We start from the raw sequence: 70,904 nt of genomic DNA, 5'->3' as shown, positions 1-70,904 counted from the left end.
GGAATGAATTGAACATACTTGACTTCTCAAATATGTGTTGATGCACCCCATTATATGACATGCCTCTCCTTTGAGCAAAAGCAAGGTAAAGTTGATTGACATGTCATTCATCCATTGCTAAGGACTTGTTTAGTGCATCTAGTCATTCCTCACATGTCTTAGGCTCATTCATGAAAATCAAATGAATTGATGCTTGTATGGTACCACTATTGCTTTCATGCTTTGAAAGCATCTAGGCCCCTAGTTGGATTTCGGTGATTAATGACGACACGAGATTACTGTGACTAATGTGTGTTTTGTAGAGGCAACTTGAGTTAGGTCATGGTAATGATGATTGTTTGGGCAATTATGGTTTTCATGCCCCTATCGATGGAAATCGTTTTGATTTTCAAAGGTTGGATGACAAGGTTAAGGATAGACTAGTTCTAAGTGTCGTATGGCATTGGAGAGACACTTAGAGTAGTTTAGAACTTTGTTTTTCAGTTGGCCATACTATTAAGGGGGGTATGAACTAGTAGCTTGACCTAGGTGAGTCTAATGGGTTAGGTGTGGTGCACACTTGTCAAACTTAGCACTAGAAAGCTCAGTAATAGCCCAAAGATAAATTGGAGTCCACCTCATTCACAAAAGATTTTGAAGTGGAAGTGAATGGAGGGTAAAATGTTGACCAGACGCTATTTTAGTGATGACCAGACTCACAGGTGCTGCTCTGGTCAGTGATCAGCGCGCACAGCAGAAGCCGAGGAGTGACCGGACGCTGCACAGTGATTAACCGAATGCGCCTCTAGTCATATCTATAGCAATAGGGCCTCACTGTTAGGGAGGACTGGACGCTAAATAGTAAACGACAGGACGCCGAGTTTACAGCATCAGGTCAACATTAGAGAGGGTCCAGAGACCAAAATTCCTGACCAAACGCGTCTGGTGGATGTTGACCGGATGCTGGCCAGCATCAGGTCACTCCAACAGCCTTCCCTAATAGGCTGATGCCATGTAGCCGTTGGTTGCTAACCGGACGCATCTGGTCACTTCGATCGTTGCGTCCGGTCACCCCAGAAACTGCTGAGTTAGACAATAACGGTTATGTTTTAAAGTGGGGAGTATACATATTTCTCCTACTTGTCCAACTTAGCTCTCTTGCCTATTTGTTTAGCTGAGAAACACCTTTGGAGTGCAAGGGAGAGCAAGAGCCTAGTGGGGTGCTTGAGATTTGATAATCCAAGATTAAGGACCTCATTAGTGCATTGGGAGTAGCAAGTGTGCATCCACCTTTCTCATTAGGCTTGTCTTGGTCAAGTGATAGTTTGTGCTTGTTACTCTTGGTGATCGCCATCACCTAGATGGCTTGGTGGTGATTGAAAGCTTGGTGATCATCTAGCAGAGCTTGTGGATGACCCAAGTCATGGTGTGAGCGGTTGTGGGTGATTCACCATGATGGAGTGTCAAAGAATCAGCCTATAGAGAGCACTTGATCCTTGTGCGGATCAAAGGGAGCTACACCCTTGCATGGGTGCTCCAACGAGGACTAGTGGGGAGTGGTGACTCTCCGTCTCAAAAAACATCATCACATTCCTCTCCTTCTCTTTCCTTTGAGCATTTATATTTGAGCAATTCAATTCATGTCTTTACATTCTTAGAATTGCCATGTTAGAGTAGGATTAGAACCTAGGGTACAAAACTTTTATGCGGTAGAACAATAGAAACACTTCTAGGCACAAGGGGGTGAAATAGGCTAAGTGTAGGGCTTAATTATTGAAAGAAATTTAGAATTAGCCCAATTCACCCCCCCTCTTGGGCATCTTGATCCTTTCATGCTTGAAATGATCTAGTGGTAGCATATGACAAGTTTATGGGTTTGTGAACCTAGTGTTTAATCTAGAAAATGAGCTATAAGTGTTTAACTCAACATGGTGCATGATAACCCTTATTTGGAGGTGTGAAGAAGCTTGCCCTTGAATCAAACCAAGTTAAATATCTTTTGTAAGTGATCTAGATTGAACCAAATTGGGAAAATGATCCTCACTTCACATGGTTTCACTTGAGCTCACCTTTTTGCTAATTATTGACAAAGGGGGAGAGAAATTCACAAAGATAGTAAAGATAGGGGGAGCAAACAAATGAAATGACATTGTAAGGGGATCAATTAAAATTTGAAGCACACAAGTAGGGGGAGCAAGCTCATAAACTTGTATGTTGCATTTGTATGTGCATTTACATGTTTGCTTGCATGGCACAAGTTTTAAATTCTATATCCATGCTTGTGTGGTGTATGCTAGATCATAGAAAAAGATTGATGAAATGAAAACTAGCATGCATAGGAAGAGTAACTAGACTTGTGCTTATCATGTAAAAACTAGACCCTTTCATATAATGTTGATCTTATGGGGTTTTCTAGTTTTTGTTAATGTATAGTTACTAATGGTGCTAAGGATGGTGTATATTGGCAACTCCGATTGGTATCACGCTTCAAAGGTCTATTCTTTACACCTTAGCATCATTTGGTAGCTATTACTCTCCCAAACCTCTTATCCATGCATATGTTTAAGCTTTCAAATCTAAACTCTTAGCACATATGTAGGGGGAGCTAATACTACCAATTTTGGGTTTATGAAACTTGTCCATAATCTTTACACATGGTAATATGCTTGGGCAAGCAACGTGAATCCAAAAAGATTTCATTAAATATCTTTGTAAATAGGTTGTCATCAATTACCAAAAAGGAGGAGATTGAAAGCCCTAGTTTGGTTTTGGGTAATTGATAAAACCTAAGCACTAACCTTTGTCATGAGTGATGATATGAGCTAGGTTGGTGCAATCCAAGTGAGGAGCATGATGGCACTCAAATGGTGATGTTGATCACATGAAATGATCAGATGGCCACATGTGATAATGATCAAGTGCTCAACTTGGAAAAGAAGAAAGAGAAAAACAAAACCCTATGGAGATCAAGGCAAAAGTATAATTAGGGATTTTGTTTTAGTGATCAAGACACTATATAGAGTGTGATCACATTTAGGATAGATGGGCATACTATTAAGAGGGGTTCTTAACTAGACAATTTGGTCATCTAGTGCCACTAGGTGTTGGACTTCATGCATTGTATTTAGGCCTAGTGCACATCAGAGAGCAAGCAAAAATATTTATGGAAAATGTTTTGAGAAATGCTAACTTGGCTCTAACATGTTTTGAGAAAACAATTTGAGAATTAGCATCGCTTGCAAAGTAGTGTTAGACTGCTTGTGGATCAAATCGAGAATCGAAAATGCAGCTAACAGAGGTTTTTGCCTCAGGGTGCTCACTGCCATGGTGAGGCGGTGCACCGACCAGGCTTGTCTGGTGCCCGCCTGGACATGTCTGAGAGCAGCAGCTATGAGGTGGTCACTGGACACGACGGTGTGCACTGCCATGTGTGTGACGGTGCACCATCGGTGGCTCTCCGATGCCGCCGCTGCTTTTTAACTGCAGTTGGGACTTGATGGAGTTAGGGATGAAAGGGCACCGCCCTGGCCACCGCCATGGGGTGGCGGTGCACCGCCCTTATTATCTAGAGAGTAGGGTTTTTGGGGGGTGAAAGGTCCTAATGGCTAGAGGGGGGTGAATAGCCGATTAAAAATTTCTACAACAACACTTAGCAAACTAGTTAGACAATTATGAGGCGAAGCAAGTGTTGCACTAGCCTACCAAAAATGCAAGCCACCTACCACAATTCTAGTTTATATAGTTTCTATCCACACAAAAGCTATATCACTACACTAAGTTAGTGTGCTCTCAAATGCTAACTAAAGAGCCACACTAACCAAACTAACAAGCTCTCACAACTAGCTACACTAAAGAGCTTGACAACTAGTTTGTGGTAATGTAAAGAGAGTGAGCAAGATGGTTATACCACCGTGTTGAGGAAGGAACCAATCAACCACAAGAATGAATAATAATGAAGACCAATCACCTCGGAATCAAATGATGAACACAATGATTTTTTACCGAGGTTCACTTGCTTGCCGGCAAGCTACTCCTCATTGTGGCGATTCACTTACTTGGAGGTTCATGCGCTAATTGGCATCACACGCCAAACCCTCAATAGGGTGCCGCACAACCAACACAAGATGAGGATCACACAAGCCACAGGCAATTCACTAGAGTACCTTTTGGCTCTCCGCCGAGAAAAGGTCAAGAACCCCTCACAATCACCACGATCAAAGCCGAAGACAATCACCAACCTCCGCTCAATGATCCTTGCTGCTCCAAGCCATCTAGGTGGCGGCAACCACCAAGAGTAACAAGTGAATCCTACAGCGAAACACGAACATCAAGTGCCTCTAGATGCAAACACTCAAGCAATGCACTTGGATTCTCTCCCAATCTCACAAAGATGTTGAATCTATGATGGAGATGAGTGGGAGGGCTTTGGCTAAGCTCACAAGGTTGCTATGTCAATGCAAATGGCCAAGAGAGTGAGCTTGAGCCGGTCATGGGGCTTAAATAGAAGCCCCCACAAAATAGAGCCATTGTACCCCTTCACTGGGCACAACGCAGGGTGACCTCAGCGTCCGGTCACGCGATGCGTGCCATGTGTCCCCTCTCTTCAAATGTCGATCGCCCGATCTCAACGGTCAAGTGACGACCGGACGCAGTAGCTCAAAGTGACCGGATGCTGAGCCCCAGCGTCTGGTCGTTTCCAGTAAGCATCCAGAGAAGACTTTGAAAGCTCTAGTTTGGTTTTGGTAAATTGATGAAACCCTAAGTGCTAACCTAGTTTATCAAGTGATCATGAGATAGGTAGCACACTCCAAGTGATGAAGCAAATGAAGATCATAGCATGATGATGATGATACCATGATGATGATCAAGTGCTTGGACTTGGAAAGAAGAAAGAGAAAAATAAAAAGCTCAAGGCAAAGGTATAAACCATAGGAGCTATTTTGTTTTGGTGATCAAGACACTTAGAGAGTGTGATCACATTTAGGATTGATAGCCGTACTATTAAGAGGGGTGAAACTCATATCAGAATGCGGTTATCAAAGTGCCACTAGATGCTCTAACTCATTGCATATGCATTTAGGATCTAGTGGAGTTCTAACACCCTTGAAAATGTTTGTGAAAATATGCTAACACATGTGCACAAGGTGATACACTTGGTGGTGTTGGCACATCTACAAAGGAGGTGGAGTTTGCAGGGTTGAGATGGATTCGACGCTTTCGGGAAAATAGAATGCCTATTTTCTATTGCGCTGGATGCAAATTCTTGGTGGTTGGCACATTTGAGCAAGGGTGAAGAAGTTAGAGTTAAAATGGAGTTGGTCGAAATGATGCTGGCGTTGGTCTACTGACCGGACGCTGGGTCACTCAGCGACCGGACGCTGAAAGGCTGCGTTCGGTCGAGTTGTCAGACGGCACAGTGGCTAGGGTTGAGCATCGGACGCTGGTCTATGTCCGGTCAAGGTGGACCGGACGCGTCTGGTCAAAGAAATACGCCTCGGGGAGCTTACTAGAAATGACCGAATGCTGGGGCTTCAGCGTCCGGTCAGTTTTATCGGAGCGTCCGGTCAGCTTCGTAGCCATTGAAATCTGGCGAACAACGTTTGAAGCTAGTGACGCGTGGCGTCCATCGGGCGACCGGACGCAGAGGGCCAGCGTCCGGTCAGTATGACCGGAGCGTCCGGTCAGAATGCGTTTTGTCCAGTGAAGGGGTATAACGGCTCTATTTGATTGGGGCTCTATTTATAGCCCCTTGGCTGGCTCAAGGGGGCTCTCTTGCACATTTTCATTGACATAGCAACCTTGTGAGCTTAGCCAAAGCCCTCCCACTCATCTTCATCATTGATCCATCATCATTATGAGATTAGGAGAGAATCCAAGTGCATTGCTTGAGTGATTGCATCTAGAGGCACTTGGTATTCATGTTGCGCTGCGGATTTCACTTGTTTCTCTCGGTGGTTGCCACCACCTAGATGGTTGGAGCAGCGGTGGAGGATTGGCACGAGTTGGTGATTGTTCGTGGCCATCTCCGGTGATTGTAAGGGGAGTTGTACCTTCCCCGGCGGAGTGCCGAAAGGTAACTCTAGTAAATTGCTCGTGTCATTGAGTTACCTCACTTGTGGGTCAATTCTTGCGGTGTCCTATCGTGTGGATGAGGTTTGTGAAACACCTCTTAGCCGCCGAACCACCAAGTGTTGGTCGACACAACGGGGACGTAGCGTGTTGGCAAGCACGTGAACCTCGGGAGAAAATTGATTGTCTCTTGTCTTTGGCATTCTCCCGGTGATTGGCTATATATTCATCTTGTGATAGGTTCATCCCCTACATGGCGGTATAATCACCCTACTCACTTATTTACATTCTTGCAAACTAGTTGATACAAGCTCTTTAGTGTAATTAGAATTGAGAGCTTGCTTTATTATTTACATTCATCTAGTTGAGCTCTTTAGAGTAGCAAGATTGAGAGCTCTTAGTGAGTAGTTACATAGCAAGTTTGTGTGCCTAAGTAATCATTGCAACTAGAATTGTTGGATAGGTGGCTTGCAACCCTTGTAGAGCTAGAGCAAGTTTGCATTACGCTATTTGTCATACTAATCAAATTGCTCTAGTTGATTTGTAGATTTTTAAATAGGCTATTCACCCCCCTCTAGCCATATTAGGACCTTTCAGACTTTTCACGACCGGACACGTCCGGTCATGCTCGACCGGACACACCTAGCGTCTGGTCACGTCGACTCCCTTGTGCGCTGCCATGTCAGCATGATCAGACGTAGCCCTTCAACGTCCGGTCACTAAGTGACCTAGCATTTTCATGCTCCACCTGACCAGACGCACCGGTCCTACCGAGACCAGCGTCCGGTCACTTATAGTGACCTCCGTCTTTTCTGTCTAGGGCGTCGGTGGCAATGTCGGACTATCCGCACTTTACGGGTGGACACTCCACCGGTGAAGTTCCTAACCCTTGCTCAAATGTGCCAACCACCAAGTGTATCACCTTGTGCACATGTGTGTTAGTATATTTTCACAAATATTTTCAAGGGTGTTAACACTCCACTAGATCCTAAATGCTTATGCAATGAGTTAGAGCATCTAGTGGCACTTTGATAACCGCATTTTGATACGAGTTTCACCCCTCTTAATAGTATGGCTATCGATCCTAAATGTGATCACACTCACTAAGTGTCTCGATCACTAAAACAAAATGGCTCCTACCATTTATACCTTTGCCTTGAGCCTTTTATTTTTCTCTTTCTTCTTTTCAAGTTAAAGCACTTGATCTTCACCATGGCATTACCATCATCATGTCATGATCTTCATTTGGTTCACCACTTGGAGTGTGCTACCTATATCATGATCACTTGATAAACTAGGTTAGCACTTAGGGTTTCATCAATTCATCAAAACCAAACTAGAGCTTTCAGGGGCTCCGCTAGGGTGGCACTGCCACACCCTATTTGGTCCCATCGTCACCCTATCCGGTGACCAACTAGCCGTTAGTTGATCATTGGGGCACCATCACCCCCTATCCGGTGACCTCACCGCCCTGTCCGATGCCCTCGCACAATGCAGCTCCAAGGGGTAACGGCTCTATTTGCTTGTGTGGATATAAATAGAAAGGGTGTGGTCAGCCTTGGCCACTCTCTTGGCACCTCGTACACTTGTGGACACCCTTTGGAAGCTGAGCAACACACTTTACTCATTTGTTCACCTGATTTCATCATTTTGAGTGAGATTGGAGAGCCTCTAGTGCATTGCATTGAGTTGCATCATCTTGTGGCACTAGTTGGGTGATTTGGGCTGGTTGTGAGCTTGTTACTCTTGGTGTTGCCAACACCTAGATGGCCCGGTGATTGGAGGACCATTGAGCGGAGTTGGTGATTGTCTCCGGCCTTGATCGATTGCTTGTGAGTGGTCTTGTGCCTTCCCCGGCGGAGCGTCAAACGCAACTCTAGTACATTGCTTGTGTCATTGAGCTACATCACTTGTGGGTAGGCTCTTACGGTGTCCAATTGTGTGGATGGGGTTTGTGCAACACCTCTTAGCCATCGAACCACCATGTGTTGGTCGACACAATGGGGACTAGCGTGCCGGCAAGCGCGTAAACCTCAAGAGAAAAATCTTATGTCTCTTGTGTGATTGGATTTCTCCCGATGATTGGTTGTCTCCACATTGTGATTGGTTCATTCCTTCTAAAATGCAGGGTGCATCCATGATTAACCCAAGTCTAAGCACCATGCTTGCACTTACGATTAATACTCTACTCCCTCTAGGAAGAGAATAAAGCACTCAAAAGAGAGCCATGATCCTAATGAACAATATAAACAAAATACTTAATTGAGTCCGAAGTTGATTACCAGAGAAATCTTAGAAGCAAGCTCAAGTAGAACTTGATTCTGCCAAGGTACAAGCCATAGAGAGAGCACCGATAGGCCGGCATCTCCTCCAAACTCTTCCCTCACTCTCTATCTCACTATTTCTAATTATAAGACTAAATCCTATAAAGGAGTAATCTTCTCTTGATAGCTAGCTTTGATCCTCATGATATGAATTAGGGTTTCAGGATGGCTCCAGGGAGGGTGGCAGGGGCTGGTATATATAGACCGGAGCATCCAACATGAGCCCATGGATCAAACTGACTTAAAGGATGACGTAGATGCAACCTAGGAGGCAGTGGAGGACCGACATAACAACGGGAGGCTGACATGGTAGGCCCACAGGTCGGGCGATCTCTAAGTGGGGTCGGCCAATCCCACATGTCAGAGACACGGGCTCTGCTTTAGTGATTAACCTTCTGGAGTCTGCTAGAGTCTTCCCACGTCGATTATGCTGCGGAATTCTATAATTTCCTTTGACAAATAGGTCCTCCTTGACGGTTTTCTGGATAAACCCTACTAAAAACACAGATTCACCAAAACTCATGAAATTTATTAGTTTAAACCCCTATACCTATATTTGGTGATAGAATTAAGTATAAATACAGGTTATGTTGACGATTTATAATTGATGTTAGTGACCGTCAATAAGTTCCCCCAAGCTTAACCTTTGCCAGTCCCTGAGCAAAGCTAAACTCAGCAATGAATCAGGAGTTGCTACAATGTTTTCACTCCTTAAAAGTACACATATGTTCAATCAAAAAATCTCCTTCGGATTAGAATAAACTGATCTGACTTTCAAACTTACCCATATTACCTTCAACCATGGGGCTTCTTAACCTTCACTTGGGTCTTAAGCAATTGAAAGACAGAACGATCAAGTCAAGCACTATGTCTCGAGTTCTTTGCTCTACCATTGTTCCAGAGTTTTTATAAGTTTTTAAAATAAAACTCAAAGATTCCATTGTATGACACTCTCAAGTCTCTCAATATATGTGGTATTTGTGGATCCTCACCAAGGCAATAAAGATGTTATGCCTTTTCTCTTCCTACTACTAAGGCTTATGTGGAGTTCATAGGTAGGGAGAAAGCTAGAGCATACTTGCAATGCATATATTGTAAAGTCAAACAACGGATCCAAAGAGAGTTGAGTCATACAATCAAATCAAGATGTGCATATGTATGTATATATGATGGATATAGATGGTGGCAAACCTAATTCTACTTTGCTCCTTGAAAACATATATCTCTTTTGAAACTTGGAAACATTTGCTAGAGAGTAGGGGCTTGATTTTAAGAGTATATATCTCGGACACTTGTCCATTTTTTCTCATCTCTTTTTTTCTTCTTTTTTTATGAATAACTTTTACATAGCCTCATGTCTCTTTTCTGCAACAAAACTTTTGAGAGATAGCAATAAGAACTTGAAGCATTTATTTGGTGGATAAACCTATCAAGCATGTTTTTGTGTTCACCCCTAGTGTAGGAGTAGAACATTTTTTTGGTGGATCTAGATGGAAGGCATGTTTTTGTGCCTACCCCCAGTGTAGGAGTAGTACATATGTGTGTGGTGTGTAAGTGATCTTGATTTTAAGAGCATGGAAAACCTCTCATAAGGGTCAACAAAGCTTGACAAAACTCAATGCAAAAGCAAGCAACATATATGTGGAGGTTTTCCTAGCCTAAATAATAAGTATGGCTCTGGTGGGAATTCAAGCTTTGTCATACAGGAACTCATCGTATAGTATTTTTATATTTTTCAAAAGATAAATCTCCAGAACTTTAGTGTCATTTGGAAAAAGATAAACAGCAGCTCAGACCTTCTCATATTATATCCGTCAATTACCTAGACCTAGATCAAGCATATGCTACCACATATTTCAAGTTCAGAGTAAATCTTTATATCAAATCAGTCGTATCCAAAACTCGGGAGAATTCGTGGTTGAAAGCTAGGTACTTGAAAGGAATTACAATAGAACAACTATTCACCATTTCTAATTAAGAGTTTATTCTAAGTCCTCTTTATTTTATTCAACTCTTAAAAATAAATTAAAGCAAGCTAGACACACCTTTTTATTTTGTTTTCAAATTTACTAGATCACACATTATTACTATAACTATATATATTTATTATGAGGATAACTTTTTATTTTGTTTTATTTATCAATTTTTTTAACTATTGAAAAGAAACTAAAATTAGAACAAAGGGAAAACATACTTATCTGGATACACGGGAGTGCTTCTCCCCCAAGCTAGCTCTTTCGGTGAGGGTTTGGTGTTGTAAGTCCTTTGATCCAGACTTCTCGTGAAGTTCATTGATCAAGTACCTCGGTTTGTTCTAAAGATGAAGATTCTTGTGATGACGCCTCTAATGATGATGTCACCTTCTTCCGCCAAACCCGTCTTGGTTTTGAGTTTTGATTTTGGTTTGACAGGTTCAGAACACTTGTAGAAATTTGGAGAATCAACTGACTCTCCCATACTTTGCTTGAAACATGTCATGCTCATAAAGACAAGGTAGAGATCAAGTGCATGGGTTCTGTTGGTGGAAAAACACCAATAAAACCAAAACTTTACTTATTCTTCTCTAGCCTTAGGCACATTGAACAAGATAAAGTTGATGTTGTGTATTTTGTTCACTTATGTCATGGGTGATAAGATCAAAAGATTTAGTATGAATGTAGCATTTAAATACATTTGGCTAAAAAGGTTGAATTGCTTAACACATAGAAGGATTGTCTATCTGTGCATAATGTATCACTCTTTACAGGATTATGACTATCATCTTCCAGAGATAATATGTGCACTTTTTAGCTGATTTGGTTAAGACTATGAGCTCAAGAAAGTGGTGCTAGGAACAAGTTTAAAGAACTAAACATGTTGAGTTAATCAGATTAGATTAAGTGAAATTGTAACTAAAACATGCTTGTTTCTTATTTATATTATGTGCGTACCAGAATCAAGGAAAAACTTTTTAAGTAATGACCATTTATCTTTGGATGTTACCTTTGTCATTGGAGCGTAATGTCACCATATGACAAAGGGTAGATGACTCATGATGGTCCTTCCTATTTGCTTGAAGTTTTTCTTGTTTGTCTAGCCTTGCAGTACGAGTTGTTCATGAGTTTCTTGTCTCCTAAATTGCACCTTTTCTTTCTCATCCTTTCGTCATGCCATCTTTCAGCTCTTTGGTCTTTTAACACCTTGTTAGACCTTTTGCCTCACTAATTGTTTTATGCCTGCAAAGGATTAGTGAACAACACATACACGAAGGAATATACAATTTTAAAACATAGGTTGTTTGTCCATAATTTTGTAATTTCCCTCTATGCTAATAAAAAGATGGTTTTGGGATTACTTTAGTATAGAGATCATGTTTTATACAAGCATGACTCAAGGCAAAGGTAACTAGCAGCAAAAGTCAAAGTGAATGAACTTTGGTACTTACAGTTCTTTCATCCACGTTGAATGAGGTATGTGTTCTTACATCTATAATGAATGAGTTGTGTCTTGCTTCATCTCTGATTTGAAGTCATCTCATGACTTACCAATATTGATGTGAGAGTTTCCTATAGGGGTTAGTCCACAAAATATCCAGTGCCTACTAAAACATACTATTGGTTCAAAAATCAACCTAGACACCACATCTAATTTGATTTAGAAAGTCATTTTAACTTAAGCACCACGCTTAATTTAGAAGCCTTTAGAAGTAAAATCAGTACACCTTTTGGTTCAAGAATCAAACTATACACCGTGTCTAATTTAATTCAGGAAAACAATTTAAACTAAGCACCATGCCTAATTTAGAAGATGTAAGATCATACTCCAAACCTTAATCATACTATAGTAAACAAAGGTAACATGAAAGCATTATAGAGATTTATTGAAATAGAGATGAAAGAGAATAATTGTTAGCAAATTGAGCATGGCTTAAAGGTAGAGACAACCAAGATAAATTAGCAACATGGCATAAGATTTTTCAAAGAAGCCTATCCCCCAGGCTTGAATTTCGCAAGGTAAAGTCAAGTTTGGATGGATGTGATTTAGTGTTGCATGATGATTGGTTGAACATACCTTGGGTTGTCATCCTTCATTCTTTTTGTTTCAAACCTGGAATGGTTAGTGACAAAAATATCCGAAGGAATATTTTTACAATTATGTTTTTATGCTCACTTCACAAGGGCATTATAGCATAAAGTGAAAGCTCATGTTATCTCCTAAAAGTGCTTGCTTTAGGACAAAAGCTCGTCCTTGAGAAACCTTCTAATTGCACTCAAGTTGGTGAAGTGATTCCCCCTCTAGCATCAACCTTTGTGTACCTATCTCAAGATTCACACAATGAGATCTGCAATATTTATGATAAACATATGCAACTACAACCACCCTTTCAAAGTCTTTATGAACAAGGAGAATGAGGGGGTTGAAGATCTCATGTGTGGCAATGTTGGAGAGACCAATTAATTCAGGAGATTTCTTATGCGAGCATGGATTTGATGAGATGTTCATAAAATAACTTCCATGCTCGTTGATGTTTATCTTCCTTTTCAAGCTCTAAGGGTGTTTCTTCATGAATGTCTATAGGCGGAAACATTGTCTCCATCATTCCATGCCTATGACATTCATTGGACGTTTTATTGTCCAATATTTCCCATGGATTGGTGACTCTCGGGTTGATCTTGTCTAAGGCCTCCTTCAAACTTGGATGAGTCATGTTTATTAAAGAGATTGATTTAAGCTCACTGTTTAGATCTAAGCCAAGTTTGGATTCTACCCATAAGGCTGCGTCCTTGTCCATCCATTTTTTAGCAAAGGCATACAAGTTCTTAATACATTCCAGCCATTGTTGTTGCTCTTTTTAGTCATCCTTGTGGCCTTCATGACTCCCATTCTTAGGGTGTCTTGGTGGATTTCTAGGATCATCATGAGTCTTAGAAGAAAGAGCGTAAGAGGGATCATCGGGGTCAAAGATGGATTGAAAATGTGTTCAGATAAGACATCTAATGTGGACATAGAAGGGGAGATGATAGGAATGGCTTCTAGATGGATCAGCTCTCCTTCTACGGCATTACTTGAAATGCCATCCTTGAATTCATCCCAATGTCCTATATGAGAATAAGGACACTTTAAAGAGATTTCTTCTTTAGAGGATTTGAATTATATTCGCTCGAAGGTCTCTTATGTACCAATAAGCTTTTCCCAAAATTAGCATTAAAAAGATCCATCCTTAAAAGAGATTTCCAAAGGTTGAATTTCTTCTTCCTTTGGAGGATTTTAGGGTGTTGATGGTTCGGGATTGACAACTAAATCTTGGGATTGGAGTGGTTGTGATTTGGCTATCAAAACTTTCTCTTCTTATTCGAGAGATGATTCCTTCTCTTCCTCGGGGAGTTTATTATGAATGCTAGTGCATGGAGTCTTTCCACTAATTCTATCAAGCATAGCCCTTGCTTCACTAATAGACAAATGAAGGAAAGCTCCTCTAGAGGTTGCATCAAGGGATTCCATGGAATCCTTGCTAAGACCCATATAAAAATATTGAAGAAGTATAGGGTCTTGAATGGCAAGGTCTAGGCCAGTGACGATGAGTTCACTAAAATGATCCTACGATATACCAAGAGATTGTTTTTGTTGTCTCAAATTTAGAACCTCTTTCTGAAGGCTAACCACTTTAGAGATGGGAAAGAAACATAAATAAAATTTAGAGCATAATGTTTTCCAATCTCCTTGCATACTTCCTACTGTTTGACTGTACCATTGTTTAGCTCTTCCCGTCAAAGAGAATGGAAACAACTTCCATCTTAAGGTCTTGTCAGACATGCCAGTGATACGCAAGCATGCACATATCTGTTCAAACTCTTGTAGGTGTGAGTATGTGTTTTCATCGCCTTCTCCCAACAATGGATTTATCCCAAATCAATTTTATAAAACACAGGCGCAGCTTATAGCCAGGTGTTAGGATGGACTCTGGAGATTTTGGTAGCTCTAGGCTTGCGCTCGTGGGTTTAGTATATTAATAGATAGGAGTGGAATCCATGCTAAAGGACAGCATAGATGCTACCTAGGAGGCGGTGGAGAACTGACATAACAACGGGAGGCTGACATGGGGGGGCCCACAGGTCGGGCGGCCTCTAAGTGGGGTTGGCTGGCCCCACATGTCATAGACACGAGCTCCGCTTCAGTGATTCGCCTTCTGGAGTCTTCTAGAGTCTTTCCACGTCGATTACTCGGCGGAATTCCATGATTTACTTTGACGAATAGGTCCCCCTTGACGGTTTTCTGGATAAACCCTGCTGAAAACACAGATTCACCAAAACTCGTGGAATTTATTAGTTTAAACCCATATACCTATGTTTGGTGATGCAATTAAGTATAAATACAGGTTATGTTGATAGTTTATAATTGATGTTAGTGACCGTCAACACAAGTATGAGAGCTCTTAGTGAGTAGTGGCTTAGCCAATTATGTGCCTAGTGATTATAGTGACTAGAATTGTTGAATAGGTGGCTTACAACCCTTATAGAGCTAGAGCAAGTTTGTATTTCGCTATTTATCATACTAATCAAATTGCTCTAGTGATCTTGTAGATTTTTAAATAGGCTATTCACCCCTCCTCTAGCCATATTAGGACCTTTCAAAGGGTCTCTCCTCATAATCAACTAATGGCTTATTTCACCATCCTACATCATGGGATCTCCAATCACATAGGAAAGGTTACCACTCTGGTAGAATTTCACGTGGGTCTCAAGCATATCTCACTCGATACACCATCTATGAACTGATCTACCAGATTTTTAGATGTATGGACATAGCCCAATGCATTTACTCTAGAATTACTCAGTTTTTTGATAGATTTCAATCACCTCTTTATATAGATGACTTCATATTATCTTTTAGAGTTGTTTACTTTGACAATAACTGTTTAATTATCAAAGTTCAAAAAAAATGAATGGCATAGGTTTTTCAACCATCGACAAATCAAAGTGTAATTTATGTACTGTCAACTCCTTCTACTACTCCTCTTGTCTTCTGCTTCCAAACGAGAAACTTAGAAATCTTCAAAGCAATGTATTTTTTTCAAACAAATGCCATAAGTCAAGTGTGACCTATTTTTGATTGAATATAGGATCATAGGTTTTGTGGGATTGAAATTAAAATTCTTCCCAAAAGACTATTTTAAATACTTTGGCCAAGCGATTTTGCTCTAAACGTTTTCCAAAATTTCAAAAAAAAAATCAAATAAATTCATGATTTGAAAAGGTAGTATTTTATCATGTACTCCCCCGGTCCGAAAAAAGAGTGTCACTTTTGTTACAAATCTGGACATATGATTGTCCAAATTCATAGAAAAAATGACACTTTTTGGGGGATGAAAGGGCTAATTTTATAGCATATGTATTATGGTGAAATGCAAAGTTCTTTCACAGAGCACATATAAAATAAGGTTTTAAATCTGAAATTAAATTCAAAAGTATTCAAACTATGCTCAATTTTTTTATGAATGCAAGAACGATGCACGTCAACTGATATATATGCTACATAACATTTTTTAATACATTTTTTTGGCTGTTACTGTTATACACAAACAATGAACCGAATCGTAAACAATAGGCAATTCCGAGCCCGAGCCCATATGACAGCGCAGCTCGGAGGGTCAAAACGGTCATCGCGTCCGACCTGGCCTCCCTCCCTTCTTCTGAGTCGTGACCCCACCCACCTCCACCTGCGCTGCGCCCGCCCTTGTCTTCTTGTTCACCTCACCAACCTTTCCCTTCCCTTCCCATCCCAACCGCCGACTCGACTCCCCGTCTCGCCGGACCCTTCCGACTCGCCTCCGGTCCGCCCATCTGCTTTCTTCCGAAGAAAAGGGAAAACAAAAGGAAGAGAGTAAAAAGAGTCATGCGCTGCCCTGCGCCCCAGGTTTGATCCCATACTTCCTCGATTTCTCCCTGTTGTTGTTGCTCTGTCTCGATCCATGACCTCAGCCCCTCGCCGATCTCTCCTGTCCGTTTGGCTGGGACCTCGGCGGCCCTCTGATATGCCGGCCATACTGGCATACTGGACTGGAGGGGGTTGCCTATTAGCACTAGCAACTAGCAAGCTCCAAATCTGACTTTCTTGCTCTGTCTCTCCATCAGTAATTCCCACCAATTGTTGAGTTAACTTCAGTTCAGTTGCCAATTGCCATGTATGTCAACTCCGCCTAATTCAATGCCCCCTGCGTGCTTCTTAACTTTTAATAACGGGATCAAGCGTCCGTCCGATGGTACTTCTCCATGTATTTTCTGCCTATTCAGTTAATGACATCACATCAAACTATAATAGAGACTCCTCTACCTTTTCCTTCCCTGCTATAACTTACAACGCATTCTTCCTTAGCCTTATTACTAGTACCATCAACACCTCATAGGCATGAGTACGGATTACAGGAAGGATCCTAATTTTATCAACAAGTAAAAAGGGCAGAAATTTTGCTGTCAATAATGTTCGGTACCATGCGTAGATTAGTTTGTCCTAATTACTTAGCACACCTGTGTTTGTGTAATTATGAAAAAAGTGGTCCCTAGACTTACAACTGTCTCTTGCAATGAATTAACTACTCATTTGTTAGCAAGTTGAGATTTTGGAGTCATGGATAATTTTATGAGGTCAGATTTGGTGTATTTTAAAAAAATAATTCACCTAATGGAGAAGTAATACTTCACCACCAGCTCATGTGATAGCTCAGTAATGTTGTTTATCTCGTCACAAACAGAGTATGCACTTCTAGCACTTGCATATTTGGATGGATGATGTATATGGACGGGTAGAGGTCTTCCCCCAATACTTTGTACCATCAAAAGAAGCTATGGAGACTCCTGATGGTCTATCAACAAGTAAGAATAACCTGGATAGTCCACCAAGGTGATACTTGTGGCAAAAGGAATTCTGTAGCTGTACCCATTCTCTGCTTTTTGTGGGAACAATAACATGCTGTTCTTCTCATGTAAACAGTTCACATAGGCGTTCCTGGACTCCAAGACGAGTTAAGGGAGCTGCATCCATTTTGCATTTATTGTCCATTCCCCGCATAAGATGGTCTACGAGCAATGAGGATGATGACAAGGTTACTGAATAATCTATAAACAAGTTTCTCTGCGTCCATATCACAATAATCATGATTGCTCTCTTGCAACACTAACAATTTTCATTGGTAGCAGATTGAATTATCCAGAGCTGAAGTAGAGACTTTACGAACCGAAATAGCAGAAGCTGAGGAAAGGGAATCTCACTTAAAAGCTCGGTATGATATGTGCATTCTGTTGAAAAGTCCATTTCGAGAAGTGGAGATACGCTGATGATATTATTTGCACTTGGTTAATGTTTTGGCCTTTCAGGTTGGAAAATATTGATGAAGTTTTGAGATATGCACGACTTTCTGGCTATCTCTACATTCGAAGTGTATGAAACCTGTGCCAATATTTGTTCCTTTTGCTTCACTCTTGTCAGAAGCGTTCAAAGCTAATGAGTATGGAGTTTTGGTTTATACACAGCGATGGTCCCAGCTCCCTGGAGAACCACCTATATTAGCCGATGCTGATGTGGATGACTGGCTACCTCGCTTTGTTGCTCTACAAGGGCAGTGTTTGTACTATTATCTGAAATCTACAGGTAAATTCTTCTTTTCCCTTTTTGGCTATGGTCCAGCCGTCCGGTCAAAGATGATATTGGTGAATGGTGGCATACGAATACTATGCACTTGGATGTTAGCTGTTAGTGAACTCGTGACATTTCTATGTTTCAGATCTGAGCCCACAAGAATCTACACTGTTATGTGATGTTGTTGAAGTAGGGCAGCTTCCAAACTTTGTGCCTGAAGACGAAAAGACGAGATATGCGTTTTACCTGTTGACCCGTCAAGGGTTGAAGTTTGAATGCTCCAGTACTTCCGAAATACAGGTAACAGAGTGCTACTCTGAAATGCAGAAAATAATACGTGCGACAGAGACTGATTTGCATTGGATTTGGTTATTTTCCAGGTTGATTCATGGGTAAGAGCACTGTCAAGTGACTGCAAATTGCGGGATGGTGCTGGTGATGATAAGACGAAGACGACTAGTAGCCAAGTAGAGGCTGGGTCATGGTAAGCGATCCAACATGGGTTCCAATCCCCAGGCAAGACAAGAATGCCCCCTGCGTCTTTGCATTGACCCCAGCCAGATGTATGTGCAGTGTACAGTAATCAGCTCCAGCTGATTCTTTTCTTTTAATTTGTTAGACCGATCGAGAATGTGATGCATGTGTATACAAATAGGCAATGTACATACATGCATGTAAAGGAAGCAGCATATGTAGATGCAACACGAGCAGAGGACATGCGTTACAGATTTCCTTGCTCGTGATATTTTTCAACGTTTTAGGGTGCAATTGATTTTTTCTGTATCAAAAATTTGGTCGTCCTTTTGGTAGACCTTGAAGATTTGCATATTGTAAGGGCATGTTTGGTTCACCTAGTAGCTCCTAAATTTAGTAGCTTTTAGTTTCTTTAGTAACTTTTTTGTCAAATACTATGACTAAATGTGACTAAAAGGACTTTAGTCCTCTCTAGTAACTCTGGAGTGACTAAACCATTTAGTAGCTCCTAAAGTTTAGTAGCTCAAACCAAACAGGCCCTAACTCGACAAGTGAGAAGTCATTTTAACTGGGAGTACACGCGTCCCATGTAATGTCAGTCTGCACTACTATGCAGAATGTACCGGCGGTGGAGAGAGTCCCTGTGTACAATTGAAGCAAAGTTGACCGAAGAGAAGAAAGGAACCCAAATTAAGCCCATTAATTAATGACATTGTATACTTGAAGTATATGATTGAGTTCTCTCCGTATCCGATCCTATTAGATTGTATGGCTAGTTAGTTTCCTTTCCTTTGTACTACCACTAGTAGTACGTATTCATTTGATGAGCAACCATCAAGCTCGGAAAATATTTTTAATTTGATGAGCAACCATCGAGCTGGGAAAATATTTTCTTTTTGCCAAGGCTTGGAAAATAATAATGACAGAATATATAGCATATTACTACTCTCAGTCCCAAAATAAATCAACTTAAGTCAAAATATCAACTTTATAGCGAAGAAAATATTAGCATTTGTAACGCCAAAAATGAAATAGATTAAAAATATATATATTACGGTGTATCTGGTGGTACTAATTTGATGTCATAAATACTAGTGTCTTTTTCTAGTACAAATTTAGTCAAATTTTAAATAGTTTGACTTAAAATAAAACAACTATAGAAATTAATTTATTTTTCCGGATGATGAAAATAGTATATATAGAGAAAGATGGGCCTTTGCTGTATCCAACCCACCGGATTCATTCATTCATTCATATATAAGAGTAGCTAGCTAGTACCTATCCAGACAAGCCAGCGTCGACCCGACCATGGCCGCGGCTCCTAGGTCGTGCCTCAAGTTCGCCGTCGGAGCGTCTATGCTGGTGCTGCTCGTCGCCGCCGCCCCGCCGCCGGGAGCAGCCGGTGGCGTCACGTTACACGTCGACCATCGCCAGGTCTGTTGGGCACTTCTCCGGCGGCCGTCCACTAGCTAGGCTTTCCTCCCTTAATTCTGTTTTTGTTTTGTTGATCGAGGAGGACAGCGGGCCGTGCAAGCGAGAGGAAGCAGCATTGCAAGTTGGGTCTGGCTCTGGCCTCTGGGTGAGATGAGATGGGATAGATAGATGAGCACGTACGCCGCGGAGGACGATAGGAATAGGATAGGCCGCTGAGCTAGCGTGCAGTAGCGGACATGATCCACGCCTTGAGGCTTGAGGCTGGCCGGTTGCCCATCATGCCGGTCTGGGGACACGGCGGGCGCGCGAGACCAGTATGGTGGCGGCCGTGGCGTAGCTGCTGCTGCTCCCGGCCGGCCTGCTGGTTGTCACCGCGTCATGCATGGCTCTCGTCAGCTCTCGATCGGACAGTCTCGGCAATATAATCCCCTGCTGCAGCGCCAGCTAGCTCCCCAGTCTCCACTCCATCGACGGACAAAAGAAGAGAGTGCCTGCGCGCGCTTGCTTTCACATTGTTATTACAGCAATTTTTTTTATAGCTTTTGTTGGGTGGTCTAGTATTTGCATTGACAATTGATACATATAATCATCAGTAACACACATGACAATCTATATATATAATACATAATACATGCATGCAGGTGGAGGTGGTCGTGGACAATGGCATGGTGCAGGTGTCGCTGTCCGCGCCGCAGGGCCACATCACCGCCGTCCGCTACAACGGCGACGACCAAAACCTGCTGCAGTACAACGCCAGCCAAGCAAACTCAGGAGGGTATGTATGCATGCCCTGCGCCTAATTAATAAGCTAATTCCTATGTTTTCATGTCGTTTTGCATGCTTTTCCTATAAGTCAAATTATATGGCTTCATTCGGCCGGATTTGTACAAAAATACACTATCAAGATATATAATACGAAATAAATATGCATGCACTGCATGCCAAGATAGTCTTCTTCATGGTAGTATACGAGACTAATTAACTGTTGGATCGGACAAAGTTAGACAAGTTTGATTTAATTTAGCAATTATATATTAGCACTATATATATGGACAAAGAGAACTACAACTTACAGCTGCATGCCCGGTTTTATATATGATTTATGTATGTTGATCCATCTTTTAAGTTCCTCAATCGTCGATCATTGTTGGTTGGTTTTGCCGTCGAACCAAAATCTTTGGAACTCGATCTCTTGCAGGTACTGGGATGTGGTTTGGAACTACCCTGGCTCAAATCAACCAAAAGGAATGATGGATATGTGAGTGTCTGCTGCTGCTGCTGCTGCTGCTCATTATATTTAATTAATTACGAGTCTTATATATCTAGCACCTACTAGATATACAAGTTGCATAGATGGATCCACATATCGTCTTTCCATTGATCGAGTTGATTTTGTAGCAACATAGGTGATGCATTGTAAGACTAATGAATGGTCAAATATACGTCTAAGAACTTGTGCTAATTCAATTTGACGACTTATACAAAGAATCAAACAAAGGGAGTATTTGTTACTTGTTGTATTTTTAACGAATTCTACTACTTATTATGAATGATGATGAATTATGAAGAATGTGGCGCCAAATAATGTCCATCTATATATGCTTGTGGTGCGATCATGCGTGTTTAATTTGGCCCTGGCTGATATTGAAATTTTCTTCTCTTTGTCCATGCATGATTGCAAATCTTGTTTTTTTAGTATTCTTTAATAATTAGCAGAAAGGTGAGGCATATAGTATATCATTGCAATTTTCATTAATTAATTATTGCTGATTTATGATCACAGCTAGCTAGCGTAGCGACAAATTAATATAATTAAGGGGTTGTTTGATGATACACATATTGAATGACTATGTAAAATAATACAGGTTGGATGGTACAGAGTTCCAGGTTGTATCCTCGGATGAAGAGCAAGTCGAGCTTTCTTTCAGGAGCTCATACAATCCTTCATCACCTCCAAACAGCCTCCGGCTAAACGTAGACAAGAGGTTTGTGATGCTGCGAGGCAGCTTCGGGTTCTACTGCTACGCCATCTTTGAGCATCCCCTGGAGCGCCCAGCGCTCAACATCTCCGTGGCTCGCCTCGCCTTCAAGCTCAACGAGGACAGGTTCCGTTACATGGCCATCTCCGACGACATTCAGAGATACATGCCGAGTGCGGCGGACAGGGATCCACCCCGCGGCGTGCCGCTGGACTACAAGGAGGCCGTCCTGCTGGTGGACCCCGTGGAACCGGAGTTCAAAGGCGAGGTGGACGACAAGTACCAGTACGCGATGGACAACAAGGACAACACGGTGCACGGATGGATCGCCGCCGGCGATTCCAGCAGGGGCGGCGTCGGCTTCTGGGTCATCACTCCCAGCAACGAGTTCAAGAACGGCGGGCCGCTCAAGCGGGAGCTCACCTCCCACACCGGCCCCACCTCCCTCTCGGTAAGCATGCTGATGCTGCATGCATCTGTCGTCGTCGTCTACTCTGTTCGGCTGGTGGTGACCACCATCCAATGCAATAAGCAAATGTCTGCCGGCAGGTGTTTCTAGGGTCGCATTACGCAGGCAAGGACATGATTATCAATTTTGATGAGGGTGAGTACTGGAAGAAAGTGCTGGGCCCCGTCTTCGTCTACCTCAACTCCGGGCACCACCCGCTGCACGCCGCCGGCTCCAACGACGACGATGTCAACAATCATCTCTGGGAGGACGCCAAGGCGCAGGCGCAGGCGGAGGTGAGCAAATGGCCCTACAGCTTCCCTGGGTCGCCGGACTTTGCAAAGGCAGGCGAGAGAGGTTCCGTCACAGGGAGGCTCTGGGTCAGGGACAGGTCCTACTCCAACGACGACAAGCAGCAGGCAGCAGCGATGCAGCAGCCTGAACCTGCTGCGATGGCTTATGTCGGCCTCGCCTCACCTGGCCAACCTGGCTCCTGGGCCACAGAGAGCAAGGTATGTATGTAGTAGGAGTATATGCATGCATCTCGACATTTTTGCTACATTTGTTGTGTCAATTCAAGATAACATCCCAACGATGCATGCAGGGGTATCAGTTCTGGACGAGGGCCACATCGGACGGCAGCTTCAGCATCGCCAATGTCCGTGAAGGAACGTACAATCTGTACGCATGGGTTCCCGGGATCCTTGGAGACTACATGCATACCTCGCCTGTAACTGTAACCATAGCGGCGCCAGCAAGAAATGCCACCGTCGTCAACCTCGGTGACCTGGTGTTCGAGCCTCCGAGATCAGGCCCCACGCTGTGGGAGATCGGCGTCCCGGACCGGACGGCGGCGGAGTTCTACGTCCCCGACGCCGACCCCAAGTACGCCAGCAGGCTGTTTCTCACCAAGGACAGGTACCGGCAGTACGGCCTGTGGGAGAGGTACGCCGCCCTGTACCCTGTGGAAAATGGCGACCTCGTGTTCACGGTCGGCAGGAGCAACCACTCCAGGGACTGGTTCTTTGCTCATGTCACAAGAAGAATCGTCGTGGGCAACAATGAGACGACGAGGACGAACATAGTGCCAACGACATGGCAGATACGTTTCCATCTGGACAGAGTGGTGGCTGATGGCACCTACACGCTGCGCATTGCTCTCGCAGCTTCTCACATGTCCAACCTCAAGGTGCAAGTGAACAGCGGCGGCGGATCCGTAGCCGGAGCCGGCGCTGACGCCGGAGGTGGAGGAGAGGTGGTAGCCCTGAATCTGATGGGCGACAACAACGCCATCGCGCGGCACGGCATACGCGGCACGCAGTGGAGCTTGGACATGGATGTCAAGGCCCACCTGCTCAACCAAGGGCACAACACCATCTACATCAACCAGACAACTCCCTACCAGTTTGCCGGGGTCATGTACGACTACATTCGCCTTGAAGGCCCTTCCATTTCCATATAGCTAGCGCTGCCCTCTCACCTGTTATACAGAATATTGCTCCTTCCAGTTTAAACTATAAGTCGTTCCGATTATTCTAGGTATGTTATGTATGTAGGCATAATGTATATCTAGATACGTAGCAAAAGCTATGTACCTAGAAAAGCCAAAATAACTTATAATTTAGAATTAAGGAAGTATATGCTAACTAGAGTAGTCGCTTGGATATATAACTTGACTCAAGATCACTGTTTTGCATTGTACTCTCTCTAGCTTTGAAATCTCTTGGGGGGGCAGCCCATAAATTTGGCAAAGGTCTAAAGATATGACAGTAGCTTTGGACCTTTGGTTCACTCGGACAGAGCATGTCCTCGTTTTTTCTAAAAAAAATATATTTGGCATGTATTCTTTATAGCAACTTTTACACTATCCTATGACCCAAGAGGCTTGTGGTCGGAGCAACTCTAACAATATCCTTCAACAAATCACGGCATTTATTTTTGATTTGATAGCTCTCCCTTTCCCACTTGAGTCAATGGTCCTCAGTCTTGTTTGTGGGAGGATGTCTTGGACGAAGTAGTCGAAGTGTGGCCGAGTCCAGTTGGAGTAGGCCGTCATGATGGCCTAGTTAGGGCATGCGAGGTGGAGGGTTGGAGACTCGGAGTCTTTGCCCCATGGCTAAAGTTGGTTGTCACACCGACCCAGTCAATGTTGGAGTGATAGGGAGTTAGGGCCTCCGACTTTGGGTCTGAGTCGTCATCCAATCGGACAAAAGGGGTGAGTCAAGGAAGGATCCTAGTCAGGACCATCTCCCTAGCCGATAAGGTTTTGGCCAGGGCGTCAGCGGCCTCTTTGTTGTGTTGGAGGACATGATGGATTTCAAGCCTATCAAATTTGTCCTCCAACTTACAACCTCCTAATAGTAGGCTTCCATCTTGGGATCCCTGCATGAGGACTCATTCATCACCTGATTGATGATAAGCTCGGTGTTGCCATGAACATAGAGTCAACGAACGCCATGTGTTGCGGCAATTCTTTTTTTTCGAAAGATCCGTTGTCGGCTTTGATTAATAAGTGAAGGATGAAATTACAGTGTCTCAGCGCGAGAGGCGCTTATTTTGCCTGGCATACACCTTTATAGTGTTTGCCCTGGCACCCCTAAAAACCTTCTAAGAAATACTTATATTTGGATATGATCATTAACGACTAGCTGAGCCGTTTGCGGCAGCACCAGCTCTAGACCTCTATTTCCAGCATGCAGCCAGTTCTTTGCTTCATCATGTATCACTCTGAAAAGTTGCTCCGGCGTTCTTGATGATCTGTTGAAAGCTCGGTTATTCCTCTTCTTCCATAGTTCCCAGGTAGTCAACATAATCATTGAACGCACACCATTTCTTGTAGCTTTTGGGCCCTTGTCTCCCATATCAGCATACCATTGGCTCATGTCTTCAGTTTGGGTCTAGTTCACCGGCCTCAGATGTGCTGCACTGATCCAGACACCCACCTTGTCCCAGATCATTATAGAGTAGCAGCATTCCTGGAAGAGATGTGATACTGTTTCTAGATTCCTTACACAAAGCTGACAGAAATAGTCATTAGGCCATTGCCTGATTAACAGTCGCGCCGCCGTCTAGATCCTATTCTGTAGCATCAACCATGTGAAGAATCGATATTTTGGTGGTGCCTTTGTCTTCCATATAATGTCAGCTGTCCTGGATGGATTCGTTCCCATGAATTGTAGTCTATACGCCGAGCTTGCTGAATACTGGCCATCGCTGGTATGTAGCTAGGTTATCTGATCATGCTGTGCCGGCTGTAGAATAACCTCCTGCAGACGTTCCCATAGCGACACAAATTCTTGAATCACCTGATGAGACATGTTGTGGTCCACATCTCTGATCCACTTGTCTTCGGTCAGCGCATCCTGAACTGTTCTATTCTTCCTTTTGCTGTGTTTGAATAGGACCGGGTATAAGGTTGCAGGTGCTTCTCCTTGCAGCCAGCGAGAGGTCCAGAAGGTAGCCTTGTTTCCGTTGCCTAAAGTCATAGTTGTTGCCGTGTTGAAGAGTGCTATATCAGTGCTGTCTATCGGTAGATCTAGACATTTCCACGGCCTGGCTGTGTCATCCCATGAATACCATAGCCAACGAAGTCGCAGAGCGCGACTGAACTTATCAAGCTCGATGATGCCAAGACCCTCATTTACCGTTGGTGTGCAGACCTTGGTCCATGCCACCTTACAATTTCCTTCTATAAGCTCCTTGTCTCCTGCCCATAGAAATCGTCTACGCAGTTTGTCTAGTTCTTTTAGGAATTTTTTGGGTGCTTTTACTGCCGTCAGCAAATAGACCAAGATTGAGCTGAGCACAGAGCGCACCAGTTCTCTTTGGCCAGCCACACTCAGTAGTCGGCCCTGCCAGCCTGCTACTCTTCCCTTTGCTCTGTCTTGGATGTACTGCAGATGCACCATTTTGATTCTTCCAAGTGTGAGAGGTAGGCCTAAGTATTGTATTGGGAAATTTACCCTTGGCCCCGGGAAGTCATGCAATATATCTTCCATGTTTAGTCCAGAGCACCTAATCGGCGCTATGGTACTCTTCTGCATGTTGATCTTCAGTCCAGTGGCTGCACCAAACGCGTTCATGATCTCCATGATGCAGGTAATGTCCTGCCGTGTGGGGTTGGTGAAGATTACCGCATCGTCGGCATACATTGAAATTCGGAGGCTTGCATACCTCCCCTTGAGCTTTGATATGAATCCTTGCTGTGTTGCAATGTTGAAAATATTGTTAAGGACATGGATTGCTAGTATGAACAGGTAGGGTGAGAGAGGGTCGCCTTGTCTGAGTCCTCTCCGATGCCTGATAGCTTCTCTTGGAGATCCATTCAGCAAAATAGCTGAGGAGGACGTTCTAAGTATTGCTGCCAGCCAGTCCAGCCATCTTGTAGGGAATCCTCTTCTGCCTAGTAGCTCAATCAGGTATTCCCAAGATACCGAGTCGAAAGCTTTAGTTATGTCAAGCTTGATAAGACAAGCTGGTGTTTTTGTCCTATGGTAGTGGCGTGCTAGCCCCCTGACATACAGAAAATTTTCCTGGATGCATCTTTTTTTTAATGAATGCGCTCTGGGAGTGTGAGATGAGTCTGTCAATATACACTGATAATCTTATGGCCAGCACCTTGGTCAGCAGCTTTGCAAAAGAGTGTACCAAGCTAATCGGTATAAAGTCCTTTGGCTCTATTGCAGTTTCAATCTTGGGAATCAGCACCACCTGAGCCGTATTTAAATGTTCCAGCGCACCATTGTGCTGTATGAAGAATGCATGGAAGGCGTTAAGGATATCTGGCTTGATGATATCCCAGCAGTTCTTGTAAAAATCATTAGTGAAACCATCTGGCCCTGGTGCCTTTTCACTGGGTAAGCATCTGACAGCTTGATCTAATTCATCTTCAATAAAAGGTCTGTCTAGTTCCAGCCCTGTAGACTGTTGTATGGTGTTTATCTGGAGATGTTGCCATTGTAAGGTGTGTTGCCTCCTGACCTTTTTCCCAATCAAATTCTCAAAGTACTTCTGCAGGACTTGTTGTTTATCATTGTTTGACCAGACCAAGGAGCCACCTTGGTTTTTCAGTGATGCAATATATTTTCTTCTTTTCCTAGCTGCCATCTTAAGGTGAAAAAATCTCATGCAAGCATCCCTAGCTTTGATGAAATTGATTCTGGATGCCTGTCGCCTTCTGCTTCTCTCTAATGCTGCTAGGCCCAAGATTCTAACCTTGAGGTCACTTCTTAAGCTGATTTCCCCTACTGTGAGTTGCCTGACTTCTTGAGCGATATCTAGTCTAAATATGACCTCATTTGCAATGTGCAGCTGTAGCCTCGCATTGCTGAACAGCTTCTTGTTCCAGTTGCGTAGCGCCGTAGCCGTTTCTGCCATCTTCTTGTTTAGTACATTGTGCGCTGAGCCAAATTGTGGTTTATTCCATGCTGCTGTCACAACCTCCTTAAACCCATTAATCTTTAGCTAGTGGTTTTCAAATTTGAAAGCCGCCTTTCTGACTGTGCGTTCTTGACGAGTCAGGAACAGCGGGCAGTGATCTGAAGCACCCGTTGCCAGAGCGTTGAGCGCGAAGTTTGGGAAGGCAGCCTCCCAGCCATGATTACAGAACATCCTATCCAATCTTACCAAGGTTGGGCTCTCTCTTTCATTGGACCACGTGTATTTCCTGTTTTGCAGTGCAATCTCCATGAGCTCACATTCGTCTAATGCTCATCTGAACTTTCCCATCATTCTTCTATTGAGGTTCAGGTTGTTTTTGTCGCTGGCCTGATAGATGAGGTTGAAATCTCCTACAATGATCTATGGAATAGTAGCTAGCGGCCTGATAGCCATCAATTCAGCAAGGAACTCATCTTTTCTGCCATCATCCGCAGGTCCATAACATGTAGTCATTAGGAAAGGTGTCTCTGAAGATATAACCTTGATAGTTGCTGAAATGGTGAAGTTTCTATTTACTGCATTAGTGACAGAGATCATGTCCTTGTTCCAGGCTAAAATAATTCCACCTCTAGTCCCCTGAGCCCCCAACTCAAGATAGGAGTCAAGACATTGGCCGAGGGTCTCGTGGGCCAGAGTAGTGGTGAGACAGCTCAGTTTGGTTTCCTATAGGCACACAATGCTTGGCCGCGAGCAGGTCACCGTTTCTCTGACAAGTTCTCTATGAGCAGCGTCATTGAGGCCCCTTACATTCCAGGTTAGCACAGTAAGGTCGTTTCTATCCATGGAACAAAAAACTAACCATTGATATTAGGGCTTGAAAAAGCCAACATCACACTAACCTGCCGACTACAGGTTGCTTCAGGCACATAGCAGCCATTACTGATAACCCAACGCATCTCCCTGCAACAGACTACTACTTCCTTCCAGCTAAGACAGCAGTACTGGACTATTCCCCTACCACACTGACCCGATACAAAGTAGTGCAACATGCTTGCTGACACAACCTCACTACACCTAAACACACACAAACTACTAAGGATTAACATGGATAACTTGGTCCTGCAACTGTCATAACCGAGCCAACTCAGTCCCCTCCATCCTCCATGGCCTCAGCTCCCTCATCAGCCACGATCTGTGCTGCCGCCGTCATCACTGTCCCACTGTCCAACGACGTTAGCTTCCTCACTGCAGCAACCTGCTCTGGGGAGAGCAGCGTGCCAAAGCTCTTGGCGAAGGCCTCCAGTGCCTCCTCCCCAATCGGCTCCCCTGGTCCAACCATCTCAAATGCCTTGATGAGGCGGTGTGTTGCGCGCTTGGAGACCGGCACAGAGCAGATCTTCGCCTGCTGTCTGGTGCTCCTCCTCAAGCCTCCTGTTGCAGTCTGCCCCTTCTTCGCCCTGCCTGTAGCCTTGCTCTTAGGCTGTTGAGGTGCTGGCGTCTCTAGAATTGGCTGCTCACAGGGAACGAACATGCTGTCGACAATGGAACTCCTGTGCTCCTCCAGTATCAGTTCAGCGACCTGCTCGGTGATGCCAGCGGTGATCACCACCAATTCTCAGAGGCCATTAAGGAGGGGCAGGTGATGTTGTTAGTTGCTTTCACCTGGGAGCAGTGAGTCTTGGAGTTAGACAATACCTCACTAATGGAATAAACCCGGCGCTGCACTTTGATGACATGGCCCGGCTCCTCATGCTCGAGAACGAGGGTGGCACTGACGACCTGGGTCATTGCCGCAATGTAGAGGAGCAGTGGCTCATCCATCATCGGGGACACCAAGATTGTCGAGGTGGTCAGAAATGTCTTGAGCTGATCAAGTGCCTTCTGCACCTCTAAGGTCGAATAGAATCGATCCGAAGGAACTTGTATAGGGCCATGCCGCGCTCTTTGAGTTAGGAGATGAAGCAGTTGATGGCCGCCATGCACTCTATGAGCTTCTGTGCCCCTTTGAGGCATGATCATTGAGATTTCTCCAAATTGGCCATGTTCGGAGATGGCGAAGCCGGGTATTTAACCGGTGCATCCCAAAAATCTATTTCTTGGGGTTAAGCTTTATGCTTGAACCCCAAAAGTTCGTGAAGGTCTTCTCCAGGTTGGCTGTGCGCTGGTTAGCATTCCTGGATTTAACAACGATGTCATTGATGTATGCCCCGACGTTACTGTCGATTTGGCTCCGAAAGCACTTCTGCATGCACCGTCGGTAAGCTCATGTTCTTCGGATTGAAAGACAACAGAAGGAACTAAAGGGGTCGATGAAGGAGGTTGGGGTCAAGCCTATTGCCGACGCACTGGCGGAGCCACTGCCCAGTGCTCGGCGGCCCAGACAGCCGCTCGGGTTGGTCGGCAAAGTGCAAAGGAAAATTTTCTTTGTAACGTTATATCTTTTTATTATAGATAAATATTTGTGTATGATGAGAATCACATGTTTTTTTTTGGCTCCTTCACTATTCCTACGGATGCAGCGTAACCACACCCATGGAACGCAAATTCCAGGGGTGGACATTTGACTCAACATGCTGTTCATATGTAACTTTCCAACTACACCCAACGAAAATGAAACCCTTTGCCTTTAAATATTGCATTCATCCATGAAAAGTCGACGTAGGAACATGCCATATTCCTATTTCTAATTAAAAATAATTGTAATAAAGAATAAAGGTGACGAATGATATACCCTCTAATTTTGCGTTGTTGGGTTCCTTTGATTTGCTTTGCTTGCCGTGTGCTTAATCTGTGTTCTTTGCTGGAGTGTGCTAGACAATTAAGGCGACATGCGTGACGAGGAAACCGTGCGGAGGCAATGAGACTGAGATCCATTCCATGCGAGAAGCTGTCCGTCGGCGTACAATGCGGCTCTGACCGGTGACTCCGTTGGTAGATGGCGCGCGCGCGCGAGAGAGAGAGCGCGCTCCGATCCGATCCAGTCCAACGGTTTGAAACCGTTGCGTTTTTTAAGCGAGCGAATGGCCGATCACTGATGCGTGGAACTGAAAATGACCATGTCGCCCTGCCCACCTCGCACCGACGCCATGCGATGGCGATGCTTCCTTCCTTCCTTCCTTCCTTCAGGAATTTTCTTTTTCCTGTTCTGAATACTGATACTGATTCCGATCGAGGAGGGAAAGGGACGACAGCGGAGGGTGCGGTCGGGACGTCGGGTTTGGGCCACCTGCTCCTCCTCCACCGAGCGAGCATCGCATCGGCCATCGGGCATCGCATCGCGTGCTTTCCCTGCCGCAGCGGCTAACGCGTGGCCACGCCATCCCTCCGCGTGCCTAATTAATTGGGAGTGGGAAGTGATAGCTGCAGCACCCAGCGCCCATCCATCCATCAGTGACAAGTGAGCGCACCGGCACGCCGCCCATCCATCGCCATCCTCTTCCCCTCTCCCTAGCGATTCCAGAGGAACCCTAGCCTCCTCCTCGCCAAATCCACCACACCATGAGCGCCGCCTCCAAGAAGCTCTTCCAGGCCGCCAGGTCCCTCGTTCTCTCCGCTTCTCAGCGCTCCTCCGCCGCCGCCGTCCTCGCCGCCGGTATGTACTCTTCCTTGTGCCAGCCGCCAGCCCTTGGATCCCTGTGGAATGCCATGCAATCTAATCCATTCCTACACTAGTATTCCCAATCCAAATCACGCCGGGAGGCGGGAGTTGCTGATTGATTGTTCAAAGGTTTCAGCTTTTTAACTAGCCCTGTTTTCCACCAAATTCCCAAATTTTACACCATGTAAAAAGAAGATTATCTGTCACATCAAGTTACGGTACATGCATAGAATATTAAATATTGACGAAATCAAAAATTAATTACATATAATTATACTTTGATAGGCGAATATTTTGAGCCTAATTAGTCGACAATTATTATCCAATAAAAACAAAACGTAGCTACAGTGCGTTAGCGGCGCCAAATCTGCCGAACTAAACGCGGCCTAGGAGCGGGAGATATATAAAATAAAATCCGTCTTTGATGTGATGTGCAGAGGGCCGCACCGCCGCGCTCGCCACGCTCACCAACTTCGGCAGGAAGACCCTCCCCACCGCCTACTCCTACCACAGGCAGGGATCCCACCACGCTGCGTCGGGATGGGAAGCCATCGCCGCCGCAGGCCCGGCTGCAGGTTCGTACATACCCTTCGATCCGATATTCCGATTCGATCCCACCCGATCCCATCACTCTGATCTAGCAGTAATCGCTCTGATCTAGCAGCAATCACTCTGATCCCATATGCTTGCTTGTTGAGATGAATGCATTAAACCCTGTTGCCATTCTCACACTGACCCAAATAATTTCCTGTCTGTCCTCTCCCATGCAGTTTACATGCTCCAAGACCAGGAGGCTCATGCTGCAGAGGTACCCTACCCCTGATTCTCTCCTCTTCTCGTCTCTTCTGTTTTTTTTTCCTCTCATTCTGGCGGATCCGTGTGGTCCAATAATACCGGAGCAATGGCCACCCCTTCTCTCTCTAAAATCACTGCTTCACCAATCACCATGCTGCCTATATGTCAGGCAGGGTAGGCCAACTCAGACTGATTGAGTGGGCTCCCATGTAATTTTGTCATCCTAATTACAGAATGCCCCACCTTTTCCATCTCCAATTGACATGACCGTGGAGGAGTAATGGCATGTGATCTCTTTATTTTTCCCCCTTTTCTCAAGCTCACTAACACTCCTCTGCTGTGATTCCAGATGGAGCGCACCTTCATCGCCATCAAGCCCGACGGCGTCCAAAGAGGCCTGGTCAGTACCAGCAACTGTCACAACACCATAGTTTCTTTTCTTCAGATGCAATTCTGGATCCTAATAACCAGTATGCAACTATGCATGTATGTTGCCACAATTGGTAGCTGCAGACTTTCTTTCTTTACAACTTTTGAGGCCTTCTGCTGTCCTGTCCTGTCCTGTTCTTGGCCATATAATAATTATTATTTTTAGTTTCTTGAGACGCAATTCAGGATCCTAGTAACCCAGTGTGTACACCAAAGTGCATAGCAAAAGCTACGCATCTAGAAAAGCATAACTTGGAATGGAGGGAGTACTAGCTTCGTACTACTTTTCATATACTCAGTTAGCATGTATGCTGCCGCAATAGGTAGGTACACACTACAAACTTTTTGTTTTACAATTTTGAGGCCTTGTGCTCTTTTCTGTTCTTTTCTTGGCTATATATATATATGTAAATCAACCCACTGCTGCTTTCAACACGCTTCACCTACAGTAAACTCTGCATGTTGGACATTCTTTTTTTTTGGTGTCTGATCTTGCCACGTGATCTACCTCGAGATCCTCATTAGCAACTAATTTATGCTGCAAACCATGTGGATACATAGGACAAAAGCCTGCATACGTATTATGTAAAGAGAAATCTGTCCTATCTATTTAGCTCTTCCTATTCCTAAAGGGCTGGGCCTTTCTCCTGATTTCACTGGTATCAAAAGTGGGTTCTCTAGCACAATACATTGCCTGGTTTAACACACCAAACAAAATATATGCAGGCTGACATGTGAACCATTTCAGTTATTCAGCCCATCACACATTTGCTCTGTTTAGTCTTGTCCCTGTTCATTTGTGATGGCATTAATAGGACTGATTTATCTCTTTCCCCCCCCAAAAAAAACTCGCTTCAGATTTCTGAGATTGTGAACCGATTTGAGAGAAAAGGCTACAAGCTTGTGGCCATCAAGCTGATTGTTCCATCCAAAGTATTCGCTCAGAAGCACTACCATGATCTCAAGGAAAGGCCTTTCTTCAACGGGTTGTGTGACTTTCTCAGCTCTGGCCCTGTACTTGCAATGGTAAGAACATCTGTCATTTTCCTACAGAAATTGTGCTTACATCGACAAAAGGTGGATCGTGCATAAGCTGGGGTACAATTTCTGTAGGTGTGGGAAGGAGAGGGTGTCATCAAGTATGGGAGAAAACTAATTGGTGCTACAGACCCACAGAAATCTGAACCAGGAACCATCAGGGGTGATCTTGCCGTTGTTGTTGGAAGGTATGCTTTCATTTTCTTTTCAATGCACTCATTGGTTTTGCATTTCTTTGATAGCATCATGCAAGCTTATTACAAGTTAGGATTCCTTTGTACTCACATGCCACCACTTGAACACCAGAAACATCATTCATGGAAGTGATGGCCCGGAGACAGCAAAGGATGAGATTGCGTTATGGTTTGAACCCAAGGAGCTGGTCTCTTATACCAGCAATGCGGAGAAGTGGATCTATGGGTGAATTAACCAGCGAGTCACTTTGTTTTCTTTTCTCTTTTGCTTTGAGTTTTCACATAATTGCCTGACAGACCAAGGCAGGATGTAATAAAGTCGCTACCGTCACTTTTGAGTTGGATTGTGACCTTCTGGTGCAGTAAGGCACAAGGAAGGAAGGAAAGGAAAGGAATATACCGTGAAATATAGAGCGTGAACTGAGTAGTCGCGATGTTCAAATCAAACTATATATCACCTTCACTGGAGTCATGTAATCCAAGATGCGATGAAGATGTTTCTTTGGAATTATTTCTACATATCCCTACCATGATGATGGCCCACCGTCTGTTTTTGCTCTTGTTTTTGGGTGAGATGGTAGATATTATTCTGGAGTTATGCGGGTTTTTTTTACAACAGAGTTAGATTAGACATTACTTGTGGTGAGACTTTGGATCTATTATACAAATCCCAACCACCATGATGGCTCACTTCTATTTTTGCTCTTGTTTTTGGGTGAAAGGGTAGATATTATTATGGAGCTATGGGATTAGACATGTGGTGAGACTTTTTGGATCTATTCTACAAATCACTACCATCTATTCTACAAATCACTGCTCTGTCACCGTTCGGCTTGTTGAATCTTGGCTGAAAACACTGTTCTAGCTGAAACGTTGTGAGAGAAAAACATTGTTCTGGCTAAAAAAAAAGAAGCCGAACAAGGCTATTTCTGCTCCTGTTTTTGGGTGAGAGGGTACATATTATTCCGGAGCTATGGGATTAGACATTATTTCTGGTGAGACTTTGATGGACAGAATACCATCATGATAGGGCGTTGAAACCATGGTCATTTGTCGTACTGAAGTCAGTTTTCCCTTTGCCTGATGGTTAGAAGCTCCGTTGCTTTCACCACCCCAGGGAATGCAAGCAATATTATTAGCCTGGGCACTGGTTCCTGTTGCCAGGACGGTAACAGTTCATGGGTAGCTCAGAGCCTTCAACGATGGAAGTTCAGGAGTGCAATGCTAAGAGCCAGATTCAGATCAGATATAATAACATGCCAAGCAAGAGGGGAGCTGAGTTTTATTGCCATGCCTTTGTACAGGGGCTAGACTACCACTTTCAGCTCTTCACTCCCTTGCACCAGATATTATTACACAGGGGAAATAGAATAGAATGCAGCCCGAGTGAAACAGAAGAGGTCAATTGAACAGCTAAATGAATTCCGACGGGCTACGCGGTGCCTCTCCACCTCCAGCGCAGAAGGTAGAGTGCCTAGAAGCTTCTAGAAGCCAAAGCTCCATGAAGCTCACTCTCGACTGGATTCCTTTCATGTTTTTGCCACCACCTAAACGCTTGGCTTCAGCAAGTCGCATTCTTCGATCTTGGCAAACCTCCCTCGCACTCTTGGCTGGCTGTCTGCCAGAGCCTTCCTGCAAGCATACTGCAAAGAAAAACGTTGTATCTGTTACCATCCGAGGTGTGCACTCATGAGGCTAAGCCTAGAAGCTGGATTTTTACAGTGGCTGAGAACAATACCTTGATCTTCCTGCCAAAGTTCCGCTTGATCTTCTTCTTTCTATACCTGGAAAGCTTTTGCTTCCTTTCTTCGGTCTTGAGGTCACTGATGGTTACAAGCCTCTCACAAGACGTTTGAGCATTTGCTGCGTGCACTGCTGGTCGAGGCGTGTTGGCTCCAAGGTTCTGTCAAAAATGGAAATGTTAAGTGCCTAGCAAATTGTTGCTGCACAAGCATCTACTAGATATAGATGTTCTATCTGCACATTCCTTGAACACAGAATCGCGACAACACATGTACTGAGGTGATGGAACCGTACCAATATCATGCACACAAAAGTAGCTTGAAAGAAAACAGAATACTGTGCAGAATAGGAAAGCTTGGATCAGCTAAAGTAATGACCTAAAAAAAATAAAAAAAGGTTGCTTTGGGCAGATATAGTAACATCCCAAATGGGTGTCATAGCTCGGACGGCCTTTGAGCAAAGCATTTCTGTAAGCATGGCCAGGGCAAGGGAAAAGGCAATGCTTTTTGGTTTTGGTTTGCTTCTCAACGATTCTTTCCTCAACAGCTGTGTTACAGAAAAGACTTTTATGCTGTAAGTGCGTTCTTTTCCTCATAACGAGGATAACTACTTCCTTGTTACTAGAATAGAATAGTACAGGAGAAAAGGAGATGCTTATCAAACCTGAATGTCTCCTTCACTGTAAGCTCTCCTCAGCCCAAACGCTGCCTCAAAGTCCAGCCCTTGGAAGTCTAGAAAGTTTGGCCTGACAGGTCCATTCATCCAATCTGCTGAGTTGAGGCATCCAGAACTAACACTTTTCTGGAGCAAGCATTCAGGAACGCCTTGCTTCTCTTTCTCCATGGCCGGGAGTTGGGTCTGTATAAGAACTTGTTCAGCTTGGCTTGGGATTTCTTCAACTTGCAGCATAGGAATCTTAACATCCATAAGTTCAGAAATTGTCTCTTCGATTGCTGACTTCTCCATGAGTTCCTTCTCGCACTCATATAACACTTCACTCAGGAGAGGGTCATTTTGGATGGTGCTGATGTCTGCATCCTTAATAGTTTGTTCCATTGCACTTTCATTGCCAGTCATCATTGAAAAGGCAGCTGCGACAGGATCAAGGCTGAGCAGCGGTTCTTCAATGATGGCTTCTGGAGCTTTGAACAGGTCCCCTTCTCCTCCGAGGTCATATTCTGATACCATGGATGGCTGTACCAAGTCCCCCTGTCCAGTAATTAATAAAACAAAGATGAGAACAATTTCCAATGGACTAGAAGATGATACAACAACAACAACAAAGCCTTTAAGTCCCAAACGGCTAGAAGATGATAAACACCATAGAAATTAGAAGCATAGCGGTATATGAATGAAACCCGACGAGTTGGTAAGGACGAGGCAGTGTATATGTCATGGTGTTTAAATCCAAGGCTAAAATTTAGGGGTGTCACATGGGAGTGCTCGGAGAAGTCCTCGAGAATCCGCGAGACGAATCTATTAAGCCTAATTAATCCGGTAGTAGCACTTGTTACTGTAGCTTTAATGTAGCACCACGTTGTCAAATCATGGACTAATTAGGCTTAAAAATTTCGTCTCGCAAAGTAGTCATAATCTGTGCAATTAATTATTTTTTTTAGTCTATATTTAATACTCCATGCTCTCCAAACATCCGATGAGATAGGGAATGGGATAGGGAGTAGACTGTAGTGGAGGAACTAAACAAGGAATGAAATAATCTTGCTAAGATGCTAGTATCTGCTAATAATGGTAGATCACCATTGCCAATGCTTTGTTTAGTTTGGTGTTGTCTTGTCTGTATTGACCTGCTGTGTGAAGTTGCAGTGATAGACAAGTCAGGGGTAGGACGTGTAGAAGATAATGCTATTAGCAAGTATCGGCTGCCGCACATGACAATCAACTACTGTAATTAAAAGTCCCCATCGTGCTCTGGGAGCATATACTAGTGGACATGGTCGGACATATTAGCAGTAAAGAAAAAAAAATTGAAATCCAGGCCAAAAAAAGAACTGAATGGTGAACCAAATCCAGGCCAAAAACTGAACTGAATGGTGAACCAAATTTGGCCCCTCTTGACTAATATGTATCTGCTCCTTATAGCAGCAGAGCAGAAGGGACACTAAATATCTGAAACCGTGTGGCCTTTGTGTGACTTGGAAGATGTGAAGGTCAGAAGAAGATTCAAAACAGAAAGCACCCCGAAAAAGTTGCAGCCAACACGAGCGATTCTTATTCAGAAATAATCTAAGGAAGAACAAATAAATAGATAAATAACTAAACCACAGGCGTCATGCACTTAAATGGGATCTTGCGTTTAGCAATTTTTTGGAAGCAATAGCATACGAAAATTCAGAATCAGAAAGGCAGCAACAAACTAACTACTCCTAGTAGTGTTGTAATTTACTTCTTTTTCTATTTACAAGTAATGGAAGATTGTTTATTTGGGCAGAAGGCTTTCCATCAGGTGATCATGTAGAGTATTATCTAGTAGCAGGATAGGAAGAGGCAAATGTTTTATGCAGAAGACAAGTCATGCTTAATTTGTGGGGAAAAAAGAAAGAAAGGATGGCTGAAGCTGCTATTGCAAAAAAAGCCATGGATTGAAGAGAGAATCCAACCAACAAAGGGCTGTAAGTTGTTTCTTCTACTTGTAGATGACATGTGCACACATATATAGTATTATTACTCTTACCAAGTAAGCACATATATAATTATATATAGTATATATGACGAATATCAAGCAGAGCGGGAGTGGGGGCGAAAAAGAAAGGAAAGCGACATTTTTTTTTCTTTCCGATTGTGGGGGGGACGGCGGCGGCGCATAAACAGCTAGCAACTCTACTCATCAGAAATTTGTGCATCCACAGAAGAGGAGAAATTTGTTAATCTGCTCTAATTTGGGAATTCCTCGAAACAGAGATCCCTACTGATTCCACGAAACAGAGCAAGAGAACCCTAGTTAGTGAGCTCATCTGCGGGGGGAAGCAGGAAAGCGGGGACTGATGGAGCAACCAAGAAACAGCAACAGTTTTGGGTGCAAGAGGAGGAGAAGCGATCGAGAGTGGACCGGAGGGAAATGAAACCGCAAAATCCGCAATCAAGAAAGAGGCAGCAAGCAGAGCAGAGGCGTTGGAGTAGTTGCTCACCAGGTGGGCGGCGGGAAGGTCCGGCACCGGCAGGGCGGCGGCGGCGAAGGTGGCGAAGGCGTCGTGGTCCATGGCGGGCATGGAGAGGAGGGGTGGCGCGGGCGCGGGCGCGGAGGAGAAGGCGTAGTCGAACGGCGGCGGTGGCGGCTGCTGGGGCTGCGAGGAAGCGAGGGCGAGGGAGTAGGCGGCGGCGAAGCCGAACCCGGCGTCGGCGTACATGGTGGCTGGCTGCTTCAATTCGGCGTGTGCGGTGAGCGGTTTGGCTGGCTCTCTCTGTCTCTGGGCAGGGCAGTCGGCAGTGAGATCTAGCTGTAGTATGTTGAGACGAGTTCACCGCGTGAGCTTGTTTGTCCTGTGGTGGTGGCTGTGGCGGCGGTTTGTTAGAGGAGAGCAGCCTCAGCCATCAGCCCTCAGCAGCGGGGGAGGGGAGGGGAAGGGGCGGTTGGTTGGTGTTGGTGTTGGTGTTGGTGACGGTGACGGTGTCTGTGTCTGTCTGTGTTTTTACCTCCTCTCCTCTCCTCGGCTGGGCTGTGGGCTGTGCTGGCTACGGCGCCCACTCGACTGCTACTGCCTAGTGGTGCCTAGTGGTAGAGCGGGCGACGCAGGGCCGGAGCAGAGGCAGAGCCGGAGCCCGGAGTCGAAGAGAGGGAGAGGTGCACTGGTGGTGGTGGCACAGTAACATGCATATGCCTGCCCTGCCACTGCCGCTGCCACTGACGATCGCACGCAGGTACAGGGAGGGAGCGCCCCACTCGTGATCGTGAGCACGGGCACGGCCACCAACAACGAGTAGGCTGCTCAGCTCAGCAGCTAGATGGAGAGGCAAGAGGAGGAGAGTGAAGGAAGAGGGCGGCTGGGCCGTGGGGGTTTATGGCCACCCGCTTTATAGCCACCCAGCAGCGCACGGGAAGGCGAGCATCATCAGCGAGCGCACGCAGGACGGCAGGAAGAAGACGAAACCAACAAAGGGAAAGGACAAAAAGGGGAGAGGAGAGAATGGGACAAAAGCGTGGTGGGCCCCTGGCGTTCGCCGTCGCGGACCCCACCAACAGTAACTCTACCACAACTGCATAGTACTGCTACCAAGCAAAGCAAAGCAGGGGCTGCTGTCCATCTCCACCATGTCTGTCTCCTTCCTCCCTTGTCCCTTGCCTTGTTTGCCTTTGCCTTCTTCTTTCACGCTTTGCTTTGCTCCTCGCCTCCTCGCTCTCTGCTCTGCTCTGCTCTGCCTCGATGAGATTGCGGTGGACGGCCGCACGCAGCTGCACCTCTCCTCGCCTCTCGCTTTGAGAGATTGTGAGAGCGCCACTGCTGCCTGCCGCTGGTGCACGCCATGCCAAGGCCGACTACCGCGCCGTGCTCTGCTGCCTCTGACTGCGAGTGTCACCACCACCACCACCACCACCACCAGTCCACCACCGCGTTCAATTCATCTTTCATCAGGCACCACTCACCACCCAGTTTGGCTCCATCTCGTGGAGCCCGTAAAAATCTTTGTTTTTAATCCGACTCCTTCAGGTAAAAAAACCCAAGTCATTCCTAACAGATCATAAATGAAAGTAAATTAACTTGTTACTACTGCTAGCAACTCACTGCCTTCATTTTACAGTTTACCAGCAGCAGCAGGCAGCAGCAGCAACTGAACCGTGCTTAGCATGATTGTACTCCATTCGGGACAACATACCATGTTGCTAACTATCAACCAAATCACCGGATCCATGCATGTTTGCATTTGCAGGCTACTCCATCTCCAATCATCAGCCACGACGCATGCCCACGCCATCAAACATCCATCCACGCCTACAGCTGAGCAGTTTGTGGGGCCGACGGACCGACGACGCCGATCGCCCATGGGGCGTGTTCGGCTGGCTGGTTCTGCCGCTCACGAAAGTACTGTTCACGTTATGCCAGAACAATATTTTCTCTCACAACAATCAATTCAAACAGTATTTTTCTCTCACAACCATCAACCGCAACTGTATTTTTCTCCCACCGCAACGAGCGGCGACAGCGAAATGAACCGCGACGCGACGCGCTGTTGCTTTACAGCTCGCGCGCTGCGTGGCGCGTGCGCTCGATGCGACGAGATGGCATGCTATCCACATTGGCATGGCCTGCGGCGCGCGTTGCTAGCTACCTAGCCTCCCTCCTACTCCGTACTCTGCTAGCTAGGTGGTGTTGACATCACGGGGCCGTTCGCCTAGAGGAATTACGAAGGAATTTCGATGGTTTAGCTTGAGGAATTTATGAGAGAAAAATATTGATTCGGATGAAAAAAGAAACGGATAAGCCGGGTTTAAAGGCACGTGAAACCCAATTCACAACTCAAGCAGTAGAAAACTAGGCCTTGTTTAGATCACCTCTAAATTCCAAGTTTTTTCACTCTCTCTTCATCACATCAATTTTTAGCCACTTGTATGGAGCATTAAATGTAGGTAAAAAAAATAACTAATTGCACAGTTTAGTTGAAAATCACGAGATGAATTTTTTGAGCTTAGTTGGTCCACGATTGGACAATATTTACCAAATAAGACGAAAATATTACTATTTATCAGATTGAAATTTTTTGCAATCTAAACGTGGCCCTAGCCGAGAGCTGCTGTGTTGTCGGCAGCGTGTGACGAGCATGAACTATTGGACTGTTCGTTGCGTCTCTCGCCTGCTTCCCGTCGTTGCACTTTTCTCTGTACGCGAGTTAACGTCCTTTTCATATCGTCGAGTGTCGACGTTGGTCTACTCTATCTATTGCTTCAAACATTGCTTCTATTTGCACACAGTAAAATACTGCATTTGTTCCAAATTACAAGTACTTGAGCACTTTTTAGGTACGCATAGTTATTACTATGCATGTCAAGGGAGTTGGTGCCCACAACACCAGGTCCTCCTTCGTTTCTCTTCACATTAAACATTCTCTCATTATTCTAATCCATTCTTCATAAACTTTAACTGCTGCTGACTACAACTCAACTGATACCTCCTTGAATGTCACTCTGGCCCTTCTGGTCACATCTCAAGCCCCGGGACGCCTTTCATAATGGCGTCCCCACATCACATCTCTCCCTCTTTCGACGAGCAGCTCGTCCTCATGCTAGAAGCTTGATAGCGATCAATGAAGCTTTCGAGGTCTTCCCAGGTGGTCGATGCTGTGGGCTCGCCTTGCCAATGTACCAGCACCTGCTGCACGCCCCTGGCCAAACGAGTGCGTGTGGCGTGCTTTGGAATCGGCTGTGTCGCGTCGTGGTGGGTGGGCGACAGCGCTGGCGGTGTTGCTGGTGGCATCCCCACAAACTTCTTCAACAGCTTGACGTGGAACACATCGTGTAGCCGGACGCGAGGTGGAAGCTCGAGGCGGTAGGCGACGTCGTTAATGATGGCTATGACGCGGTATGGCCCGTAGAAGCGGGGCTGAAGCTTCCCCTTGGTGACCACGTGCAGGGACGCTGGGCGCGGTGGCGGAGGCGCAACCAGACCCAGTCCCCAACAGCGTAGCGGACGTCACGGTGGTGCTTGTCGTAGAAGCGCTTGTAGACCGTCTAAGCTTGCTCCAGGCGGGCATGTGCGTCCGTGAGGAGCTCATCACGTTCAGCCATGCTTTTGGCCACTGCAGCCACCCGTGTCTCGCCTGGCTCATAGGAGCGGATGGAGGGGGGCTCGCGGCCATAGACCACCCGGAATGACTTGTCCTTGAGCGCAGACTGGAACGCCATGTTGTAGATGTATTCAGCCTAGGGCAGCCAGCGCAACCATTGGCGAGAGTGATCCCCGGTGAGGCAGCAGAGGTACATGACGATGAATTTGTTGGCGGCCTTCGTCTAGCCGTCAGACTGGGGATGAAAAGCTGTCATCATGTGCAGCTTAGTTCTAGTGAGCCGCATCAACTCCTTCTAGAAGATGAAAGTGAACACCGGATCTCTGTCCGAGACAATGGACTGAGGGACCCCATGGAGGCAGATGATGTCGGTGAAGAAGACATGTGCCATTGATTCCGTCGAGTAGGGATGAGCCAGCGGAATGAAGTAAAAGTACTTATTGAAACGATCAACGACCATGAGGATGACTGATTTGCGGCCAACATAGGGCAGTGCTTCGATGAAGTCCATTCTGATGTCACCCTAGACCATGGTCGGGACGGGCAGCAGAAGAAGTAGGCCCGCTAGATGTAGGTATTCAGACTTGTAGCGCTGGCAGGTTGCACAAGCCTTGATGTAGTCCTAAACCACCTTGCGAAGGTTGGGGGAGTGGAAATCATGACGCGATCGGTGAAGGGTGTGCTGGACGCCTTCATGGCCGTCGTCGTGCACTGCAGCGAGGAGTTCCTAGAGGAGAGGGGCACCGGGCGGGATGTAGAGGCGCCCCTGGAACGCCACCAGTCCATCAGTGAGGGACCAAAGAGCCACACGCTAATTGGAGACAATTTCATCCTTGATTGCAACCAGCGCGGGTCTTGGTCAGTGGCTTGGCGGAGGCGGTTGATGTAGTCAAACCAAGGTCCAGAGATGGCGAGGACCGCTGTTTCCTTGGTGTCGTGGCGGGACAGTGCATCTGCCACCATGTTGGTGCTACCCGCATTGTACTCAACCGATAAATCAAAGCCCAGCAGCTTGCCCACCCAATGGTCTTGGGGAATGGTAGCCAAGCGTTGATCTAATAGGAATTTAAGACTATAGTGGTCAGTCCTTACCAAAAAATGTCGTCCCCATAAGTATGGCCACCAATGCCAGATGGCGAGGACAAGGCCGATGAGTTCCTGTTCATATGCCACCAATGACTGATGGTGTGGTGCCACCGGGCGGCTAAAGAAAGCCACCGCGTGTTGTCCTTAGAGAAGGACGGCGCCAAACCCATTGGTGGAGGCATCTCACTCCACGACGAAGGGTTGCTCAAAGTCGGGGAGGGCTAGCACAGGCGTTGTGGTGACTGCCTTCTTGAGGGAGGAGAATGCCCGGTTGGCTACCTCTGTCCAGGCAAACCCCTCTTTTTTAGCAGGGCTTCAGCAATGCTGCTATAGTGCCAAACTCTTTGATGAACTTGCGGTAATAGCCCACCAAGCCCAGGAAACCATGGACTACGTGTGCTGATCGTGGGGTAGGCCAGTCTGCTACCGCCTACACCTTGTCAGGGTCCATGGCCACCCTAGCAGCGGAGATGATATGCCCTAGGTAGGAGATGGAGTCGACACTGAAAGCACACTTGGAGCGCTTGACGAAGAGGCGATGTTGGTGAAGCACGGAGAGGACAGCGTGGACATGGCACAGGTGCTCCGCTAGCGAACTGTTGTAGATCAGAATATCATCGAAGAAGATGAGGATAAAGCGGCGCAAGAAGGGGCGCAACACATCGTTCATCGACGCCTGAAATGTGGCCGGGGCGTTGCACGACCCAAATGGCATCACGAGGAACTCATAGAGGCCATCGTGAGTTCGGAACGCCGTCTTCTCCACATCAGCGGGGTTCATGCGGACTTGATGGTAGCCGGAACGTAGGTCAAGCTTGGTGAAGTAGCGAGCACCATACAACTCATCTAGGAGTTCATCCACCACTGGAATTGGGTAAGCATCTTTGACGGTGATGGTGTTGAGGGCTCTATAGTCGACGTAGAACCACCACATACCGTCCGCCTTCTTGACCAACAATATAGGGGATCAGAACACTGAGTAGCTACGCTGGATCAGCCCCTGTGCCAGCATGGTGGAGCACTAGCGCTCTAGTTCATCCTTGTGGGTCCTTGTGGGAGATGGGGTAGCGGTAGGGGTGAACAGCCACCGACGAGGACCCTTGGACGAGGTTGATGCAGTGGTCCCGGGATCATGGTGGCGGCATGCCGGTGGGATCGGCGAAGACAGAGCTAAACTCATCTAGCAAGGCTAGAAGAAGGTCGGCGTTGCTGCATGCCCATAGAGAGGGGCTGACTAGCCTGGCAACGCCCTGCCAGCAGACTCGATGATCTCGGTGCTAGAATGACATGGTTAGCGCTCTAAAATCCCAAAGGATTGGCCCGAGGGAGGCCAACCAGTGGGTGCCGAGGACAACGTCATAGCCGGCTAGCGGTAGGGCGAAGAAGTTAGTGGAGAAGGTCTCGCCATCGATGGAGAAGGTCGCTATGCGGTACATGCCAGGGCACAGCACACGCTCCCCGTTGGCCACCGTCACCTTCATGTTGCCATGGGGGAGGAGCTGAAGTGAAGTGCATGCTATGGCTTCTTCGAAGACAAAATTGTATGTCGAGCCAGAGTCGATGAGCGCAAGGAGGGAGGCACCGCCCAACTAGATACACACTTGCATTGTTTTGCTGGTGCGGATGCCAGCAATGGCATGCAACAAGATGTGTGGATTGACCGTCTCAGCTGCAGTCACGTCCTCAGTGGCCTAGACATCTTTAGCTTTAGCTTCTTCAGCTAGGCTAGGAGAAAAATGCTCTGGCAGACCCGGTTGTGACCCTGGCCAAATTTTTCATTGCAGTTGAAGCAGAGACCGAGGCGATGGTGTTCCTCCATCTCAGTCTGTGAAAGATGCTTTACCTGGCGAACTTCGACGGAGACCATGGAGGATCCAGTCCTGGTTGGGGGAGCAGGGGGCACCAACTGAGGGGGAGGCCCTATGAGGAGGCCACGCGCCGACGCCCGTGGTGGAGCAGGTAGTAATGCAGCCACCCCGACATACTGCTCGTGTTGCTCTAGTTTGTGGGCGAGGCTCATGGCGACGATGAGGGATTGGGGATTATGGATCTCGACGTCGAGGTTGAGTGGTGGCTGGAGTCCCATCTTTAAGGCCTAGATGCATTGAGCCTCCGTCAAGGTGCCAACACGGGGTAGCAGAGCCTCGAACCGGTCCTGATACTCGAAGACTGAGCTGGTTCGCTTGCAGGCCATCAGTTCACCCAGCGGATTGGACCAGATCGATGGCCCAAAGCGGAGGTTCAACAATTCAGAGAAACACCACCAGGATGGAGTGCCCTCATCTTGCTGCACCTAGAGGTACCACATCTGGGTGCCAGCCTCCAGGTTGTTTGATGACATCCACACTTGTTCCTCCACCGCAATGCGCTGCTGATGAAAATATGACTCACAACGGTTTAGGAAGGCCAGCGGATTTGACTTCCCGTCAAAGTTGGGGAATTCGAGCTTCTTGAACTGGGGCGGTCGATCACCCATCTGGTTGCCAGAACCTTGGGAGCTAGAAAAGGATGCTGTTGGTCGCTCTTATTGTAGGGCTACCACCTACCTCTAGAGGGTGCTGATGGAGGCGTTCATGGAGGTGGTCAAGTCCTGGATCAACTTGGCCAGATCAGCTGCTGATGGTTCGGCCATGGTTGAGGATATGGAGGCGTCTGAGGTGGATGGTGAGGCTAGGGTGAGAGGCGTGGTGGTGGCTGGAGGGGTGGTGGTGGCTTAGCAGCGGATGAAGAACGCCTAAAAGCCGATACCAGGTTGTCAAGGGCGTTGGTGCCCAAGACAGCAGGTCCTCGACTCCAGAGTTCGTAGGTAGATTCGGTACTAGCGCTGTGATTCTTCCCTAGACGATCTATGGTGAAGGGGGTGAGATTAAGAGCAGCAAAGGTAGATTACAAGATAAATTGTTTCTTGATGGATTCATCATAAGCTCATTACAGAATATATAGAGCAGCCCCAGCTCTTGGGCGCCCAGCTTTGGTCTCTTTGTTTCTCTCCCCATTAAACATTCTCTCATTACTGTAATCTCTTCCCCATAAACCTTAATTGATGTTGACTACAGCTACTACCTCCTTGGATGCCGCTCTGGCCCTTCTGGCCACATCTTGAGCCCTAGGACGCCTTTCATAACGGTGCCCCCACGTCATATATATATATATATATATATATATATATAGAACTACTACCCTATAGCTGGCTATAAAATAACTTATTTTGTAGCCACTTTGAGTTACGATAATTACTATGTTAATTTACGAGATTATAGTAACCCCTTACTAAGTGGTTTACTATAACGTTATGGTAAATATCCCCATGTGTTATAGTAACCCAACTATCGTAAATTAGTATATAAAATTATCGTAAATGGAGATGGCTACAAAATAACTTATTTTGTAGCTGGCTACTGAATATAATTCAAGATGATACTTACCATAATGTTATAATAAATCACTTATGAGAGAGTTATCATAATCTCGTAAATTAGTATAGTAATTATCGTAACTCAAAGTGGCCACAGAATAACTTATTCTACGGCTAGCTACAGAACAGTATATATATATATATATATATATATATATATATATATATATATATATATATATATATATATATATATATATATATATATATATATATATATATACTCGAGGCGGGTGCTACTATTATTTAACTAGTTACCACATTATAAACTCTATATACCTTCTTTCTTTCTTTCACTGTCTAGCTAATTGGGACCTGTTTTAGTCCATCAGTTACTTTACATCTTTTGTCTTCAAATTAAAGGAATATGTTTTGAAAAAATCTTAGCAAGCTAAGTAATTGTTCCATAGCAATAGGACTACTGGACTACTACTTCAGAGCTTTGTTTGCATGATTTTTATTTGTCTATTTCTCCTTTTTTTGTGTGACTTGTTGTCTATTTCTCCTTGTTATGCACATGTTTGCTATCGATCTGCAGGTAATAATACATATAAATCATCCGAGCTCCCCCCACCCACCCACCCACACAACAACAACAACAACAAAAGTCTTTTATCCAGCAAGTGCTTGCATAATTACCTCTTGATTCTAGAACAAAATATACAAACAGTTCCATCAATGCAAAACTTCAAGAAATGCAATAATGCAGTACACTTTGGAAGCAGACAAATGTATGTATCATCAATGTGGTAGAACCAGAAATGCCACTGAAACGACTTGCTAATTCCACCAGATGATAGGGACTGCAGGATTGAGCCGTCATGGCCCGTCCCTATCCACAGATGCTGACCCCCAATGATCCATATTTTTATAAGGAGCACCATCAATCAATAATATATATTAAATATATATACTCCCTCCGTCCAAAACAATAAACATCTCATTTTTCCGAGTAATCAAACTTTCTTAAATTTAATCAAACATATATAAAAATACTAGCATATTGTCGGGTTCATAAACCCAGGGTCCCCGATGGGCCCGCTTCCCAGCAAAAACTCGGCCCAGCAGACGACATTACAACAACGCGCGACTCCTAGGACGGCCCAGATACCTAACGATAGGCCGGAAGAGCGATCCAGTCTCCGACAGGAAGGCCTGGCCAAGGAGGGGACGACGCTCGCTTCCGGTCCCGACCTGCTTTTCTGATCGGAAGGCCTGGCCAAGGAGGGGACAATGCTCGCTTTCGACTCTGACCCGCTTTTCCGACCGAGAATACGCCGAACCTTTGTTTACAGCTCTTCTCTGACCGACGTGGTTGGAGCCGACCGGGAACAACCGACCGGGGACGCCCGCTCGGTGAGGACCCAAGAATCAAGCAGAGCAGATAAAGCGAGGCACTCAAAGTCAACCGCAATACCAAGGACCGTACCCTGCACACCTGTAGGACAGTACCGCCAGACCATGCTAGAACGGTGCTATGCAACCTTTCTGACATGTCAGAACACGAACAGTGTTGTGGGCGCCGTCATATGTCCTATAGTATGGTAGGCACCGACATTTGCCATACTAGAAGAACACGATGGAGCCAGCCACATGCATCTGGGCATCAACTGTATTGTGGACACCGACAAACTATCTTGTACCCGACGGCGTGGGCAACAAGACTAGGTAGCACACACGCTCTCTTTCTCTCTCTCTCTCTCTCTAAACTTGTAAGACTGTCCCCTTCACCTATAAAAGGGGATGCGCTCTCTCCTAAAAGGAGGACGATTCATTCTGACTCTCTCTCTCTCTCTCGACTAAGCTTTAGACATTCTGAGCACTCGAACACCTCCACAGCTCTAGAAATCTAAGGCTACATGGAGCATATATTCCGATACTTAGTGCACGTTGGAGCTCCCGTCACTCTTGGCCCTTCGGTTTAGAGTCCGATCGGACCTTCGACACCCCCTTCTTATTCCTATTCGTTTGTAACCCCACAGCAAACTTCGAGCACCTGGACTCAGGAATAAAGTCTCTGACCGACTGGAACTGGACGTAGGGCATGTTGCCTAAATCAGTATAAACCCTATGTCATTGAGTGCTAGGCCACATCCGATCATAACGTACTACAAAACTATAAATATTTACTTGTTGGTCACTTTTCGCACCGACAGTTGGCCCCGTTCGTGGGGAGGACGCCATACGTTCACGCTTTTAGTCATCAGATGGCCCACCTTTCCGCCATCTTTGGCATGATGGGCTCAAGCGATACGATTCGCTTTGGCTCGCTAGAGTTTTCCACGCTCCCGTCTATTGGGATGTGGGTTCCTCCCGTCTTTAAGTCATTCCAGACCTTCCTCTTCGGAAGCCTGGACTTCGTCGCTGACCAGCTCGGCATGCTTCACCTCCATGAGGAGGCACTTGTCCCAGCACCCGTCGGAGGAGGAGCGCCCTCCATCGGCTCTGGGCCACCCAGCGATCTCAACGACGAGACACCTGCACTTCGCTCCAAGCCCACGCGGGGCTCAAACCCCACTATGAGTAACGTACATATTATTCTTTACTCTCTATTTAATATCTTCTGCCGACTCTCCAGAGGGACCTCGTTGTCCTCACTGTAACCGCCGTGCGACCAGTTCCCCTATGGCCCCGCGTCCCCTGTGGACGCGTACGCGTGGGGGCTTCAAAAGATGCTGCCGCCGCTCCCTCTCACATCCAAATGCATGGGGATGGCGGGCTATGCTCCTGCCTCTTTCCATGACCTCATGGATGACGAGGTTAAAAGCGACGGCTCCAGCATCGGCGACGTCGTGGCACATAGCCACCCTCTATCCCAGGAGTGCGCTATGGCGGACGCTCCGGGATAGCCGCTGGTGGTAGTGGAGTCCCTACAGACTCACACCCCTCTGGACCCTCATGCGGAGGCCCTTGCACGTGCGCAAGAGCAGGGGGAGGAGTTACGACAAAGGCGGCAGAAGCAGTCGCCACCTGCGCCGGTGCGCTCGGTGCAACACGCTGCGCCACGCGCGTGTAACCCAGCGAGCGGCGCCTAGGGTCATGCCCATCAGGTCCAACGCAACATCATGGATGGAGAAAACAATCCCCCATAGTTCGCTCGGGTTGGCAAGAACATCGCCACTACGGCGATGCTTCTGCGCGGCCTTCCCGAGCCTGTCGACCCCTAGGAGCAGGCGATCCACTAGAACCTCTGGGCACTGGTGAAAACCGTTGCCATTCAATAGGTGGGGAGCTCTGCATCATGACACCAGCTCATGGCCTCTTTTCCTACTGGGGGAATGGGGGCGCACCAGTCGGATCGCTCCATCTGCTCACTACTACAGTCAACGGGCATGGAACAGGAGGCCACAGCTGCACCATGACCTAACTCGGCGCCCGCTCCACAATGACCACCTATGCACGAATGGCTCGGGCCGAACCGAGACACTCGCAGCGTCATCAACAATCGGCGTCAAGCCTAGCGTGATGATGACGTCCAACAAAGGGCGGTGTGAGCAGGAGGCATGGGCCCTAGCCGTACCATCGAGGGGAGCGAGGAAACACACCCTAGGCATGGTCACCGACCAGATGACCGGAGTCTTAGCCTGAACAGCCTAGGACCATAGGCCTTTGGTCGTCGCATCCAGAAAGCATTGTTCCCATAGCGCTTACGACCACCTACCAACATTGCCAAATACACCAGGGAAACAAATCCCAGTATATGGCTCGAAGACTTCTAGCTCGCCTGCTGAGCCAGAGGAGTGGATGATGACTACTTCATCATTCCATACCTCCCCATTTGCGAGGGGGGGCATGTTCAAGCATGGCTTGAATTCCTCCTGCTTGACAGCATCCGCGACTGGGTGGATCTCAATAGGATCTTCATCAGGAATTTCCAGGGGACGTATGTTCACCCTAGGAATTCCTAGGACCTCAAGAGCTCCCACAAAATGATGCAACTCCCTTCCTAATATCATTGACGTGGATGTCATTAACGCGTTCCTCTCTAGCACAACCTATGAGTCCTTGATCCACAAGCTCGGCTGTCTGAAACCCCATACCACCCGCAACTTGCTCGATGTCACCACAAACCATGCCTTCGGCGAGGAGGCGGTCGGAGCAGTCTTTAGTGGAGGCCGGGATAAGGGCAAGGCCTAGCTTGAGGACCAAGACGAGGGCCCCTCCATGAAAAGGGGCAAAAAGAATAAGAAGGATCGACGTCGACCGGCCGACTCCGCTTTGGTCACCACGGCCGATCGTGTGGGCAAGCAGCCCCCGTAGGGCTGGCCCAACCACTTCAACAAGCTCATGGAGAGCCCATGCACCACCCATGCCTACCCCGTCAAGCACCTCTACAAGGACTATGAACTCCTCAAGCGCTTTCTGCGATAGGCCGGTGGACCGAAAGAAGGAAAGGGCAAGGAGGCAGCGGCCAAGAAAGGAGTGGCAGGCAAGGATGGGGATGGCTTTCCCAATCCCAAGGAATACCTCATGATCTTCGGGGGATCTGATGCCATCTACTCCAAGCACCAGCACAAAGTGAGTTATAGAGAGGCATGCGTTGCCGAAATGGCCGTCCCCTCTTTCCTTAGCTGGTCAAAATCTCTGATCACTTTTGATCAGAGGGACCATCCTTCCCACGTCGCTAGACCGGGTCACCACCCGCTCGTCATCGACCCCATTGTCTGAAAGAAGCGCCTCACCAAGATGTTAATGGATGGAGGCAGCGGCCTCAACGTTCTCTACGTCGACACCCTCGACGCCATGCGCATCCCCCGGCCAGAGCTCCGCCCAGTAAGCTCTCCCTTCCATGGCGTGGTCCTAGGGACGTAGGCATACCCGCTCAGGCAGATCAACCTACCCATCATGTTTGGCGACTGAGCCAACTTCTGCTTGGAGGTCCTCACCTTCGAGGTGGTGGACTTCCTAGGGTCCTACCATGCCATTTTGGGGTGGCCATGCTACGCCAAGTTCATGACAATCACCAACTACACCTACCTCAAGTTGAAGATGCTAGGACCGAATGGCATCATCACTATGGGTAGCACCTTTTTGCACGCCTACACGTGTGACTACAAGCATTACGAGCTTGCCACTGCCATCATCAACTCAGCCGAGCTCCCTTAGCGTAGAAATTCATCGACTCCAATAGTCCCAATCTGCAACAAGCCAACCTCCTCGACTGCCTTCTGCCCAATCAAGGAAACTAAGGTGATGGAAATCGACCCCACTAACCCAACCAAGATGGTGCGGATCTAGGCCAAGCTCCTGGCCAAATAGGAATGCAAGCTCGCCGACTTTCTATGCGCTAACTGTGATGTCTTCGCATGAAAACCTTCTGACATGCCGAGCATACCGTGGGAGGTCACTGAGCATGCATTATGCCTCGTCTTAGGCTCAAAACCCACCAAGCAACGCATGCGTCGCTTTGATGATGAGAGGCGTAGGGCCATAGGCGAGGAGGTCACCAAACTCCTGGCAGTTGGATTCATCAAGGAGGTATACCACTCTGACTAGCTTGCCAATCCTGTTCTTGTTAAAAAGAAGACCAAGAAATAGAGAATGTGCGTTGATTATACTGGCCTCAACAAGGCATGTCTGAAGGACCATTTTCCTTTGCCACGCATAGACCAGATAGTTGACTCCACCTCAGGATGTGAAATCCTCTCCTTTCTGGATGCCTACTCAGGCTATCACCAGATCGCGATGAAAGAGTCCGATCAGTTCGCAACTTCGTTCATCACCCCATATGGTTCATACTGCTACGTAACCATGCATTTTGATCTAAAGAACGATGGCACCACCTATCAATGGTGCATGCAGCAATGCTTCGCTGACCAAATTGACCCGCTCGACCAGCCTGACCAAGTCGAATGGCCAAAACCAACAATCATTGTCTATGTAGATCTAGAGTCACCTGGATGTTGGGACTTGGGAGAGAGCACATCCCCTTTTATAGATGAAGGGGGTGGCCTTACAAGTGAGAGGGAGAGGGTACGTATGCTTCTAAGTCTTGTTGCCCATGCCGACGGGTACATGATGATGGTAGGCGCCTACTAGATGACATAGTGGTCAAAACAGTTCAAGCTTGTGACCTGATCGCGAACTTGGCCGCAACGTTCATGAACCTCCAAAGGTTCAACATCAAATTGAATCCCAAAAAATGTGTTTTTGGGGTTTCAAAGGGGAAGCTGCTTGGATACATCATGTTCAAATGCGACATCAAGGCCAACCCCAAAAAAATCATAGACATCTCCAACATGGGCCCTATACGCAATGTCAAAGGAGTACAGAGGCTCACTGGCTGTTTGGCCACCCTAAGTCGGTTCATCTCTCAGCTAGGCAAGCAGGGGATGCCTCTCTACAAACTTCTCAAAAAGACGGACATGTTCGTCTGGACTGAGGAAGCACAACAGGCTTTGGAAAGCCTCAAAGCATCACTGACGTCGGCCCCAATCCTCATCGCTCCCGAACAGGGAGAACCCCTCCTCCTCTATGTTGCGGCAAGCAACCATGTGGTGAGCGCCACCCTAGTCGTCGAAAGGAAGGAGCCGGGACACCACCTGAAGGTCCAATGACCCATATACTTCGTCGGTGATTTACTCACCAACGCCAAGGTTCGGTACCCCCAGGTGCAGAAACTTCTATACGCCGTGCTGATGGTGACCCGAAAGCTCCTGCACTACTTCACCGACCACAAAGTCAATGTCGTCACTTCATTCCCGCTGGGAGACATTGTCTACAACCACGACGCCGTAGGACGGATCTCCAAGTGGGCACTCGAACTAATGGGCCACGACATTATGTATATCCCCCGCACCGCTATTAAGTCTCAGGCTCTCACGGACTTTGTCGCTGAATAGACAGAGGTCCAGCTCCTGACCCCAGATGTCACCCATGAGAACTAGACGATGTACTTCGATGGGTCCGTAATGGCACCCAGCTCGGGGGATAGAGTGGTTCTAATCTCCCCAGATGGGAGCAGGCTCCGCTACGCGATCCGTCTCTATTTCTCAACCTCAAACAACGCCATGGAATATGAGGCCCTCATCAACGGATTGCACATCACCATCGAGGTCGACGCTATGCAGTTGTACGTCCACGGCGACTCAGAGTTGGTCGTAGACCAAGTGATGAAGGAGTCCTCTTGCAAAAGCCCCCTCATGGTAGCATACTGCCAGGAGATGCACAAGCTCAAGGACAAATTCTAGGGGGATTGAACTACATCATGTCCCTTGAAAGGACAACGATACTGCCGATTTTCTCGCAAAATTGGCTGCCAGGCGGGTTCTGTCTCCGAATGAGGTCTTCATCAATGACTTTCATGAGCCGTCTACCCGTATCCTAGAAGGTCTGATCCAGATACACTTCGACACCAACCTGGCACTCGGGGGCTCTGACCCTGGTGCCTCCATGACAACGTCGCCCGCCGATGTCGCCGTGGCCGCACTCGATCAAACCGACTGGACAACACCACTACTCACCTACCTCCTCGAGGAGATTCTCCCACTAGAAAGGACTGAAGCACAATGAATCGCTTGATGTGCCAAGATGTTCGTCGCATTCGGTAATGAACTTTACAAACAAAGTCTGTTGGGAGTACTCATGAAGTGCATCCCCACCGACTAAGGGAAACAACGCCTCCTTGAGGTCCATGCCAGAATCTATGAACATCATGTGGCCCTGAGGTCGCTGGTTAGAAAAGCCTTTCTTCAAGGTTTTTACTGGCCCACTGCGCTATGAGATGTAGAGGAGGTCGTCCGTAGGTGTGAGGTATGCTAGTTCTATGCTCGGCAAACTCATTTGCCAGTGCAGGAGCTTCAAACCATCCCCATCACCTGGCCATTCGTGGTCTAGGGCCTTGACATGGGTGCTTCACTCACCTACTCGTAGCGGTGGGCAAATTCACCAAGTGGATAGAGGCGAAGCCCATCACCAACATTCGCTCGGAAGAGGCGGTCAAATTCTTCCTTGACATCATCTATCGTTTTGGTGTTTCTAACTATATCATCACTGGCCATAGAACTAACTTCACCAGAAAGAAGTTCCTGTACTTCTATGATGGATACGGCATCAAGATCGACTGGGCCTCGGTCGGACATCCATGTACTAACGGCTAGGTCGAACGGGCCAATGGCATGGTCCGCTAAGGACTTAAGCCACGCATCTTCGACCGACTCAATAAGTATGTCGGGCGATGGGTTGTAGAGGTCCCAGCGATCCTCTAGAGCCTAAGAACAACCCTAAACCAATCCACAGGATTGACACCTTTCTTCCTAGCATACGGAGCTAAAGCGATGCTGCCCTCTAACCTCGACCACGATGCCCTAAGAGTGAAGGCCTTCGACCGAGACCAAGCTACGGAGGCTCAGTAGGACATGGTCGACCTGCTCGAGGAGGCTCACGAGACGACCATCATCCACTCTGCTCGCTACCAACAAACTCTCCATAGGTACCATGAAAGAAAAATCAAAGGGAGGATCCTCGAGGTCGGAGACCTCATGCTCCGAAGAGCCCAATCAACCAAGGAAAAACATAAACTCTCTCTACCATGGGAAGTACCCTATATGGTGACCGAGGTGATCCGACCGGACACCTACTGACTAAAGGATGACAACGGCAACATCCTCACCAACATATGGAACATCGAACAGTTATGTCGTTTCTTCTTCTAAAACTCGGTCTTACCGCTTTCTTCATTGAATGTTTGCTCCTACAAGCACCCTAACCCGAACACTCTTGGCCCAGGTCGCTCAGGGGCTCCATGAGGGTGCGATACCATGCCTCTTTTTTTACTATCATATAGTAATACTTTTCACCCAAACGAAAGGGTAGTCTGTTCCTTTATTTTCCCTATGTAACTTATGTTTTAAACTTCCGACCGATCACACCCCGCCATGACCTACGATTATGAGCAGCAGAGCCTCGCGGACCATGCCTGGGTTCTTAAGGTTGTAGCCTATGGTTCAAATGGGCAGGTGTGAAAAAGAAAGGATAAAAAACAAAGTTATGCTAGGGTAAAAACAAGAACGGATGGGACAAGTTTCCCCTTACGAGTGATTCCATCACAAAAACAAAACTGAAGTATTCATGAATACAAAAACTATTCACACAGAGGCTCCCCCGCGAACATATCCTTTGTATATACTGACTATTTCTACTCTAAATTCTATTGTGGCCGCCCGGCGGCATCAGCAGACGGCTCGATCGATGAGGATAAGGGCTGCTCGCTTTCCGACGGGACGACGTTCGGCTCGGTTGGAGGAGGGACAATGCTCAATTCTGACCTGGTCTCCACTCTATCTGCAGGCTAGATAACATCTTCCTGGTGCATGCCTTCAGCCATGCTCGAATGGCAAGCCTCCATCACCCACTGCGTGGAGACTTGCTCGGCCACTATCTGTGCATATGGCAACAAGCTCTCCCCAAGCGCATGGATTGCATCCGCGCTCCAACCATCGATGTCCCCTCTGCAGATGGTAGTGAAGTCTAGGTCTAGCTGGTGCATCGTCACTGAGGTCAGCACCCCCGATGTCTTGTAGAACATCCCATCGGAGATAAGCGCCCGAACTTTGTTTGGGACCTCTGCTAGCTAGACGGTGGGCGTGCTGGTGCTCCGCACCAACCCGAACACCTCATATACGACCACTTGGGCGATGTTGTGAATCTAATCGAGCTCACCCTCAAGAGCATGTCGTTCTTCAAGGGACTTGGCTAGTGCCTCCATGCTCCGACCGATCGCCACCTTGGCTATCTCTAGCTCTCGCTCTAGGGAACCAATTTTTCCACCCAGTTCTAGAAAAGGACGACAAGTTCAGAAGCAAAGGAAAAAAAACCAAGGCATCAACCAAAGGTGGAACAGATACATACTAAGGCAGGTGCTTTCGAGGATGGAGAGTCCTTCCTCTTGCTAGGTCACCTTCTCGAGCAGTCGAGCGTTCGACTCCTCCGCCCCAAGCACCTACCCTCGGAGTGTGAGCACTTCTTGATCAGCCTCCGACCGAGCCTTCCGCTCTATCTCCAGAGCCTCCAAGGACTTCTGGAGCATCGCCTCGGTCTCCACTAGGTGGACCTTCGCTCCGTTGAGCCCCTGCTCGGCAGCAGTCGCCCATTCCGCCGCAAGCAGTTTCGCCGCCCACGCTCCCGTCGCCTCGGCCGCCCGGTCTTGGGACTTGTGGTGGGTGGATTCCAACTAGCGCTCTAGCTTGTCAACTCACCGTGACATCATGGCTTCCTGCTCCATCCGACCGTGTTCCTCCTGAAGGAAATGAGACTTACGGATAGACGTCGCCTCTAAATCCTGTAAAGCGAGAAGCTAGCATGCTGAGACAACCAGTGGAAAACCAAGGAGTTAAGGGAAAACACTAAAAAGCAGAAAGCTTACCTCTGTGACATGTGGTAGGTCAACTTAGACCGCCTGATGGATGAGCTCAACCCACTCCAAGGCCTCCTTGAGCCTCGCCTTGGTTTGAGCGAGATTGAACTCCATCGATAGTCCTATCTCCTCGAGCAAATGCCAGAGCCCCACCTCCTCCTCGTCGTGAAGGATGAACTAAGACTTCCTTAGGTCATAGGGTAGGGCAACACTAGCTTGTGGGTCACCCCCAACTAGCTGGAAGATCCAGCCATTGCAATATCGTGCGACGATCGGACCATCGCCAACTCCTGCACGACGGGACGACCGGTGGCTCCACCCTAGTGCCCGCCTCACCAGAGTAGGGGATCTCCACTATCTTGACTCCATGGCCTACCGATGGATGTTCTGCCTCTGGCCTAGCCACGTCTTCTCCTAACCCTTCTAGCTCTAACCAGGAGGGCGAGCCGTGTGTTCCCCCGCCGGGCGAGGCAGGGAGCCCGTTTTCCCTCCTCTCTTTCTACCATGGCTGTTGGAGGAGGGATCACAAGGGTCACCTCTGACCCAACCTCTACCATCACCATAGGGATCATCGCCATCACCGCCGCTGCCACCGTACTCACTACCGGCCAGGAGGGTGCAACCCCTAGAAGCGAAGGTCGCACCACCGCTAGTCTGCTTTCCCCACCGCTCGTCGTGACTCGCTGTAGGCTGGGTCTCCACTCCTCCCACACGGGAGGCGGGGCGATGCCTAGTCCCATCAGTCCTTGGCCACTGTCAAATAAGTACAGGTCAGTGACGCTCAAAGAACTCAATTGTGAGATCAAAAATGAACATAGATGCATACCTAGATGAAAGCGGCAGGGCCCTGAAGCCCTGACCCACTAGCGACGAGCCCGCCGAATGAGGACCGCTCACGGGTCATGACCCGCGCCCCCTCGTATTGACCGAGGGGGGAGTAGACCTGGCCGATTCCCGATGGGCCCATGAATGGCCGCGACCGCTGGCTCATGGCGCATCCACCAGAGCAACAAGCGGGGAGTCTCCCCATTGTGGGTCGTGCGCACACTTCGACCCTAAAGATGCGGGGGGTACGAGCATGCTCCTTCGATCGGCCAGCATGCCCTACCACTCTCGGAGCAGGGATGCGAAGCCGATGACCCCTCCTCCGACCGGCCAGCATGCCTCGCCATGCTTAGAGCAGGGGGTGCGAAGCCAACGACGCCTTTGAAGGGCACGGCGACCGTGCCCACTTTGTCTCTCGCTCGACGGTGGCATCCAAGCTCGTGGCATGCTTCCTCGATGTGGGAACATCATCGCACCTCTTCGTATCCCGCCCACCACCGATAGACGAAGCTCCACTGAGGTCACGACGACGCCCCTATCTCCTTCATCCTTGGAGTTGCTCGCATCGCCACCCATCTCCATGGGCTCTTCAAACTTGAGCTCCGTCTCCACGTCGCTCCTATTTTCACCCACCCAGACCCACCGAGCGATCTCCTTCTTGAACCGCCTCTAGGCCTTCTCAGTTCTCTTCTTCTTCTTGGCAACTGCTGCCTCCTTCAAAGCATCTTGCTGAGTTGTGCCCTCCGCCCCCCTTAGAAGATGCGGCCGGGACTTGTAACCTACGAGTCACTATGAAACGGACGTCTCGAAGTCAAAATACAGGAGAGCAAGAGAGAAAAGGACACAGAATAAGAAGAGGGGAACATACCAGATTGGATAGCTTCGCGGCGTGAAGAGGTCTGGGCTTTCCTTCGAGGGACTCTTTGTCCCTCAGTTGCAACACCCGGTTGAGTTGACTCCAGACTTTGTTCTTCGACAACTCCTCCAGTGACACATGGCCAGGATTCGTTGGGCCAGAGTACGCCCATATCGGTCGCCTCCTCTCCGCCAGCGGGGCAACTCTGTAGCACACGAACGGGCTTGGTGAAAAGGAAGAAGGAGGAGAGGCAGCTATTGGAGAAAGGCGAAGGAATGGGACAAAACCCCTCTCCCTTCCCCAATTTAAGGAGGAGATGCAGCAGTTGGAGAAAGGTGAAGGAATGGGACAAAAAACCCTCTCCCTTCTCCTATTTAATGCGGATAGGCATGCAGTGGGATGCATCCTGACTGATGGGATGCACCCTGCCCAATGAAATGTCACCCGGTTAAAACGAGACGTGGCCTGGGTAGGGCCCACCACTACCACAACCCAGGCACAGGAAACAAGGCACGACCACATGCAAATGACCATCCGCCTTCCCGGGCAGGGTTTGCTAGGGCCCACCAATAGGATCTCCATCGAGAAAAGACCAACGGCCTACCTAAGTCGATCGGATGGCTCAGGCGACTGCCGAGAGACAGGTAAGGAGCAGTGGGATGCCCCATGCGGGCTATGCCAACTCCGTCATGAATGATAGACATGGATCCCATTCAGACATATCCGATAAGAGCTCCTCAAACCCGCCACTCGAGTCATCAAGGTATCTTTACCAAACCTTCCTACTTTATTTTATTTTATTTTCTAATGCATAATCATTCATTCATCCTCATACATGCATTCACACATTCATCCCATACATCCAAAGCATTGCATATGCAATTGATGCATCACAACGCTTCGTGTTGCGTCACGAAGTGGTAGTCACCTCATTCGACATGAACGACGACCGACCAGGGTTCGAAGGCCGGCCCATGAAGGGCTCGAGGCCGCCTCGCGTCAAATAGAGCCAGGGGAGAAAATGCAAATGAGTCCCAACGGCCTTTGCCCGATCTGCTTAGAAGCAGACAAGGTCATCTAGACCTTCTCATTCGATCCTAACCTCGAGCCATGCCCATAGAATCTCCATCGAGGGGAGGCCAGCGGGCCACCTGAGTCGGTCTTCGAAACGGCTCAGGCATCTACCGAGAGGTGGGTTAAGGAGCAGTGGAATGCCACATGAGGGCTATGCCGACCCCGTTACGAACGACGGACTCGGATTCCATATGGATGTACCCGTTAAAGAGCTCACTGAGCGTGTCACTCGAGCCATCGAGACAAGCGACATTAGCTCAGCCCCTACAATTGCGGAAACTGTGGATGGGGCAACGCACGAAAGTGGACCAACCCCTCGTCCATGCCCGACGCTTGGGTCCGTGCTCCGTCACGCCCGACCCCCCGGTCGCGCTAGATGTTTGGGTTGGCACCCGATGCCTGGGTCCGTGCTCCCAGAAACGATGGCTCAGAACGTTCCCTAGGCGATTTCTAGGACCACCGAGGCCACACCCCTTGCTGGGCTTCGCCTCGTCTGACCCCCGAGGGCTGTTTCTGCTTCGACTGACCCCCGAGGGAAGGTTCCGCCTCGACCGACGTTTGAGGGCTGGCTCTGGCTCGCCAGACGTCTGAGGGCTGGCCCCGTTTCGCCCGATGTTTGGGTCCACGTGCTGACGCCTGGGTCCACGCTCCGCCACGCCTGACGGCGACTCATGATCTTGCACCCATCCGATTGCTCTCGTACAAATGAGTATAAACAACCCCTTCACAACTTCGCAGAAAGTCCTAAAAGGGCTCGGGGGCTCCTGTCGGGTTCATAAACCTAGGGTCCCCGATGGGCCTGCTTCCCAGCAAAAACTCAGCCCAGCAAATAGCATTACAACAATGCGTGACTCCCGGGCCGGGCTAGATACCTAACGATAGGCCAAAAGAGCGATCCAATCTCCGACCAAAAGCCCTGACCAAGGAGGGGATGACGCTCGCTTTCGGCTCCGACCCGCTTTTCCGACCGGAAGGCCTGGCCAAGGAGAGGACAACGCTCGCTTCCGACTCCGACCCGCTTTTCCGACCGGGAATACGCCGAACCTCTGCTTACAGCTCTTCTCCGACCGACGCTGTCGGAGCCGACCGGGAACAACTGACCGGGGACGCTGGCTCAACGAGGACCCAAGAATCAAGCAGAGCAGATAAAGCGAGGCGCTCAAAGTCAACCGCAATACCGAGGACCGTACCCTAAAAACCTGCAGGACAGTACCGCCAGGCCATGCCAGAAGGGTGCTATGCAACCTTTCTGACATGTCAGGACACGAACATTGTTGTGGGCGTCGTTATTTGTCCTACAGTATGATAGACGCCGACATTTGCCATACCAGAAGAACATGATGGAGCCAGCCATATGCATCTGGGCGTCAACAGTATTGTAGGCGCCAACAAACTGTCTTGTACCCGACAACATGGGTAACAAGACTAGGTAGCACACATGCTCTCTTTCTCTCTCTCTCTAAACTTGTAAGGCCGTCCCTTTCGCCTATAAAAAGGGATACACTCTCTCCTAAAAGGAGAACGATTCATTCCGACTTTCTCTCTCGACTAAGCTTTAGACATTCTGAGCACTCGAACAGCTCCACAACTCTAGAACTCTAAGGCTACACGGAGCATACGTTTCAATACTTAGCGCACGTTGGAGCTCCCGTCACTCTCGGCCCTTCGGTTCAGAGTCCGACCGGATCTTCGACACCCCCTTCTTATTCCTATTCGTTTGTAACCCCACAGCAAACTTCGAGCATCTGGGCTCAGGAATAAAGTCTCCGGCCGACTGGAACTAGACGTAGGGGACGTTGTCTGAACCAATATAAACCCTGTGTCATTGAGTGCCAGGCCATATCCGATCACAATGTACGGCAAAACTATAAATATTTATTTGTTGGTCATTTTTCGCGCGGACACATATAATGTAATAAATATTATTAAGTTGGTCATAAAATATTTTTATAAATATTGTTAACGTTTTGTATAGATCTAGTTGGATTTACAAATATTTAAGCTCTCCAGAAGTGAGATGTGTATTCATTTTTAGGGAGGGAATACTATGCACCAATAATTACTTAAACAAACCAGCTAGGTCACCGCACCCTTTCACTGGAGCTCGATCAACACCCATATCGATCGAGTTTGTTTAGTTTTTGCTACTGCTACTATTGTTAATCGACATCGCTATCATTATCTGCTGCCTACAGCGTGTGTTTCTCTCTCTCTTAAGAAAGAAACAGAAAGATGGAGAGCAACCCAAGCTAGCGTGCGTCATTAGCAGCAATCGTATCAGCACACGCACTAGATACATGCATGTACATATTGATAAAAAGCCATCCAGTTAGTTCATATCTAGTAGGCACGTACGTCAAGTGGTCAGGTGAAGTGTATATGCGTATATACTTATACTAGCTTGTAAGGCAGTGATTTCATATTTATTTGATTTTATTGCGCAAGCTATTTCCATCCGGTCATATATATATACACATAGTAGATATATGACGATTTGATTAAAATTTCATCAAACTTTATGTCAAACTTTGATCACTAATATATCTCGAAATACTTAGTACGTACCTAGGACACTTAAAAATTTCACACTAAAAGTGTTATTTCAGCTTGCGGGCCATCCAAATCAGGACTATATCTTTTTAAATATAATTCCACAAACTGCTTACAATTGTATGGCGTGACCAACCACCTGGATGCAAACATGCGGCAATTATTAATCCACCAGCTAATTACCAAAATGTCATGGCTCCAATGAGACTGTCCTTAGTTATGTATGTTCTATGGATAGATTTGTGTACAATAACACACTCACAATCACATATATCATTAGACAATGTTTAGTTATTTTTTTTAAAAAAATTGTGGTCAAAATCACACATTCAAGATAAATAAATGCATAATATAATAATATATATTGGAAGATAATAAACGATAATATAATAATATATTGGGAGAGGTTGATGGAGGTTTAAGATAACATAGTTATCACAGAAGGGAAGACACTTTTACATGGCTTTTAGAGAAATCAGGGAAATACACAATTAAGGAGGTTATCTTTTAGGGGTTATTAATTATTAATAAAAGAATGAACAAATTGTGGAAAAATAGAGTCCCAATGAAAATTAAAGTTTTTATGTGGATGGCAATGCAAGGAAAACTGCAAATTGGTGTGAATTTAAAAAAGAAAATTGGGAAGGGGAATAGAAATTGATGTCTTATGTGGGGAACGTGAAACTGAAGATCATATCTTTTTTGAGTGCATCATGGCTAAAACTGTTTGGTCTTGCTTTTAAAAAGCTCTAGGGTGGGACAGAATACCACACAATTTGCAGGAATTTCTTTTTTTGATTTATGGTTACAGTTGAACCGCAGAAATTATCATGTCAAATTTTACATTTCTGCTATTGTGTTGTGGTCAATATGGAACATCAGGAACAAAATGGGGATAGAGAAGAAGTTCCCTATGTGCTCTAATAAAATCTTCAAGAAAATGTTCACTTATCTACAGAAATGGAAAATCGTGTTGAAGGCGGAAGAAGATTATGGAAGAGTTAATGCGGAATATGAAGTGTGCTGGTTGGAGGATTTCTGGAAGCAAATACGAAGGATTGGAGGAGGCCTGGCTTCTGTAGCTTGCTTTACAGCTGCTTCTAGTCTGGGAGTTTGGCTCTTTTGTTTGTTTTGGAGCTTTCTTGTAAGCTGGATTCCGTGTGCCTGTGTTTTTGTTCTGTCTTTCTTTTGTTTTTCTGCTGCCCCTGTCAGTATTGGTTTTCTATAAAGCTGGGTATTACTTCTGTCAAAAAATAAAATAAAATAAATGCATAATATATTTTGGGCCGGAGAGAGTAATATATCATCACAAACTGCAGGTAGTAGCCTAGTAGGCTTAGCTCGTTTAGAGACTCAGTAGTAACCGGCCACCTGAGTGACAACAATGAGCAAAGTAGAGGAAAGAAAGAAATGGTTTATATGTACCAATCAGTTAGCTGTAGCTAGCACTACTGACTCTGATAGATACAAGCATGTTGGAAATTAAAAAAGTGATCAGACATAAAGTTTAATTATACTAGTTTCTGGGGTCAGAAAACTTTATTAATTTGCATGTAAGAGAGGCCAAGACAATCATCATTTTGTTGGCCAAAATAGCATACTCCTAGCTAGTCCTACATGCATATCACAATGGGCTTGCTGAATATGACCGGCCGGATGGATCCGGGATATGTTAAAATACAGCATGGTAGGCCACAAGTATATAGACGACGACTTAGCAGCTTTCATTGCTTAGCTATATCAAGAGAGGGGGCTGGGCACTCATTCTTCACATTTCATTCTTTTGGTGAGCCAGCATATGCGTGCATGCAGTTTTATTTATTCCACCATGGTAAAAGTCTCTGCTGGCCGGTTATGTGTCCAACGAAAGAATTCAGAATTAAAAAATCGATTGTCAACAAAGAATAACCCTGCATCTCATTCTCACAACGACGACGACGACTCAGAGAGAAAGAGAGAAGAATATTTACTAATTTATTTATAGGAGAATAATAATAATTTAACTTAAGTAAATAAAGCAATAACCAGAACTGCATGAATGGCTGGTTTTGCATCCTATATATCCCATGCAATGCATCGATCTCAACCAGGCTATCTAGTCTAGTAGGTACACACATGCATATATGGAATCAGTCAGTATTATTCTTCCTTGCAGTGCATACTTGCATTGTGCGCCAGCTAGGTAGCCTGAATCCTGAAATGCACATCATCCATCCATCCATCCTTTCCTGCTTCGATCGATCGTTTTAATCTGCCACACATTCTGTCTGGTATGTAAAAGGCCATGGATATGACTTGATAATCAGTCCATGTAAAGCATAGCATGTAGTAGTCCAGTAAGTTAACAGAAAGAGAGAGGTGTGGGGTGGGAGTTGTATGGTCACTTGGAAATTGGAATATCGCTCCTGTCCTCCAATTCTTCGTCCCATCACACCTCATTACAATTTGTTTATTGAGATTCCCCGGCTCAGCAACCAGCACACATGAAATTCGTCCTAGCGACCTATCCAATATCCTCTTCCTTCTGGTTCTGGCCATGGAAAAGAAAGGAACAAACACGTACTAGTAGCTTGCATCTTTAATAACTATAAATAACTATATAACTATACACACACACACACACAAATATATGCCTTTCTAAAAAACACACACACAAATATATAATTATATATATGCAGGGGTTCTTTAGTTAGGTTGGGTCACTACTACCTGGTCTACCACCGATCCATCACTTGCTCATGATTGTGTTATGCAGCTTGCGACGCAACTTGGAGCGAGGGAGGCTTGGATTCTCCTCTCCTCTCGTTGCGAGCTATAGGCAGTTGTTGAATGAGACGGATGCATCGAATGGCCCAGCTGCAGCTGATGGATCGGAGCTGGAGTGAGTGAGTGGGAATCTCTAGTGGGCACTCACCACACCTCCAAAAAAACTCACTGCTATTGGGAAGTTTCACATCACTCAATTGGTTGTGCTTCTCCTTCTGCTTCTGCTTCTGCACAAAAGAGGACCCAATCAGCATGTGCCTGTCTCACTCCCCAACTTGTGAATTGTCATGGATCGATGATGGCCTCCTTTTCAGACTTATACCTGACGTCATCGTTGATGCCCGGCCCCCGGCCCGCCCAGGTCACATCACATCACCAAAGGGTCCCACACGTGTCATCTTGTAGAAAATTACTGTCAGGTATGTCGTATGTATGTATATATGATGAGCTACATTTTGTTAGAATTGAAACACAAGTATGCATGAATTGAATATAAACAGAAAGTGTCACCCTTGCTAGCTGCTGCCGCCACCCTTAGCGGTGTTCACAATCACAATTCACAAAACCAAGCACACCTTCATGAAATTACTTTTTTTTTTCTCTTGAAGGTGTAATCAAAACCTTCAGGAAAAAAATATTTTCGTGATGGTAGTTGGTCTGCCGTGAAAATTATTTGTTTTTTTTCTCGAGCGTGCACTGTAGCACGTATTTCATTAAGAGGAAGCAGAGAACATCCAAACAAATACACGACGCAGCTACGAGAGAACCCTCATAGCACATGTTACAAACCACGAAGCAAGTGGTGTATGACCTGGAGCAGAAAGTAAGAACAAGAGAAAAGGAAACAAAAGCGGGCGACCGGCCACGACACCTAAGGCCTACGAACTGAGCCTGCAAGAAGAAAGGATACAACATCGCAATGGTCGCCTACACAAAAGACCTTCCAGCAGCAACGGCGGCAAAGCATCCGCCAACAAACCAAAGGGCGGCGAAGCGTCCGCCTGATATAAACCGTCACCAAATCTGCTATCTCACGATGGAAATCAGATCCCGTGCCACTATTCTGATTTAGGTGGGTTCAATTTTCAAGTGGGTGAATTAGGCCAGCGTCAAACACCCTAGTCACGTGGGGGGCAGAGGATGTTGTTCGTCGTCACCGTCTTCCTCCTCCTTGTTGGAAGGAGATGTGGGGGGAGAGGATGTTGTTCGTCGTCACTGTCTTCCTCCTCCTTGTTGGAAGGAGATGTAGTTCCCTACTGCAATGTCCAAATGCATCTTTCTCAAACATGGCCCAACTAACTAGCAACCATACAAGAGAAGCTAGCGGCAAGAAAACAAGGAGATTCTATAGATGGGTGACACATTTAATGCTTTTATTAGAGTGTATTTGCATAGGAACACACATGGAAGTAAGGCAAAATGATGCATCGACATGTATTTGGTGCATTTGGGAGAAGAATTTACAAATACATTTAGGGTTTAAGAATATGCCATGTACTACATTCACAAAGAGGGACAAGCGAATTAAGAAACAAAGAAATGATGCACCACAATTTTTACTATTACTAGTGGCATGGAGAGCCGGGGACAAAAAAAAGTATCACGTCACCTGGCTTTTTTGTGCGGTAGCACTAGATGGACTTTTCAGCGGTGGTCAGGCCAAAAAAGTCACACTTGAGAATCCAAGTTGACAACAAGTTCTTCCTTCATTGGCAAGGGTTTTATTTTGGACTATCTCTCCTCTTTGGTTATGTTTTGACCCTGTAATATATATGCCTACTTGCTCTAGATAATTACTTGCATGCATCTCCTCTACACAAATCGACAACCCTTTCCTCGTTTAGAAAGAGAGGGAAGAAGACTTATTGTAAATTATAATATATACGATTAGACCAAAATGAATTTTACTCCCGCCAACCATTACCGATTTTCGTATCTTCATGCCACAACTCCCCACTAACTGGTAGTATAATATGATAATATTAATAAATAACCAAAATCAATTTAAATACTCTATAGCTGATAATGCGGCATCATTCAAGCTAGGCTTAACTATTGAATTATATTTACAGAATAGATGATAAATTTTGATCTAATAAAGCATGCTCCATGGCTTAACTCCCCACTTTTGAAATTTTGATCATTTTGATAAATTTTATAATAAAGCATGCCGGATTAGGGCTATCTACTATTTCGATAGCTTGCTTTCAAATATGTTAACGAGTCAGAGAATGGGCAAAGCTAATAGGAACCGCAGGGTTTTGGAGGCGAAGCCGGCAGATTAACGTTGGACTTTACTTCTTCATCCGCTTCAACATCCCAATGTCCTATCATCCTCCACTTCCTCTGCACACGGTGCGGCATTTGTGCTCGCTTCATGGTAGGGGCCTCAATCCCCAGTACTGACCCAACCCCTTCCGTTTTTTCGCAGCGAGATAATGACTTCGATATTTGGGATCTACCAGATGATAACACCCGGTTCATGTGGGGTTGTTGCTCATAGAGTCACAGTTGCTGCACCATACCAACCACTCCATGTTGGCTATCTCTCTAAGAATAGAAAACCTCTCCAAGGTGACATCTCTAGGGAACTAGCTAGATGAGGGAGTGAGTGAAAAAGTGACCAACAAGGTGGAATAGGTTTTAGAAAACTCACACGGAAGCTCCTCCTTGAAGTCATCCACACGAACATCATCATGATCTCTTTACTTGATGTGCACTACGGTAAACACGTGATTTGCCGAGTACAAAAATCTTTGCCGAGTGCCAAATTTCGAGCACTCGGCAAAGACCTGCTTTGCCGAGCGCCGCACTCGGCAAAATATGACACTTGGCAAAGATCTGCACTCGGCAAAGATTGGTAGGGCTTAACGGCATCCAGCGGCGTCCTCTTTGCCGAGTGCCCCCCGTTTGGCACTCGGCAAAGAACCCTAGGCACTCGGCAAAATAATTTTTTTTGTTTTTTGCCACCAATTTTTTTTGAAGCTTTAGTACACTACCACAAACAACATGTTTAAATTTGGGACATTTTCATTGCCTTTTGGCATATTTCTATAGTTTATTTTGTTTTGTTGAATTTTTCCAGAAAATGTAAGTTTGAACTGCAGGTGCATCGAATAATGGATTACATTCGTTCAAAAAATGTTATCCTTGTTACTTAGTGTAAATTTAGGCTAAATCCAGGAACTGCCTCGAAATTTCGATCAACGTGCTCACGGGGCAACGCCGTCAACCTGCGTGGGAGTGGTTTTTTAATTGTATAAAATGCGAACGAATTCCAAAAATCATGAAACTTGTCGAGTTGTCGCCGTATCGTATGCGTATGCCGTGGAAAAATTTTGAAAAAAGTTTCGAGCACGTTGTCACGTACGATGCTCACAAACCAGGACCTCGTCGTTCACTGCTTTCACACATCTACCTTGCCTTTGCATTGTTTAAACATTGCGGGTGGAATGTTGCAGGCCGACTTGCGGAGGTTGGAGGCCCAGCAGGCGGCCCAGGCGGAGGCCCATCGGCTAGAGATGGAGGCTGTACAAGCCCAGAGGGCGGCCGAGACGCAGAGGTTGCAGGACAAGTTCAGCTTCATGGCGAGCCTTCAGACCTTGCCAGGTGTGGTCATGCCCCAGTCGCTGCTCGCTCCAGTTGTGGCTCCTCCTCCTTCTATAGGGACTCCAGTGAGTATATATGGTTGTTTATTCCTTTAGCTTGTGCGGCCCTCCTGTAGATACTCATGAATTCGTTTCTCCTTTGTGCAGCAACAGTCGGCGGGTTCGAACCCGACTCCTCAAGGTGGCCCTTCTCCACAGGCCGGGTGGACAACTGGCCCTCCTCAAGGTGGCAGTTCACACTCCGGGTGGGGAGGCTGGCAGTAGGTACCGTTTATTTGTTTCTTTTCATGTTGCATGGACTTGTGTTAGACTTAGCCTTATGTTGGACTACTACTAGAGACATATATATATTGTGATGGATATTGTCATGGATGATGCGAATGTATGATGGATTATGGACAATGGATTTGTATGTGATGTATTATGGATGGTGGATGTGTATGTGATGGGTTATGGATGTGTATGTGATGGAATATGGATGTGTATATGATATATCATGTGCTGTGTGTTGATATATATGTGATTTCTTTGTTTGCGCTGATGGAAAGCAAAAAACAAATAAAAATAGCATTTTTCTCCTCTTTGCCGAGTGCCACACTCGGCAAAGAGGGCTTTGCCGAGTGCCGTGACCATGACACTCGGTAAATCTGGGAAGCAGAGACACAATTTCCCAGCTTTGCCGAGTGCCAGAGCCATGGCACTCGGCAAAGATTTTTTTTAAAAAAAAGAAAAAATTTCTTTGCCGAGTGCGAGAGTATGGCACTCGGCAACGAATTTTTTTTAAAAAAAGGAAAATTCTTTGCCGAGTGCCGCTGAGGTGGCACTCGGCAAAGAGGCCGTCAGATTTGACGTCGGTTTTTTTTGCCGAGTGCTGACGTGACACTCGGCAAAGGCTTTACCGAGTGCCCGATATGTGGCACTCGGCAAAGAAACCTTTGCCGATGGGTTCTTTGCCGACCGCTCTTTGCCGAGTGCGGCACTCGGCAAAGCCTTTACCGAGTGCCGCAGGCACTCGGCAAATTGCCGGTTTCCAGTAGTGGTGGGAAGAGGGGCAAGTGGAACGACTTGGCTCCCAGAAGCCAAACAGGTACAAACTCTTTCCCTCATGTCCTCATGCTAAGCTTCTTCGAAACTCTCTAGACCAGGGACGTCTATCTCTACATCTCGGGGGTCTCCGAATATGAGGCTCATTGATATGAGAATCCACACACCTGGATTTTCGGGAACTTGTGGTAAATTAAACTAGTTTTTGATACCATTCTTGTCGCAGAACCGACCAATTTATAAGAGTACAAGTACAATGAAAGCCCGCAAGCGGTCGCACTGTCATACTTGAACCCATATAAACCCGGTAGTCCGTCGAGTACCACGACGGGTCTCGATAAACGATTTACAACAACCAAGATCGTACATGATTCAACATACATGCCACATCTTACATAAAGTTCACAGATACATTTCATCATCAGAGTACGAATCAGAGTTATTACAAACCGAGTTTGATAGATAAAGCGGAAGCAATTAAGTTCGAAAATAAGGTTTCCAACATAGTTTGATACAGTGCCAAGTAGGATCACGGTCCACAAAAGCAAAGATAGGGATTAATAAAGAAGCCTGCCCAAGGCTTACTCCTCATCCACGGCGGGATAGAAGCAACTCTTACAATAATCATGATACATAGTGCCATCTGCAACAATGGGAAAATAAAACCCTGAGTAAAAGAAGGTACTCAGCTAGACTTACCCGTCATAAACATGAAAGAAAATGACTCCAAAGATTATGCAAGGCTATATAAGTGGACGTAGCTTGACAACATTTTGCATAAAGGCAATTGACTTAGTCGTACAATTCGAATTCCTTTAACAAGTTAATTATAACTATCCATCTCTAGATTAGCAACTATCCTGTACCAAACATGTAGTATATCATTTAAAAGCATACAATAGTGACCATAGCAGGTATTGTACTTCCATATTCATTCGAACCATCATGTTCCATAACACAGTTACTACGATGTTGGGACTAGCCAAGTTTATCACTATCCGGGAGAGACGGCGATTCGAATCGATTTCAACCAGCTGGGAATTTATTCCTAACACAAACCCAGGCATACCGCGCGAAGGCAGCCTTAGGTTACCTT

The 70,904-nt window shown here is 46.5% G+C and overlaps 4 protein-coding genes across 4 annotated transcripts; 3 read left to right on the top strand and 1 right to left on the bottom strand.

The window, feature by feature from the left end:
- Nucleotides 1–16,084: 16,084 nt before the first annotated feature.
- LOC136512184 (uncharacterized) lies at nucleotides 16,085–18,829 on the top strand. The gene is made up of 8 exons (XM_066506165.1): nucleotides 16,085–16,265; nucleotides 17,101–17,249; nucleotides 17,340–17,451; nucleotides 17,546–17,628; nucleotides 17,723–17,786; nucleotides 17,879–17,996; nucleotides 18,130–18,284; nucleotides 18,365–18,829. Exons 2-8 carry the CDS (start codon nucleotides 17,131–17,133, stop codon nucleotides 18,470–18,472), a joined length of 759 nt encoding a protein of 252 aa, XP_066362262.1. The 5' UTR covers nucleotides 16,085–16,265; nucleotides 17,101–17,130; the 3' UTR covers nucleotides 18,473–18,829.
- Nucleotides 18,830–20,527: 1,698 nt separating this feature from the next.
- Nucleotides 20,528–23,787, top strand: LOC136512182 (uncharacterized). The gene is made up of 5 exons (XM_066506163.1): nucleotides 20,528–20,667; nucleotides 21,091–21,150; nucleotides 21,758–22,322; nucleotides 22,421–22,831; nucleotides 22,924–23,787. Exons 1-5 carry the CDS (start codon nucleotides 20,528–20,530, stop codon nucleotides 23,779–23,781), a joined length of 2,034 nt encoding a protein of 677 aa, XP_066362260.1. The 3' UTR covers nucleotides 23,782–23,787.
- A 7,293-nt stretch (nucleotides 23,788–31,080) lies between these two features.
- LOC136512185 (nucleoside diphosphate kinase 3-like) lies at nucleotides 31,081–34,199 on the top strand. Its single transcript, XM_066506166.1, has 7 exons — nucleotides 31,081–31,290; nucleotides 31,734–31,871; nucleotides 32,067–32,104; nucleotides 32,441–32,491; nucleotides 33,379–33,546; nucleotides 33,634–33,746; nucleotides 33,865–34,199. Exons 1-7 carry the CDS (start codon nucleotides 31,197–31,199, stop codon nucleotides 33,980–33,982), a joined length of 720 nt encoding a protein of 239 aa, XP_066362263.1. The 5' UTR covers nucleotides 31,081–31,196; the 3' UTR covers nucleotides 33,983–34,199.
- Nucleotides 34,200–34,977: 778 nt separating this feature from the next.
- Nucleotides 34,978–39,554, bottom strand: LOC136512183 (uncharacterized). Its single transcript, XM_066506164.1, has 4 exons — nucleotides 38,642–39,554; nucleotides 36,159–36,704; nucleotides 35,491–35,655; nucleotides 34,978–35,395 (listed from the first exon to the last, which is right to left on the bottom strand). Exons 1-4 carry the CDS (start codon nucleotides 38,858–38,860, stop codon nucleotides 35,300–35,302), a joined length of 1,026 nt encoding a protein of 341 aa, XP_066362261.1. The 5' UTR covers nucleotides 38,861–39,554; the 3' UTR covers nucleotides 34,978–35,299.
- Nucleotides 39,555–70,904: the final 31,350 nt, after the last annotated feature.

The sequence above is a fragment of the Miscanthus floridulus genome, chromosome 16 (genome assembly GCF_019320115.1).
Source record: "Miscanthus floridulus cultivar M001 chromosome 16, ASM1932011v1, whole genome shotgun sequence".
NCBI lineage: Eukaryota > Viridiplantae > Streptophyta > Magnoliopsida > Poales > Poaceae > Miscanthus > Miscanthus floridulus.
Note: the sequence above shows the minus strand (reverse complement) of the source record. Positions and strands in the feature narration are given on the sequence as shown.

What these genes read in the sequence shown, in the direction of transcription:
- LOC136512184 (XM_066506165.1), top strand. Translation starts at nt 17,131, where the DNA reads ATGGATGATGTATATGGACGGGTAGAGGTCTTCCCCCAATACTTTGTA. An exon ending in GCAATGAGGATGATGACAAG is followed by an intron (nt 17,452 to 17,545) that starts GTTACTGAATAA and finishes CATTGGTAGCAG; the next exon opens with ATTGAATTATCCAGAGCTGA. An exon ending in GAATCTCACTTAAAAGCTCG is followed by an intron (nt 17,629 to 17,722) that starts GTATGATATGTG and finishes TTGGCCTTTCAG; the next exon opens with GTTGGAAAATATTGATGAAG.
- LOC136512182 (XM_066506163.1), top strand. Translation starts at nt 20,528, where the DNA reads ATGCAGGTGGAGGTGGTCGTGGACAATGGCATGGTGCAGGTGTCGCTG. An exon ending in CCAAAAGGAATGATGGATAT is followed by an intron (nt 21,151 to 21,757) that starts GTGAGTGTCTGC and finishes AAAATAATACAG; the next exon opens with GTTGGATGGTACAGAGTTCC. An exon ending in CCGGCCCCACCTCCCTCTCG is followed by an intron (nt 22,323 to 22,420) that starts GTAAGCATGCTG and finishes GTCTGCCGGCAG; the next exon opens with GTGTTTCTAGGGTCGCATTA.
- LOC136512185 (XM_066506166.1), top strand. Translation starts at nt 31,197, where the DNA reads ATGAGCGCCGCCTCCAAGAAGCTCTTCCAGGCCGCCAGGTCCCTCGTT. An exon ending in CGCCGCAGGCCCGGCTGCAG is followed by an intron (nt 31,872 to 32,066) that starts GTTCGTACATAC and finishes TCTCCCATGCAG; the next exon opens with TTTACATGCTCCAAGACCAG. An exon ending in AGGAGGCTCATGCTGCAGAG is followed by an intron (nt 32,105 to 32,440) that starts GTACCCTACCCC and finishes CTGTGATTCCAG; the next exon opens with ATGGAGCGCACCTTCATCGC.
- LOC136512183 (XM_066506164.1), bottom strand. Translation starts at nt 38,860, where the DNA reads ATGTACGCCGACGCCGGGTTCGGCTTCGCCGCCGCCTACTCCCTCGCC. An exon ending in ACAGTGAAGGAGACATTCAG is followed by an intron (nt 35,656 to 36,158) that starts GTTTGATAAGCA and finishes CATTTTTGACAG; the next exon opens with AACCTTGGAGCCAACACGCC. An exon ending in ACTTTGGCAGGAAGATCAAG is followed by an intron (nt 35,396 to 35,490) that starts GTATTGTTCTCA and finishes TTTTCTTTGCAG; the next exon opens with TATGCTTGCAGGAAGGCTCT.